At 34.7% G+C, this 72,089-nt stretch overlaps 5 protein-coding genes and 2 long non-coding RNA genes across 8 annotated transcripts; 2 read left to right on the top strand and 5 right to left on the bottom strand.

Annotated features, from left to right (window-relative positions):
* Positions 1-32,566: 32,566 nt before the first annotated feature.
* Positions 32,567-37,019, bottom strand: LOC131039751 (uncharacterized). 2 transcript variants are annotated; one of them, XR_009372162.1, is made up of 7 exons: positions 36,995-37,019; positions 36,732-36,821; positions 36,355-36,462; positions 35,103-35,186; positions 33,176-33,309; positions 32,783-32,856; positions 32,567-32,683 (listed from the first exon to the last, which is right to left on the bottom strand). It is a non-coding gene; the product is annotated as an uncharacterized LOC131039751 (long non-coding RNA). The 2 variants fall into 2 exon arrangements; XR_009372161.1 differs by lacking the exon at positions 36,995-37,019 and having other exon boundaries at positions 36,732-36,879.
* Positions 37,020-37,028: 9 nt separating this feature from the next.
* Positions 37,029-37,422, bottom strand: LOC131874798 (uncharacterized). The gene is made up of 3 exons (XR_009372160.1): positions 37,375-37,422; positions 37,217-37,294; positions 37,029-37,110 (listed from the first exon to the last, which is right to left on the bottom strand). It is a non-coding gene; the product is annotated as an uncharacterized LOC131874798 (long non-coding RNA).
* Positions 37,423-39,915: 2,493 nt separating this feature from the next.
* LOC131875362 (uncharacterized) lies at positions 39,916-40,947 on the bottom strand. The gene has a single exon (XM_059219462.1). It carries the CDS (start codon positions 40,945-40,947, stop codon positions 39,916-39,918), a length of 1,032 nt encoding a protein of 343 aa, XP_059075445.1.
* Positions 40,948-40,986: 39 nt separating this feature from the next.
* LOC131039755 (uncharacterized) lies at positions 40,987-44,508 on the bottom strand. The gene has a single exon (XM_057972589.2). It carries the CDS (start codon positions 44,506-44,508, stop codon positions 40,987-40,989), a length of 3,522 nt encoding a protein of 1,173 aa, XP_057828572.2.
* Positions 44,509-47,083: 2,575 nt separating this feature from the next.
* LOC131039782 (replication protein A 70 kDa DNA-binding subunit A-like) lies at positions 47,084-56,495 on the bottom strand. The gene is made up of 4 exons (XM_059219461.1): positions 56,241-56,495; positions 55,663-55,750; positions 53,454-53,538; positions 47,084-49,488 (listed from the first exon to the last, which is right to left on the bottom strand). The coding sequence occupies exon 4, from the start codon at positions 48,500-48,502 to the stop codon at positions 47,084-47,086; it is 1,419 nt and encodes a 472-aa protein (XP_059075444.1). The 5' UTR covers positions 48,503-49,488; positions 53,454-53,538; positions 55,663-55,750; positions 56,241-56,495.
* LOC131061631 (uncharacterized) lies at positions 50,374-64,047 on the top strand. The gene is made up of 12 exons (XM_059219460.1): positions 50,374-50,454; positions 57,467-58,358; positions 58,453-58,518; positions 58,625-58,743; positions 58,826-59,044; positions 61,298-61,474; positions 61,740-62,471; positions 62,631-62,985; positions 63,099-63,158; positions 63,282-63,338; positions 63,435-63,500; positions 63,941-64,047. Exons 1-12 carry the CDS (start codon positions 50,374-50,376, stop codon positions 64,045-64,047), a joined length of 2,931 nt encoding a protein of 976 aa, XP_059075443.1.
* A 131-nt stretch (positions 64,048-64,178) lies between these two features.
* Positions 64,179-65,708, top strand: LOC131874797 (uncharacterized). Its single transcript, XM_059218722.1, has 2 exons — positions 64,179-64,527; positions 64,666-65,708. Exons 1-2 carry the CDS (start codon positions 64,288-64,290, stop codon positions 65,566-65,568), a joined length of 1,143 nt encoding a protein of 380 aa, XP_059074705.1. The 5' UTR covers positions 64,179-64,287; the 3' UTR covers positions 65,569-65,708.
* The last annotated feature ends 6,381 nt before the right edge of the window (positions 65,709-72,089 follow it).

Raw genomic sequence — 72,089 nt, 5'->3', positions numbered from 1 at the left:
ATTATCGTAGCATGTGTGATTATATTTTTATAATATGTAGCATGTGGTGAGCCGACCTTGAAATAGAGGTCCATGACTTGTATAAATGAATATAATAATCATTAAGATATATGATGCTATGTGCGAATATTATAATAATCATTCAGTAGCAGAGATATTGTGCGATGTTGTGTGAATTTGTGAGAAGTGTTGCAAAGAAGATCAAATAGTGAGCTTAACCAGAATTGCACTCAGGCATGTTGAGATGCTATTTCATCAGCTCATGATTCTTTGGATATAATTGGAATGCTTTTGTAAGTCAGTGGGACTTCTTGTAAGCTAGTAAAACTTCCCTAAGGGTTGTAGCCCTTCCAGGTTACTTATTTTGAGTAGTGAGCGCTAGGCAGTGTTCCTGAATGCATGTGCATTCCCCATTGTAATATTTCACTTACTCCTAATAGGGTATTATCTCATTATGGGCTGGTTCACATTATGGTTTTTCTCTTAACTGGATTTTCCACATCAAAAATATTGGTGTTATGTATGTTATTGATGTGGTGTTGCTTCATAATTTAATTATTCATTGTTATATTTGATTTGTGGTTTAAGTTGCGGTAAGTTTTTGGTGCAAACTGATTCACCCCCCCTCTTAGTTTCCATATTGTTGCCAACAATTGGTATCGGATCTAGATCCTTCAGGAGAATATTGACCACTTGAGGAGATTCGGGATGACAACCCTTTCTTTTAAGAAGGATAGTCCAAGATTTGATGGAATGAAGTACACTCTCTGGAAGAGCCAAATGTAATGTCATTTGAGATGCATTGGAGAAGAGTACTAGAAGATTACTAAGAATGTATATAATGTTCCTTAGAATGGTCGTACTACTCCGGATGAGAAAAAGGAAGAAAAATACAATATTAGAGCCAAGGAAGAATTGTTGAGTGCCTTGACTAATTTTGAGATATCTAATGTGATGGACTTAGAGACTACTCATGAGATCTGGATAAAGCTAGAGACTTTCCATGAATGTGATAGTCATGTGAAGATTGCTAAGTTGCAGAGCATGAAGGGAAGTTATGAGAATTTGAAGATGAATGAAGATGAAAACATCACTTCCTTTATGCAAAAAGTGAATGAGCTTGTGTGCAGAATTAGATGTGCAAGTGGAGTCAATGAAGAATCTAATATTGTTGCTAAAGTGTTGAGATCCTTGTCTCTTGCTTACAAACACAAGGTTGTTGCTATTGATGAGATAGAGACTGTGACAAGAAGATATGTTGGTTGGTAAACTGACTGCTTTTGAGCTGAGTGAGTTTGGCAACTCTCTTCTTAAAACTGAATCTTCATTCAAATCTACTATTCCTAGGAAGCGAAGATATGGTCTGGGAGAAAGTTATATAAGAGCATCTAGGTATGAGAAAGAGATGGAAGATGAAGAAAGAGACCTTGAAAAGCTTGTAACACTTATTGCTAGAAGATTGCCTAAAAGTGCTGGTAAGTATGAAGTAAAGTTACCCTTTAAATGTGTTGGTATAAATAAATATTCATTTTGGATATTATTACACTTACTTAAGCTAACTTAGGATAATGCATCTCTTCGTAGTTTGGATTTGAGACACTTAGGGAAGTGTGCACTTAGGGATAGAGCTTGTAGGAGAAATTCCACCTTTTGTGGTCTTATTTTGCTGTTACACTCCACATTCGGTGGGTCATCCACCTCTTGTGGAATATTATATTATTTCTCCTACCTACCCTTAGTATTTCTTACCTACCCTTGTTTCTCATTGAGCCACATGTCATATTTGTGTGCTCATACATCCATATGGCCTTGCCTATATAAGCAGGCCTCTATTCATTGTATTGGTTAATCCAGTTGATCATTTTGCATATTGATGAGAATACAGTTTGTTCTTGTCATTCTATAGTCTCTTTTATGCTTTTCATTGTGCCCTTGATCTTGGAAAAATCCTACATGGTATCAGAGCTATTGGGGCTTCATTGATCTGTTTTTGGAGACATCGTGGAAGGCTTCTATTTTTGGATTTGGGGATCTTCATTTTTTGGGGGCCTCATACAACAATTTGGACATCACCATTGAATCCGGGAGGCAGTTTCCATAAATTTTGACTATAAAGTCAACCTATTTTGGTGAGAAATTTTTTTTCCCCATTTTGGCTATTGTCGTACGGATTTCGAAATTTAAAAAAAAAAATTTGAAAAATTGAAAACAATCAAAAAAAATAAATTCAAAAAACAACAAAGCAAAAAAAAAAGGGTTTTTTTCCTGCAATTTTGGGGGTTCGCAGACCCCCTTGTATTTGGTCATACCCTTTTCTATAGGCTGTGGTCGCAGGTCGTACCTGTGTTGTACCCGTCGCTGCCATGCTCCCTCCCGTCGGTCGTTCTGAACGCCGTGCCGCTGCCTCAAATCATCGAGCTCGACGCAACTGCAGACCGCCGAGTCCTGCCGCTGCTGCTGTGTCTCCTCCGGCGACTGCAGCTCCCTCCTGCCGACCGCCTCGGTTCCCAGCCCACCACGCCCGTCTACCCAGCGCCGCCACCGGCCAAAGACCTTCGGCAACCGCCCAGACACCTCCGACCGCTGATGACACCAGTCAGCCACCGCCTCCGGTGACCGTCCAGTCACCTCCGGCGACCGCCATGTAGAAATCCAGTCAGCAGCCGAGACCCCGCCACGTGGCTCTCAAACAGCCGTCCATATGCCACGTCACCCACGCCATGCAGGCCCTTCATACGCACTGTTAGATTGCCATGTCATCCGTACGGCCTGCACAATCACCTGCCCAGTCAATAGTCCGTACAGTACGAACGCCCAGTCAGCAGGGAGGCGATGTTTTTGCGATGGTCATATGGCCGTCAAATTTAACACAGTGACTTGCTGACATCAACGCCACATCAACACTTTTTGGAAATTTTTTGACCCCTCTCTATTGGGCTTTTCAGTTTTGCAGGCCAACTTTGGAAGGCTATATCTTGCTCATTTTTGCTCCTTTTTTGGTGCAATTTTTTTTGAAATGGGCTAAAATTTCGTGATCTTCGCATTGGTATGGTTATTTTTTGATTTTGGTGCACAGGTTTTTTCGAATTTTTGGATTCTCTTAGCTGTACCTGTCCAATCCTCAATTCTACAACTTCAAAGGCCTCGTTTGAGCTCATACGACCTCCTTTTCAGGTGCCATTTTTTTTTAAAGTGCTTATTTTTTTGTATACTTTCATAATCTATGATAAGATTTCAGAGATTTTGGGTGAAAATTGTACTTTCAGATATTGGTCCTATTTGGCTTGTTAGGTACTTGTAAATTGCTTGGATCTTAGTTAGATCTCTTGCATTATCAGTTTGAGTCTCTTTTGGCCTTATTGAGGTAGTTGTAAAATTGTAAATCACAAGTCCACTTTGCCATTTTTTGTAAGTGGCCCATTGTATACGCACTACTTATAAAGTGCCAAATCATCACTTTTGGGGGGGGGTTCTTTGATTGAGTGAATTTGGGGGGGTGTCTTGTGTGATTGTGCCTCTCTTTGTGCTCTTTCCATTTTTGCTACAATGAGTCCTAATAAATTTCCACCTTTAACTCTGCATAATTATGCATCATGAAAAATTAAAGTATGGAGTAAACTAATGGAAAAGGGTCTCACACACTACATAGATGGAACAATAACAACACCACCTGATCCTAAGGATGATCCAATTGCTCAATTAGAATGGCTCACAAAGAATTGCATGGTTCTTGAAACCTTACGCAAGTATGTATCAAATGACCTCATTTTTCACATTGAGAAGTGTAAAACAATCAAGGAGGCTTGGGATATGTTTCATAAATTGTATGGACAAGTTGATGAAATCAGAGGCTATCAGATTGACAATGAGCTCACCAACTTAGATCCCAAGAGTTTTGATACAATCCAAGATTATGTCACCAAAGCAAATGAGCTAAGAGCAAAGCTTAAGGATTGTGGAATTGACAAAAAGGATGCTCAATTGATATTCAACTTGTTGGATAAGCTTGCACCAGAATATGCAGCACTTGTATCTAGCTTCCAAACTCATCGTTTGACAGTGGGGAGTTCTTATGTTATGCCTTCATTTGATGCTTTCTCAGAAATGTTAATATTGGAACAATCTAAGTTGTTGAACATAGGGTTTCTCAAGTCTTCAAAGTCCAAGGCTTTGGTGACTAATCAAGGGAATCAAGGAAGTCAAGGCAAAGATTCCAACAAGAAGAAGAAGCAATCCAAGTCTAAGCCACACCACGAAAAAGGATAATCATCCTCTCCATCACAAGGCAATTTTTCATCCTCTTCCAAGAAGGGGACACCACCTAAGAAGGATAAACCAACTTGTGCATATTGCAAGAAGTATGGTCATGATGAGCATCGATGCCACGCAAAGCAAGTTGATGAGTTAACCAATCTTCTCAAGAAAAACAATATCAACTTGCCATCCGCCTACACAAAGAAGGATTCATCTCCTTCCTCTTCCTCACAGTCTAAGGGAAAAGGGAAAGCATTTGTGGCTACAACAGGTTCTTCATAGCAATGGATACTTGACTTGGGTGCCTCATATGACATGGGTTCTACAAAGGAGCAGTTTTCTTCATTGGATCCATCAAAGGTACCTCACATTTACATAGGTGATGACACACAAGTAGAGGTTGAAGGGAAAGGTTCAGTTGACATGGATGATGGAACATTTGAGAATGTTCTCTATGTTCCTAACTTGTCTACCAACCTTCTCTCCATCTACCAAATCACTCACTATGGGAATGGGAAAAAGGTTGAGTTTACACTAGATTCAGTTGTGGTAAAGGAACTTGATGATGATGCCTTGGTAGTAGTGGGACAAGTCAATGACAACTCAAGGCTTTATTCATTCTCCCACTTTGTGCCAAGTTCACCTTCTAGGGCCTTGCTTACTCATTCAAATTCAGAAAGTAAGCTATGGCATGAGCGGTTTGGTCACCTCAACTACCGCTATCTTCAGCAGCTAAGCACTAAAGACATGGTCACAAGTCTACCTCGAATCATTTTTTCAGAGGGTGTATGTTCAGGTTGTTCCATGGGCAAGCATCCCGAAGAGAAGTTTGATAAAGGGAAAACTTGGAGAGCTTTGGAAGTTCTTCAACTTGTTCACAGCGATGTAGCAGGTCCATTTCCAGCACCTTCATTCAGTAAGGCCCGCTATGTTCTTACCTTCATTGATGACTACTCCCGCTTCACTTGGGTCTACTTTCTCATTCATAAGAGTGAAGTATTTGACAAATTTTAGGACTTCAAGACTCGTGTGGAGAAGCAATCAGGGAAAGTGGTCAAGATTCTTCACATAGATAATGGAAGGGAATATGTGAACAAAAGACTTACAGATTTTTGTACATTTGAGGGGATTGATCTTCAGCATTCTGTCGCATACACTCCACAGCAAAATGGGGTTGCAGAATGCAAGAATAGAACTCTCAAAGAAATAGCTAGCTGTATGATACATGCACGTTCTCTTGATCCTGCCTTTTGGGCAGAGGCTATCAGTTGTGCCACACACATCCAAAATCGGGTTCCTCACAAAGCTTTGCAAGGTATTACTCCTTTTGAAGCTTGGGCTGGTAGGAAACCGATTGTGAGACATTTCAGAGTCTTTGGGTGTCCAGCATGGGCTCGCATACCTCCACAGAAACGCAAGGCATTGGAACCTCAGAGTCGACTTTGCATATTTGTTGGATATCCTGAGGGTGTTAAGGCATACAGATTGATGGATCCAGAGACACATGAGGTATTCATTGAGAGGAGTGTTCACTTTGAGGAAAGCTCTCCTACCTTGGCCTCTTTACCTCCTCCACCTTCCTCCATTGTGGATAGTGATGTTAGTGATTTAGATGATGAGACTCCTTCAACTCTGACTTGCAGGGTTACACCTCCACAGGGTCCACTTGCAGTTGAGGAGCCTCGTTCTCCACCTCCACCTAGACCTCATTGGGCTTGATAGACACTTGAGTTTGTGGGTTCTCTTGTTGGGGATCCTTCAGATACACGAAGAACTTGATCACAACATCAGGATCTTCCACATGCATTCATTGCTACTGCTTCCGATCCACAGACATTTAGGGAAGCATCAGGGGTTCCTAAGTGGGACCAAGCTATGGAGGAAGAGTATAGTTCCTTGATAAGGAATGACACATGGGATTTAGTCCATCTCCCTAAGGGGAGAAAGATGGTTCGATGTAAGTGGATCTATCGGACCAAGTTTGCAGCGGACGGTAGTGTGGAGAAGTATAAGGCTTGACTTGTTGCAAAAGGTTTCTCGCAGGTTGCAGGTGTTGACTATACTGAGACCTTTGCACCCGTAGCCAAGATGAACTCCATTCATTTGACACTTGCTATTGCTGCAACTCATGGTTGGGCTATACATCAGATGGATGTGAAGAGTGCTTTTCTTCATGGTGATCTTGATGAGGAGATTTATATGGAGCAGCCATAGGGTTTCATCCAAGATACTTCCTTGGTTTGCAGACTAAGGAAATCTCTCTATGGCCTTAAGCAGGCCCCCAAGGCTTGGTACGCCAAGATGGATTCCTTTCTTCTCTCCACAGGTTTCACCAGGTGTCATTCTGATCCGAATGTCTACATTTTGCGACAGGATGACTCTCACTTAATACTTGTGCTCTATGTTGATGACTTGATCATTACAGGGAGTACTTCATCCATCATTAGCAGGTTCAAATCTACTTTGCATGACAGATTTGCTATGACTGACTTGGGTCTCTTGCACTACTTTCTCGGGATAGAGATTTCATAGTCACCTTCCGGGATTACCCTATCACAGCCCAAGTATGCTCTTGATCTACTTGCACACTTTCATATGGTTGATTGTAAGCCTACCCTAACTCCCTTTCTTTCAGGCATCAAGCTTGAGGCTTAGTGTTCTTCTCCACCAGTTGATGCCACTTTGTATCGTCAGCTTGTGGGTAGTCTCATCTACTTGACTCATACACGCCCTGATATTTCATTTGCAGTTGGCATGGTTTCCTGCTTCATGCAGGATCCACATGAGCTTCATTGGAAAGCCGCCAAACACATCCTTCATTACATCCGGGGTACACATCACTATGGGATTCACTATGTAGTAGGCACAAGACTTTGCTTGGTCAGTTACACAGACTCCGATTGGGCTGGCGATCTAGTTGATCGTAAGTCTACTTTTGGTTACAGTTTTCACATTGGTTCGGGCCCCATTTGTTGACAGAGCAAGAAGCAACATGCTATTGCTCTCTCTTCAACTGAGGCTGAGTATCGAGGCGCTGTTAACGTAGCGACTAAGACCATTTGGCTCCAGCAGATTCTCACAGAGTTTGGATTCACCACTCCACGGCCGACAGTTCTACATTGCGACAATCAGAGTGCTATTGCGATCTTGAAGAACCCAGTCCAGCACCAGCGGACCAAGCACATCGAGATTCATATGCACTATATCTGAGAGCTTATTCAAGAGCATGTCATTGATTTGCAGTATTGTCCTACAGCAGAGTAGGTTGCTGACATATTCACCAAACCTTTCACCGACAGTAAGTTCTAGCAGTTGTGAGCTCTCTTGGGGGTGTGGGATGTGTCATTAGGGGGGGTCAGCTGACTTCTCCTTCCTCTCTTATGGGGGGGACTTTTTCCTCTTTGAGGTTTTGTCCTTCTTCTTTGAGAGTCTTTTGTACATTCATCTCTCTTTTGGGGGGGAGTTTTTTTCCCACTGGGTTTTCTCCCTTTCTCCATTTGTGAGAGATTGCATTGCATAGTTTTGCTAGCATTTGCATATTGTACATGGGTACCTATCATGGCCTAGTAGCTGGGACCCATCTTGCATTGTTGACTTGAGTCTTCATTCCCCTAAGTTGCACTTAAGGGGGGGTGTTGGTGTAAATAAATATTCATTTTGGATATTATTACACTTACTTAAGTTAACTTAGGATAATGCATCTCTTCGTAGTTTGGATTTGAGACACTTAGGGAAGTGTGCACTTAGGGATAGAGCTTGTAGGAGAAATTCCACCTTTTGTGGTCTTATTTTGCTATTACACTCCACATTCGGTGGGTCATCCATCTCTTGTGGAATATTATATTATTTCTCCTACCTACCCTTAGTATTTCTTACCTACCCTTGTTTCTCATTGAGCCACATGTCATATTTGTGTGCTCATACATCCATATGGCCTTGCCTATATAAGTCGACCTCTATTCATTGTATTGGTTAATCCAGTTGATCATTTTGCATATTGATGAGAATACAGTTTGTTCTTGTCATTCTATAGTCTCTTTTATGCTTTTCATTGTGCCCTTGATCTTGGCAAAATCCTACAAAATGCTTTTCATGTAATAAGATAGGACATTTTGCATGGTGGTGTCCGGAAAGAGATAGAAATCCTAAGAAGCCATTTAAGCCATATAAGTATAAATATTAGAAGAAGTATTATTATGCTGCTGATGAAGGTGTGACAGATGATGAGTCTGACAAGGGAAATTTTGAAAATGAATTTATGTTCATTGCTATCAAGGAAGATGATCCGATTAAAACAGATTCTACAAGTTGCGTTAATGAGGAGAAAGCCCTAGCTACTAAAGTTGAGGAAAAAGATAAATGGTTGATTGACGATGGTTGCTCTCATCATATGATAGGTGATAAGAGTAAATTTGTGAATATGGAAAAGTATGATGGTGGTGTGGTAAGTTTTGGTGATTAAAAAACTTGTGTGACCCATGGTAGAGGTTCTATTTCTCTTGATGGTAAGCACAATACTGATGATGTTCTGTATGTTGAAGGGTTAAAAAATAATCTTTTGAGTGTTGGTCAGATGGTGGATAAGGGATATAAATTGTAATTCAAGAAAAGAAAATGTAACATCTTGATAGCTCCGGAGCTAAGATTGCATCAGGTACAAAGACTAAAGGTAATGTCTTTCACTTGAATGCTAATGGTAAAAGTTGTCTGATTGATCAGATTGATGAATGTTGGTTATGACATAGAAGGATGTGTCATGTAAACTTTGATTGTATGGTTAAGATAAGTTATGCTCAAGCAGTAAGAGATCTACCTAAGTTGATAAATTCTCTAATCTGGTATGTAAGGAATGTCAATTAGGGAAGCAGACAAGATTTATTTATAAGAGAAAATAGTATAATTCTAATGGATTGTTGGATATTATGTATACTAATTTGTGTGGTCCTTCTATAGTGAGAAGCTTGCAGGGTGACATGTATTTCGTGTTGCTGATTGATGACTATTCAAGGATGATGTGGGTTACCTTCTTAAGGGAGAAGTATGAAGCATTAGAGAAGTCAAAAAAATTCAAAGCCATGGTTGAGACTGAGACTGGATTGAAGCTGAAGTATCTGAGATCTGATAGAGGTGGAGAATTCAATTCCAGTGAGTTTAATGCATATTGTGAAGAGAATGGAGTTAAGAAACAATTATTTGCTCCTAGGACACCACAACAAAATGGAGTTGTGGAGAGGAAGAATAGAACAATTTAAGAAGCTATGAAAATTATGATGATTGAAGGAAATGTGTCACTTGTGTATTGGAGAGAAGCTATGAGTAATGCAGTATACACTCTTAACCAGGTAAATATCAAAGGTGATACTGGTGAGACTCCTTATGAGTTATGGTTTGGTCATGCTCCTAGTGTTATATATTTCATAATTTTTGGAAATAAATGTTACATTAAAAGAGATGAAGATCTTGGAAAGTTTGATACTAGATGTGATGAATGAATCTTTCTTGGATATTCTACTAAGAGTAAGGCTTACTGGTATTATAACAAAAGATTAAGAAAAAATGTTGAAAGTGCTAATGTGAAGGTTGATGAAGGAGATGTGAAACATATTAGGTCTTGTGGATATGATTATGATGACCAAGATGTTAGTTCAGATAAAGGAAAGCCAGTGTAGACTATGAATCAACAAGTTTTGGCTGATCCGAAAAAGACAGAGAAACAATGAGAAGTTGCAAATGCTAATGTAGAAGAAAGAGTTTAGGAACTGGAAAATGAAGTGAATCCTAAAACTCTAAGGTATGTAAGATTGAATCATTCAAAGAATTAGATTATAGGTGATAAGAGAAAAGGTGTGATGATTGGGAGAAGACTCGCTGAAGAAATTTGTCTGTTTTCTAAGATTGAGCCTAAAAATGTTGATGAAGCATGTAAAGATGAAAATTAGGTAAAAGCTATGGAAGAAGAAGTGAATCAAATTGAAAAGAATAATACATGGGAACTTCTTCATAGACCTAAGGATAAAAACATAATTGGAGCTAAATGGGTCTTTCAGAATAAGTTGAATGAATAGGGTGAAGTTATTAGAAACAAAGTCAGACTTGTGTGTAAGGGATATTCTCAAGAAGAAGGAATTGATTATTATTGACAAGAGACACTACATGTATGTTGAGATGTTATCATTGATAGAAAATTATATCAAATTTGACATTCGCAGTTCATAACTCATTCATTCCAGAAGATTGATTGAAGTCTGGTGAGGTTTGATAAAGAGAACAGGGTATCTGACAGAGTGTACAGTTTTGGTTGGTGGATTATTTTGGTTGAGTATTTTTCTTTGTGGATCCTGAAGATGTATTCTAGAGATGTAATTTACCTTATTCCAAGATTGTAGCTTCTAGTGATATGTTTTGTGCAAGTTAGAAGATTTGGTAATCATGTTTTTGGTAAGAACAGTGCATATCAACTGCAACATGTGGTAATTTATTTTGTGGATCTTGCGAATCAATTTTTGTGATTGATTTTATGTTCAAGATTGATAAGATGACATATGGGAAGCATGCAAACATTTTTTTTGGTCTGTATGAATGTTTTGATTGCATTGAGCTGACTTGTGAGCATGTTTCATATTTTGTACCTTGTTCTTGAATCCAACATGGTGACCTAAATCGGTGATGTAGATATATAAAATAGGTTTATATGATCATTTTTTATATCGATGGATGTTTGCAAAGTGTGTATGAGAGATTATGCACAACTTCACATGCACATGGTGAAGATTTGAGCTCCAATATAATGCACATGATAAGAACAAATCAGAGTAAGAATATGTGTTTTGTGTTTAACTGAAACTATACTAAGGTATTTGTTGGTTCTATTTCATAGTTCAAAGTACATTGTAATCTCTTACAAACAATTTGTAAGGTAGTGAGCCTTCTGGGGTTGTAGCCCTTATTTGTAATTTCAGCAGTGTGCCTAAATTCATGTGCATTCTTCTTATGTAATATTTTAATACTTCTAATAGAGTTAATAATATCGTGGGTTTAAATTGCATCGTGGTTTTCCCCTTAATCGAGTTTCCACATAAAAATATTGGTGTTATGGTGTTGATAATATTTACTTTGTGTTTCTGTTGAAGATATGTTGTCATTGATGTCAACATATGAGGAGTCAATGTGAGGAGATTATAGATTATATGTTAACAAACTGAGAACATAGTGTTTTAGTATTGCAATCAGATTGGATGAGTTGGTTTAGCCTGTATGTTGTAGATGAGCTGATGTGGTTTAATGGGTTTTGTAATATGTATCTCTAGTTGATTCAAAATAAGTTTCAGAGGTCTGTATGGTGATTTAATAAAGTTGTGAGATTCGGTATTACGGTTGGTTTCTTAGTTGTTTAATAATTTCTAATGTTCATTAGTTTGATTTGCAAGATCTAGAATTGCAATGTCTTTTGTTATAGAAGTGTGGGAGGTATTTTGGATGTTAATGTGTGTCCTCAGTTTGAATGGCTCATGATTTGGAAATCCACAAGCAAATCTTTCAATTTGCAGATAGTTGTGTTGATGTTATTGAGCTCCAGTAAAAAGAGACGATGATGATTCTTGTAATCCGAGTTGTTGTGGTTGGTATGGTGTAATTCACATTTCTTAAGGATGATTCTAGATCATGTTCTATGCGTATTGGTGGTCCACAATGATCATTGTGTGCATTATTAAAGATTTTCCTAATCTGGTGATGTTCTTTGTGTTATGAGACATTCATGGTGATGTAGCATGTTGCAGATGATTGAGGCCTAATTATTGGAGGTGTTTCATATTTGTGATGGTTGTTTAGGTCTAGAATATGTCTTAGCCAACATTGTTTTGGTCCACATTGATTATTGTAGCATGTGTGATTATATTTTTTTGTAATATGTAGCATGTGGTGAGACAACCTTGAAATAGAGGTTGATGACTTGTATAAATGAATGTAATAATCATTGAGATGTATAATTCTATATGCGGATATTGTAATAATAATTTAGTAGTAGGGATATTGTGAAATGTTGTGCGAAATTGTGAGAAGAATTGTTGTAGAGCAGATCAAACAATGAGCTTAATCAGTATTGTACTCAGGCATGTTGAGATGCTAATTCACTAGTTCATGATTCTCCATATATAATCCAAATATTTTTGTAAGTCAGTGGGACTTCTTGTAAGGTAGTGAACCTTCTCTAAGGGTTTTAGCCCTTCCATGTTTCTTATTTTGAGCAGTGAGCTCTAAGCAATGTGTCTGAATGCATGCACATTATCCATTGCAATATTTTACTTACTCCTAATAGGGTATTATCTCATTGTGAGTAAGTTCCCACTGTGGCTTTTCCCTTAACCAAGTTTTCCATGCCAAAAATCTTGGTGTTATGTGTGTTATTGATGTGGTGTTGCTTCATGCTTTACCTGTTCATTATTAGATCTGATTTGTGGATTAAGTTGCAGTAATATTTTAGTGCAAACTGATTCACCCCCCCCCCTCTCATTTTTTTGTATTGTTGCCAACAGAGTCGAAACGAAGAGGGAAATCCCACTCAAATTTTAAATGTGAAAAAGGGTTTAAAGATGGCCCAATTTAGGGAGGACCATGGTGCCATGCCTTGGTCTTGCCCTATTTTAGGTTAGGATCAAGGTGTACGTGTTAAGTGCAAAATCAAAGTTTTTGATGTTTGGGATGTGCAAGAGTCTAATCAGGTCCCCAATCAGGCCAAGGGGCACAAACACTAAGGTGAAGACCCAAATACAATCAAAATTGCAAGGGGTGCAATTTTAGGATGCTACAGTTAATAACTTCTATTTTGTTGCAACCTGCCTTAAAAGCTCTAGCAAGATTGATTCTATCACTTGAGTATCATGGCAATTTATAGGGTGCATTATGGAATCTAGTGGATTTGATATAAGTGAATGTTTTGACCTAGATATAGTAGTTTCCATGTGTTGCTTCCAAGGATAACATATTTGCATTATCACATTTTTCTTGAAGTGTACCATTTTTTTTCTTGTATGAATTGCCCTAATATTTTCAATAGATCTTGAAGAAGAAGGATTTAACCCCCTTATTTATTGTCTCTTTCACATAGAGTGAATTCTCTAGAAGAAGGGGTCCACTATTTTTAGAGCTAAAAAATCTCATGACGATAGAATTTGTCTAATTAAGGGGATTAACCTAGGAGAACAGATAGAAAAATATATAGTGTAACATAAAAATTTTGCATCAAAATTTGAATCCATGTGTTGTGGACTTCATTTGAAGATAATTGTAGTTGTGCATAAAATTTGAGATAATAAGCATATCAATAAAATCTATTTTTTATCATAAAATACCTCATTTTTTTGTATACATAACATTTAATTTTCTTATTTATCTAAAATATCTATCTTTATGCATTAGTTCTTTAAAACAAATCATTTATGAAAGAAAAAATATCAATACGATTATTATGTTTTATGAATTATTAAAAAAGATAACCAATTTCATTCACCAAAAAATTAAGACATGCTTATATAATTATTATATTTTATAATTTAAAAATGATATTCTTAATCCCATCCACAATGTTTAAAATTAATCAATACCAAAATGAAATTCATTAATTCAGTAAAAATATTTAATTTCATTTTATATTACCATGGAAAATCATTGATCTATTATAAACTTAGGCTGATTAAACAACCTAATAACAAATTTATCTTTATATAAGATATAATTATGTTAAATTACAAAAGTAAAAAATTCAATTTCATGCACATACATTGAGCTATAGGCTATTTTCTATTATAATTTCAAAATATTTCTAATACTAGCAGCCACACAGTTTTTCCATGCAACATGTAGCCGATAGGTGCTTGTTTTTTATTTTCATGAAGATGAAGTGAAAGTAGGTCGAGGGGTAGAAAATTGAGACAATTTCAACTTCATAGTAGGAACCTTTTTTGGTTGTTGTTAAAATTGATAAAGATAGGTATTCTCATTTACAATTATTTTAAAAGCTAGTTTCCAAATTTTGAGTTAACATTAAAAATTTGAATCATTGCTAGTAAATAGTTGAAATCAAAAGGTTTTGTTTATTTTTTGTGAAATAACAATGTTTCAAATTCATATATTATAAGATATCTAAAAACAATATGATCATATTTTAGATCAGGAAAGAGATATTTCAATTTAAAATTGATATAGAAATATGTGTATAAAATAGATGTTTTCTTTTTTAACATCTTCAAAGAGTACAATGATATATTCTTCGTAGCCATCTAGAATTGAAAGAGCAATAAAAAGTGGTAAGCTTAGTTTTTAAAAAAAATTATATGGAAAATCACTTTGAAAGATAACATAATGTTAATGTTGATACTATCTTCATTTGTAGAGGTAAAGGTTGTATCATTTCCATAAGTCATAAATTGGTTATCACTTTTATAATAATTATAAAAAAGACATTACATATATATTAATGTATGAGTGTGTATATGTTTTTGTTACATAATATTTGTACTTGAGCAATCAAACCACTTATAATTTGTGGGAAAAACAATTATAAATTCATTATAAGATCTTAATACATATACCCTAGCCATGTATCACCAATTTATAGCATTGTATGGGTGAGACGAGATAGATGTTCATATCCCAAGTATTTATACTTTATTTTTTTTGAATTCAAGTTTGACCTCTTATACTCAAATTTTGAGAAAATATTGGCAAAGTAAAAAGTAGGTTACTCAATTTTTTGTTTGGAAAATTGCTATAAACCACTCAAAATGAACAAACAAGGTGTTTCTAGTAGTGCTAGGTTTATGAACTTACCTATTAATAACCTCTAATAAATTCAATGAGTTGAATTTGGATCTTTCTATTGTCAATCTCTTCGTCAAATTTTTTCTCTTCACACTCTGAAAAAACCTTTAATTCTTGTTGTAAATGCTTTAGAATGATTTAATTAGATTATTTTATCCTTAATATACATCGACATTAATTCATCAATTTTGGATCTGATAATAATTAATGCTAGGTAAATAGCCTCCATTCACAACTTTTTTCTTTATGAGAATTTGAAACTTCAAACAAAGATGAGGTTGTGAGTTATATATCAAGCACCACAAGGTTGTGAGAACCATGTTGACTATTGAAAGAGTTTTCAAAACTCACAAAAGACTCTTTGAAATTTGATAATATTTCTCTTCATCCTTCCTTTGATTGAAGTGCTTGATGTTCTTGGTTTGGTGTTAGAGATTGACAAGGTTATGTGGGAACCAAGTGTTGAATCTTGACAATGGTTTTGAAACCAATTAAAATGACCACTTTTGAAGAAACATAGACTTCTTGTTGAAAACTTTTACTTTGACGAAAACCTTTTTGGTAGAACACAAGGTTTTGAAAACCTTAGCAGCTCCCTAAGGGGTTGTCAAAACCAATATTATTGCAACACTTTAAAAAAATAAGACTTATGTTTTCTTGAAGACCTTTAACAAACATTGAGAAGACACATACTTTTTTGGACTTGATATGGATTGTGAGAACCTTGCCCGGGCCTGCCAGTAGTTTCAAAATTGACTCAAAAGGTTGATTTAGACAAAATGACCAAGTGTTTAAAGACTTAAAGGGACTTAAGTGAAATAATGACAACATAGGAAGACCTCAAATACCTCTAGATCCTACACTTATCCATCTAATAAATAATATGAAGATTTAAAAATGGAGGTGGTAGAACTAGTGCAATATACACTCACATACATATAGTTACGTATACATGTACATATATACATTTATGTGTGTGTATTTATAAGTTGTGTTTAATGTAATAGATGATTTGGTTGGCTAGCTTTGGGTAGTTCATTGTTGTATTTTACTTGTGCCTATTAATATTGAAGTATCTAGGAAATCAAAATGATATAGTTCAACTCTATTTTATCATGACTATATATGCCCCAAGCTAAGGAGAGGTGCTATGCAACAACATCTTTGTAATGCTAGTTCTCTTTAGTTATCCTTCTTCTTCTTCTTCTTATTATTTTTAAGGTATATATTCTTATAACCCTTACAAGACTATATATTCCAGCCTAATAATGTTTGATTACTTATACTAGCAAGGACTTGCAAAATTACATTTAATGTCTTTAGTATTATCCTTCTAATGCATAATTGGACTCAATATGTTTAGTTTGAGTTCATTCAAGTATGCTTAAATACTAATGCTTTTTTTTCACATATAGATTTGTTTTCAACGTGTTATAGAGCCCAAGTTATGGGTTTTTAATGCATATTGAATTCTCATGATTTTTTTTTTATTTTGCTTATGAGAAGAAAGGTGATGAGTATTGTACAACTCACATGAACAAGGCATTTTTTTTGTTACAATTTTTCCTCCCATGATGAATAATTTCTGATCAAATACCATCACAAATCATTTAAAAAATTGTCTAGTGTTACTTTCTCATTCAATTAAAGTGCATAATCCATTTTACAACTTTCTCAACATGTTAAGAAGTCTCATAGTTAACATATATTCAAATATTTGTACATAATTAGATTTTTCCCCACAAGTTAAATTGAAAAAGAATAACTTGTACCACATGATTGGAGAAATTAAGGATAATATAAAATTAGGTAGTTATTTTTATTTATATTTATACTATATATGCAATATTCTAGGTTAAGGAAATGCATCTTTGGTGATACAAACTCATTCAACATCCTTGATTCATATCATATATGTCATTTAATTTGATTAACTAGATGCTAGTATGGTCCAATTGCTTGCAATTAATGTAGTCTTGATCCACTATCACCTTAATTATAGTTGTATGTGAGAGTTGATAAATACAACACCACAGGAGCTCAAATGATCTCTGCAAGCTAAATAAACCTATTACAAGGAGAAGCAAGGAAGCAACAGAGAAAAAACATAAACACAGGAAATGCTCAAGAATATGAGAGCTTTGTATTCACAAAAATGTGTAATAGAATAATAATACAAAAGAAAAGAATTCAACCTCTAATAGGTCAAAAAACCCTAAAAGGGAAAACCCTAGGCTTGCACATAATAATTAATAAAAGAATTAATTATTATGCACCTAATGTTAGCTTAAGTGTAAAAGAGATAAAGGGGAACTTAATTAATTAAACAAATGTCATTTAATTAATCAAGTAACGACCTGATTACTCTAACACCCCCCCTTAAGCTAGACTTAGGGAGAAGCAAAAACCTAGAACAACTATTGAAAGTAGGAAAGATGGGTCCCAACAATAAGGCCTGATCAAGTACCCAAATACAAGGAAATATCTATGAAACAGAGAAAAAGGAGAAAATCCAGTGGGAAAAAACTCCTCTCCAAAAAAAGATAAAAGAACGTGCTAAAAGAAATATGAAGGAATGAAGGCCTCATAAAGACCCCCCAAGGATAACTTCCTTCACCCCAAGTATAGAGCGCAACTGAAGATAGCACAACAATGCAAAAGGTTTCGTGAAGATGTCTGCAACTTGCTTGGTAGTGGGAATGTACTCCAAAATGAAAGAACCATCTTGAATCAACTAGCAGATGAAATGCATATGAAGCTTAATGTTCTTCGTCTGCTGATGCTCCACCGAGTTGCGAGAAATGTGATTAACACTCTAATTGTCACATCAAAGAATAGTGGAACTATCAAGAGGAAAACCAAACTCAGTCATCAACTGTTGAAGCCATAAGATCTCCCGACTTGCAAGCACAACAACTCAGTACTCAACCTCTGTAGATGACAATGCATGAGCAGTCTTCTTTTTGCAAGACCATGTGATAGGACCAAAGCCAAGATAGAAAAAAAAGCAAGAAGTAGACTTCTGATCATTGACATCACCAGCCCAATCTTAGTCAGTGTAGCCAACAATGTGTCAAGGTTCCCCTGATGTGTAGTGAATGCCATGAGAAATAGAGCCCCAAATGTACTGCAAAATACGTTTGGCAGCTTGGCAATGAATCTCATGAGGATCATGGGACAATTGAGAGATAAGGCAAACCGCAAAGGAATGGTCAGGACAAGTGTGTGTCAAGTACAACAAACTGCCAACCAACTGCCTGTAAAGTGTAGAATCTACTGAAGCAGTGGGGCAAGTAGTAATCAAAACAACCCCTGATCGAAAAGGAGTGGGGACAGGCTTGCAATCAAGCATGCTAATGCGCTGAAGCATGTCAAGAGCATACTTCTGCTAGTAAATGGAGATCCCATCAGAAGACTGAATCACCTGATGACCAAGAAAATAGTGCAAAAGATCAAGATCTGTCATCTCAAACTGGTCCATCAAAGATCATTGAACATGTTGAATCATAGAGGATGAGCTACCTGTGATGAGGAGATCATCAACATATAGCACAAGAATCAAGATCTCACCCTCAAGATGTTGAATGTACACTGTGTGATAGGAATGACATCGTGTGAAACCAGTGGAGAGCAAGAAAGAGTCCATCTTCTCATACCAATCCCGAGGGGCCTGTTTGAGACTATACAATGAACGCTGAAGTCTGCAAACCAAAGAATTGTCCTGCACAAATCCCTGAGGCTGCTCCATATAAATTTCCTCCTGTAGGTCTCCATGCAAGAAAGCACTCTTCACATCCATCAGAAAAATGGGCCATCCCCTAGAAGTAGCAAGGGATAGTACAAAGTGAATAGAGTTCATCTTGGCGACAGGGGAAAATGTCATAGAGTAATCAATACCCTCAACCTGTGAGAAACCCTTCGCAACAAGACGTGCTTTGTACTTATCAACCAAACCATCAACAACATACTTGGTGCGATACAATGATCAACACCGAACCATCTTTCTGCCCTTAGGAAGAGGACATAGATCCCAAGTATTATTCCTCATCAAAGAAGAATACTCCTCCTCATAGCACAATCCTACTCAAGGTGTCCTCCTGCCTCTGAAAACTTCTAAGGATCATCTGAAATGGCATGACTTAGAAGAGTAGAACCCAGAGTATGAAAACGGGTGCAACGAGTATCTAAAGGATCACCGGCCATAGATCCTGCCACCTCAATAGTAAAGCGAGCCCACTTGGGCATCTGAGGTGGAGCAGGTGGAGGTGGAGGTGGTGGATCATCAGTAACATCATCAAAATCATCCTCAAAATGATCCTGAAGAGATGTAGTGGGAGGAGTAGGAAGAGGGGTAGACATTGGAGACAGGGTATCCACTATGGGAAGGCGCTCATCAAATTGAACATCTCGTCGAAACAGGACCTCTCCATAATCGGGATCAAACAACTTGTACGCCTTAACATCCTCATAGTAGCCAACAAAAATGAGGGGTCATCTCTTCCACTCCATTACTCTCCTCTGAGCATCAGGAATAAATGCCCATGCCTCACTTCCAAATACTCAGAAAAAAGAAACATCAGGCTTGTCATGAGACCAAGCCTCCTCAGGAGTCATATATCGAACCACCTTGTGAGGCATCCAATTTTGAATGTAGTTGGTACAATTGACTACCTCAGCCCAAAAAGAAGAATCCATGGTCCTGGACTGAATCATACAATTCGCCATCTCTCGTAAAGTCATGTTCTTTCTCTCAGCGACACCATTCTGCTGAGGGGTGTAGGGAATAGTAAACTGATGCTGTAAACCATGCTCAGTGGAAAAATCTCTGAAAGCCTAATTCACATACTCCCCCCATTATCTGTATGTATTCGCTGAAGAGAACAACTAAACCGCTTCTTTACAAATGTCTTAAAAAATTGAAATGAATCAAAGACATCAGACCAAGTACTTAAGAAAGTACGCCCATGTGCATCTGGAGAAGTCATCAATAAATGTGAGTACATACTTGGCCCCAGAAAAAGGAGTAGGGAATGACATGAGGTCACTGTGAATCAACTCTAAAGGTGCCAAAGCACGAGGGCTCTTCCCTTCGGAAAGGGATCCTTGTGATGCTTTCCAAGCACACAACCATGACAAACACCATCAGTGTAGGAAATCTGTGGGAGCCCAGGAATAAGTGTCTGTGTACTCATTTGCTAAAAATATATGTAATTGACATGGCCCAAGTGCTCATGCCAAAGCTTACTCACTAAATCTACATGTGCTATAAGAGATGAACCTATACCCGCAGATGGCTCAAATCTATCAAATCTATAAAGACGAGATGTAGTATCAACACTCCTAGTAGCCACAACCAAATCAAAGTCATGGAGGTCCCGAATAACCACATCATGTGGTGAGAACTCAACTGTCTTACCAGAGACAGAATGACAAATCTGATAAATGGACAGGAGGTTCGTCGAGATGTCAGGTACAACTAGAACATCCTGTAGAGTACCCCCATCCAAAGAGACAGAACCTGAACCCAAGAATGAAAGATGAATAGAGTCACCCACTACAATCTGTGAAGTACCACAAGAGGAAAGAGAAGTAACCAACTGCTAAGTGTGAGTCATATGGTGAGAAGAACCAGAATCTAAAATCCAAGTGGACCCATAGGTCGAAGCTCGAGCAATGAGAGCATTACCTTTCCCTGTGGAAGGAGAAGACGCCTGAGGTGAGGAGATGTGATGCTACTGCATTGCTTCCTCTAAAGCCTCTAATCATTTTCAACACCTAGAAACTGGATGTCCTTCCTTGCCACAAAAACTACAAGTATCCCCTGATTTCTTCTTAGTCTTGGAGGAAGACTCACTAGATTGTGAATATTTCCCTTGTTTTGGATTAAATGGTGGTTTAGAATCACACTTAGGAGGTGGCTTGGAGGAATGATCATTGCTTGCAGAATTCTTCTTTGGCTTCGGTTTCTGCTTTTGCTTCTCCTTAGATGACTGAGCAACCAATGCTTTGTTCTTGGACCCTAAGAGCATGTCCAGTTGAGAAAGGTGAGACTTCTCACGAGACAAATGCTCACAAAACACATCAAAGGTAGGATGGTAAAGAAAGCACCCAATCCATCCATGGTGGAGTAGAAAGCAGAGGCAAAAAATTGAAAAGGACCCCGAAGCTTCGAAAGGATCAAGTGAATGCACTCTAGGTCTATCTTGGTCTTTCCACACCCTGGAGAACAGATCTAGTAGTCTTGAATTTGTTCAAAAAATCCTCAATGGTGGGAAAGGAATCAAATAACAAGGAAACCAGCTCTGCCTCAATCTGTAATGCCTGGATCTCATTAACTCTCCTAAAGAGAGTCTCAAACTTCAACCACATATCTCAAGGAGTGAGAAAAGCATCAAGGTGAAACAGAAGACTGTCAGAACATGTAATGAGAAAAAACCCATGGCCTCATCCATCTTGTTTCTATGTTGAAGAATCTCAAAAGGACGCTACAACAAAGGCTGAACCTCATCCAAACAAGACCACAACCCTCGTGCCTTGAGAAGCCTTGTGATGTGAGGCTTCTAGGTGTGATAGTTGTGTGATGTCAACAACTTAACTAAAAAGTCTACCATGAAACTCTGCACCTGTACATGCTTGTGTTTTTATTATTAGGTGATCTTTTAGAATAGAAAGAAGATGTAGAAGGGTTTGTTTGTTTTGAGAGTTTTGGTATTCTAGATTTCTGATATAAATGACAGAAAGCGAGAAAAAAACACCCCCCCACAAGAGATAAACCCAAACCCTAGTACATACTGGTGAGAATGAAGCAGTGCATAAGCAAAAAAACTTAAAACTGAAATTTCATGTACCTGATGAAATATCTGAGAAACAAGATCACATATTGGAATAGGGCATGTTGAAAGATTTCCAATTCCTATATGTTTTCGAAAAACAGAGTCTGTTTGCACATTCTATGACCCCAGAAGTGCAGAAAAGTGACCCCACTTTGACTGAAAAAAAGTATAGTTAAACAACAAAATTGAAAAAAAAAAATCCAATACCATGAGGTCCAGCTCGGAACCAGCTTTCCGACACCTATTCCTTTTTGAAAAAATGACTCCGTATGCTCAAGATAGGAAGAAAAAACCAACCCCCCTACAAAGGCAAGAGAGAGGGCACACAGAGGCCGTCTGGTGGTAGGGTCGGGTAGAGGTGGCGCTCTAGCGGTGAAGCAACAGGGTGGCGACGGGCAGGGCCGGCAGCTGGTGGGGCCTGAGCTGTCAAGGCCAGTGGCGCACGGTACGGGCCTACTGCAGAGCTAGGGGGCCCACGGTACCCTATGTACCGTGGGTTGTAACATCAAAAAAAAAATTAACTTTTTAAAAAAACTTTTGCAAAATTTTTTGAATGATGTTTTTTAAAAAAAAAACAAATTTCGGCCTGCATGCCGTAAAAAGGCAAAAAATTGTTTTTTAAAAAAAAAATCTCGAACTGCGTGCTAGGGTCGTATGACCTGGTATAGAACAAAAAAAAAAAAACCCAGAGGCTCAGGTGTCGAAAGTGATCAAGATTTTTATGACCATAAGGGTTTTTGGGCCTTATGAGCACGATAGTGAGGTCGATTTAGACCCAAAGTGCTCAGAAAAAAGCCTATCCCTAGCTGCACAAAAAATTTCTAAAACCCCAGATCTACTTCCAATGCAAAAAAACTCCAAATCTTCTCTGATACCATGTGATAGTTGATAAATACAACACCACAGGAGCCCAAATGATCTATGCAAGTTGAATAAACCTGTTACAAGGAGAAGGAAGGAAGCAATAAAGAAAAAAAAACTCAAAACAAGAACAGGTAGCTGCAGATCTGAAGTTCTGATACCATGTGAGAGTTGAGAAATACAACACCATAGGGGCCCAAATGATCTCTGCAAGCTGAATAAACCTATTACAAAGAGAACCAAGTTAGCAACAAAGAAAAAACATAAACACAGGAAATGCTCAAGAAAATGAGAGCTCTATATTCACAAAAAAGTGTAATAGAATAAAATACAAAAGAAAAGAATTCAACCTCTAATAGGTCGAAAAACCCTAAAAGGGAAAACGCTAAGCTTGCACATAATAATTAATAAAAGAATTAACTACTATGCACCTAATGTTAGCTTAAGTGTAAAAGAGATAAAGGGAAACTTAATTAATTAAACAAATGTCGTTTAATTAATCAAGTAAAGACCCAATTACTCTAACATTGTAAGGAACTTGTGTTCATTCTTATTTGTATTTGATTACACAATTTTCTTTATGGATTGCCATCCTACATTGAATGTAAAAATATTGAAGGAGTTATTCCCCTTATCTATCAACCCATTTTAGTCATTTCTTTTTTGATGATTCCTTCCACTTTTCTTTACTTTGACATAGAGTGAATGCTCTAGAAGAAGGGATCCAATATTTTGAGAGGCAACAATTTACATGGCCTTAAAATTGGTCTATTAAAGAGGATTGATTTAGGAAAACATGATTCATGTGATTTGTCAGTTTCTTGAAGATATTCTTGAATGCATCTAATCTTTAATAATCAACAAGGAAAAAAACTTACAATAAATTAGATAGCAAAATTCTACAACATACCATATCAAAAATATACATCAAAGATTAAATCCATGTGATATAGACTTGATCTAGAACTATTTATAATTGTACATAAAATTTAAAATAATAAGCTTCCCAATAACATATATTTTATTGTTAGTCTGCAAATAAAATATCTAAATTTCTTTTATGTGTATGTATATATAATCAACATTTGATGTTCTCATTTATCTACCATATTTATCTTTATTAGTAATCTAAATAATTATTTTTCTTTGCATAAATTTTCGTTTGACGGTGTCGATCTAATTATTATTATATTGTGCGTCATAAATAGGGGTGTATGGAGCACTGCATTTCATTCTATCAATTGTTGCAACTTGCAATCATAACATATACAATATTGTCGCCTGCTTTGCAAAAGGATTTGTTGACGAGACAGAGAATAAAGCAGGTAAAGCAACGTAATTATATTCCCAGATGTGTGTGCTTTTGACTGCACTTTTGGTGATGTTCTAGAAGCATCCGTTTTTTTCCCCTTTATTCTTAGTCTTGGAATTATGGCGACAAACATAACAATTATTTTTCTTTGCATGTATTCGAACTTGAAATGAGCGAAAGCATTTCACTTTAAAGCAGGAAAATGAAATATGATTGCACAAATAACTAAAGTGACAAGTTATTTTAGAACTCAGAAGCTGGCTCTTCAAAGAGTGTTATTCTTCCTACTTTTTCTTTCTTCTTTTCACTTTTTAATAATTACATTTTCTGACATCTTATACAACACAAACACCTTAAAAGATCAATTAATTCAACAGTAATCATAGTAAAATTGTGATTACCTATTTTTTGACTGGGAAATGTGTTACATAGATGGATGCATCTCAAGGCTTGTTTTTCAAGCCATCGCCACGTGCCCTGCATTCACAGCTTCTCGATACTCTATAAAATGATCGCTGCCCACCACATCACGGGCAGACCAAAACGAAAGTTGCAGAATTCGTCTCACTGAATTTCGCAGACAGAACAAAATAGAGCTTCTTACGAAAAAACAGGTGTGAAGATTAAATTTTAGGAGTTGATTTCCTGCGGAATACAGTTCTTCATTTTATTGAATGGATTTTTTTTTCGAATTTTTAGTCTTCATCCTTTGCATCTGTATGTCTCTAATGTTTTTGTGGTTTATTAGTAAGCCTCTATTAGGATTCAATTGCATAGTATTATTGAGCACATCAAACTTCATCTTCCCTTACCTTTTCTTAAGTCGTTTTCTGCGTTGTTGTACTAGTTCAAATAAATTAGTACGCACAAATGGATTTGATAGAAACACTTTAGGAACTTTGAAAAAAATTGCAATTTGGTAGGCGTAGGCCCGATTTCCACAACCTTTTTTACTCTGGACAATGCATAATTTCTTGCACATACATTGAGCTATAAGCTATTTTATATTATAATTTTATAAATATTTCTAATAATATACTGTAAAATATTGAGCTGCCCAGATTTAGGCAATAGTTTATGGTATATTTTTTATTGAAAGAATGGTGTGGATCTAATTATTATACTGTGTATCAACAAATAGTGCGCGTGTAATTAGTGTACTTTGCCTGGGGAATTTCATTGACAATTTTTTATTGGCAGACATTGTGAAGTTAAATCCGTGGAAATATTTGTGGTACCAGCTGTAGCAAAAGGGAGCATCGTTACCTCCACGAGTTGATAATGAGCATGTGTAGTTTTAGATGTAAATAACAGTGTCTTAAATGGAATATCTTGTCCAATGCTTTGCAAAAGGATTTGTTGATGAGATAGAGAGTAGTAAAGCAACGTAATTATATTTCCAAATGTGTTTGCGCTTGACTGCACTTTTGGTGATGAGAAGCTTCCATATTTTTTCTTTATTCTAGTCTTGGAATTCCCATACGCGGGTTGATGGTGACAAACATGTCTTCAAATCCGCACTAACTTGGACCATGATCTTTTCCAATTTGACTTATTTCTACTTCCATTCATCAAAATGTTCATAGAGTTATACTAGCGAGCATTTTCCTTCTACAAACATTTTATCAAAAAATTATTAACAATCAAGGTTTCAAAATTATTTCAATTAGATTCAAAATTGGCAAATGAAGAATTTTGAATAGTAGCATTTTGTAGATAAAATGACCCAAAAAAACCTTGAGCATTACTCTTGGAAACCAGAATTGTATATAATCATCATGTAATGGTCATGGTAGATTATTCAATCTATAACCCTTAGTAGACTAAAACCATGGATTAAAGAAAAGAAAGTAGGCCATTTTTGGTAGAAACATTCCCTAGTTCAAGAGCAACACAGATTATTTGCCTAGTGAAAGCTAAACATTTAGAGAGGCTTAAGGAAAATAGAGAGAGGATAACTTTTAAAGTAAGGGGAAGGCATTGAAAATTTTAGAGGTATAAAGAATATTGTTCTATAAGATATTTCATCAATCCATGCATAGAATAGATGCATGTTACTCTGAGTATGTAATATCTAGGATTTATATTCTTAGCATACTTTGAAATCATTGAAAGCCAATTTTTATTTAAATGGAAGTTAATCTAGTTGTTTCATCTGGTATGCGTGACTTTTGTTGGTAATTTGTTAGGTTGCTAGGTTAATTTGTCATTTATTAGGCAACTTAATGTAGAATGCACCTTAAGGAACTATGTGGACATGATGAAAATGTATGGTTATAATTTTTTTTTATTTATTTAATAAAATTATAAAGAGAACATATCTAAAGATCTCTCTTGTTTGAAGAAATAAATTATTCAAGAAATCAAATAAGTTATAAAGTTTGATTGAGGAGAATTCAAAACTTAAAATCCAATAAATTCTTAAAAGTGTTTATAAACATCGTTAGGCCCTTGATACTAAACAATGAGGTTGGGATAATGCTCCAAATAATATGAGATTCGATATAAAGCTTTACATCAAAAAATTTAAAAATAAAAAAATTGAACAAGGAAAAGTAGAATTGTAATCATTTAACAAAATTTAAAGAGAATGAAACTAGTTATAAGGATTCACTTATTGTTTTTGGATTGGATTGCGTATGCAAAATTTGCATACACAATCAAATCCAAAAACAATAAGTTAATTTTAGCATGGATTGTGAAAACTTGAGAGCATTAATTAGTTATAAGGATTAAATTGTGACTAAATTCAAAAACAAACAATCAAGCACGTTGAGTTATATTAATTAAACAAAGTTTAAAATAGAATGAAACTAGTGGTAAGGCTTTAATTGAGAATAATGTTGAAAACAAACAATCAAGCATATTGAGCTACTAGAATGTTGTTTGTGTTGCTTGTAGTGTATGTTGTTCCGGCACATTGAATAGAACGTTTTGATTACATTATCTAGAGTTGATTATATTTTTTATTATTTTGTATGGATAAAGATTCTTGAAAATTTATCTACCCACCCTTTTATTTAGTAAGTAGTTTCATGGCGGAGGCCAACTTCATAAATATGTCAGCGGGTGCTATTGTGATTTTTGAATACTTTTCACAAGATAGCCACATAGATTTTATAACCACACACAAACTTAAAACTTGAACTTTTAAGAAATCGACTCTCATTTAAAAAAAAAAAAAAATCCCCAAAAAAATTGTATTAATAACAGCAATCTATAATTTATATTAGAATGATGTGATAACAAACTCTTTTTTCGCCGAGAGGCGATCTACAATGGGATCAATACTATCCGTAAACACAAAACGCATTTACAAAAAATTTGACGTGCTGATTTGGCAGTATAGTAGTATTGGTGGAAGACATTCTTGGCAGGTTTTGGCAGGCAATTAAGTTGAGAGGCAATTTGAGATGAGCCCGCATTAGATTTAACCTAATAATAGTAAATCTTAGTAACTCATCACCGCTAAGAATTCCTTGGACTAAGTTTTCTTTTAATTTTCCTGTGATATCTCAAATCCTCAAATCATGCCTTCCTCGCTGCAATCTCATACATGTTTGTATAAAGCATGTGGATTCTTCATGAAATTGGTGGCATAGGACTTGGATTGGGGTCATGGCTCTATATTGAACTGATACGCTTAGAATCTATATTTAAAATACAATGGGATCTATATTGAACTGAGTATTTTCAGTGTGGAGGAAGCCATGTGGATTGCTGGAGCTTTCTATTTCTGTGCATAAGGATTTATATTACAAGTTGTATATAATTCAAAGTAATTGTTGTAATCTACATTATCGAAGATTATTTTATTATTTGAGATTAACTTCTCCTACAAATATTATTGAGGTGGGTTTCATTTATTTCATCTCTTTAAATTCCAGTTCCCAAACTTCACTTATTGTAAATTAAGTTATATTATCAAATGATTTCTCTAGGATATTTCTCAATAGCTGCAGCATGTTATATTATCAAATGATTTCTCTAGGATATCTCTCAATAGCAGCAACATGTTATATTATCAAATGATTTCTCTGGATATCTCTCAATAGCAGCAACATGTCATATTATCAAATGATTTCTCTGGATATCTCTGAAGAGTAGTAGCATGTTAGAACTTTAATGTGAATTTTACTTTATCCTTGTTTTTAAAAATAAAACAATGAAAAAATTTTATTTAATTTTTCTACATTTTTATCCCTACAAATAGTAGGGCAAAGACAACCTCTAAAGAGTTCATTGGGATTAAAATATAACATGTAATCTTATTCAAAATTCTATGTCCTTCTATTTCCCATATAATAACATAACAAATTTTAGATCAAAAATTTAATAATGTATTATCATGTATTTTTCATAAAAATTTTAGTTAATTAAAATAAATCATTGATTTTTAATTAGGGTTAGGGATAAGTTTGGGATTGGAATAAGATTAGAGTTAAGTCTAATTATAATTAAGGTTACAATTCAATCAGATTAATAGTGAGGGGTGTGTTTCAATTAGTGAAGAGTTAGAATTTAATAAGTTATAAGGTTTCATAAATTTAATAAGGAATAGGGTTCAATTAGGGTAGGGCCATGTTCATTTAGGATTAGAGTTAAGGGTTATAAATGATTAGGATTTGATTAGGGGATGGATTATAGTTTAATTATGATTACAAATTTGGTTCAATAAGGCTATCATAAATTTTGAATATTGGATAATGTGCAACAATGTATTAGGTAATAATGTAAAAAATATTGGATACAATAAGATTGACTCCAAGATTACATTTAAATGTATTTAACATTTAATTAAATTAACATATATTTGATTAAATATGCCAGAGATAAATCATTTTTTAATCATCTATTAGGTAATAATGTAAATGGGATTGCATGCAACAAGATAAACTCCAAGATTAAGGTTAAAAATATGTGTGAGAAGGATAAATATAGATTTTTCTATTTAATATAGTTGATTTAAGTATGCAAAACATAAATGTTTTTCTAATTAAAATTAAACACAAATAAAAGTTATTACATAGGGATATAAGGTATGTTTAATTTAACAAAACTTGAAATCAATTTTAAAGTTAATCAATTTAAGCTGACTTATTATTGAGCCAGCTACTTTTATTAAAAGTAACTTGGTTTTAAATTAGGGTTACAGATAAGTTTGGGATTGAAATAAGATTAGGGTTAGGTCCAATTAATGTTATTGTTACAATTCAATTAGGTTAATGGTGATAGTTATGTTTCAATCAGGGAAAGTGTTAGAGTTCAATAAGGAGTAGGGTTCAATTAGGGTCGTGATTCAATTGGAGTCAATTTTAATTCAAGATTAGAGTTAAGTTTACAAATTATTAGGATTAAAATTTGGAAACGATTATAGTTTAATTAGGATTACAATTTTGGTTCAATAAGATTTAGGGTTAGGTTTTAATAACAATTGAGGTTTAATTACTTAGTTAGGGATAAAGTTCAATAAAGTTAAATATTTATATTTAGGTTTAGCATTAGAGATAGGGCTAGGATTATTCAATATGTTAGGGTTGGGAATCAAATATGTTTAGGGTTAGGGTTTGGGTTAGAATTCAATTAGTGGAAGGGTAAGGGTTAGGGCTCATATAGAAGGGTAAGGGTTAGGGATCATATAGAAGGGTAAGGGTTAGGACTCATATAGGATTGAGTGCAACTAGGATTAGGGTTAGGGTTCAGATAATATTAGGATTATGGTTCCATAAGGTTTAGGGTTAGAGTTTAAATAGGGCATGTTTGCCTAGGGTTAGGGTTATGGTTCAATTTGGGTTAGGGTTCAAGTTTTGGTTCAATTAGACTCAAGATTAGAGACCAATTAGTGTTAAAATTTTATTAGATTTAAGATTACCATTAAAGTTTAATTAAGGTAAGGGTTAATGTTGTGGTTCAATTAGGTTAAGGATAAGTTGGGGATTGAAATAAGATTAGGGTTAGGTTCAATTAAGGTTAAGGTTAGAATTGACTTAGGTTAATAGTGAGTGGTGTATTTCAATTAGGGAAAGGGTTAGAATTTAATAAGGTATAAGGTTCAATTAGGGTTTACATTCAATTATGATTAGGGTTAAGGTTTATAAATTATTAATATTTTATTAGGGGATGGATTATAGTTTAATTAGGATTAGAATTTTGGTTTAATAAGGGTTAGGGTTAAGTTTTAATTATAGGTAGGGATTTAATTAAGGTTAGATTTAATGTTGAATAAGAATAAATATTCAGTTAGTGTTAGGGTTAGAATTAGGGATATGATTCTTCAATATGCAGTAATGCTATTTAAACTTCTATCTACCATATAAGAACATACCAAATTTTTGATAAAGAAAATTACATAGGTAGTGGTATGCATCAAAACAAATTATATCAAATAGTTATTGTTTCATAGATTTTTTAAACAATAGGGTCAACCTTTTATAATGAATTTTGATTAATAATTTCTTTATTTTTCAAAAAACAAAATCTATTTAATATCACCATAATCTAAATATGATAATATGATAAAGCTCTCTATACATTTTGAATATTAAAATGTAAGACATATGATGAAATATCTATGCAACTTTTTCTATTAGGTATAATGTAAAAAGGATTGGATACAACAAGATTGACTCCAATATTATGTTTGAAAATATTTGATATTTAATTAATTTAATATATTCTATTTAAATATGCTAAACATAAATAATTTTCTAATTATCTATTGGGTAATAATTTAATAGGGATTTGTATGCAACAAGATCTTTATAAATTATTAATCTCCAACCTTACTACAAAATTGACATAAGATAGTTTGAAATGTAAGGCTTGACATAAGATATACATAAAACAAGTCTATTGCAAAGACTTTACTATTTATTAGTTGTTGAATTAAGGTCGGGCTACAATTAGATATAAGATTAGCTTTAGCCTTCAATTATGATTAAAAGAAAAAATGCTTTCAATTATGATTAAAAGAAAAAATGCTTTTCAAAATAGATATCTCTCGGCGTATTTTACATAGATTTATTTAAATATAGGTATACTAGTCATATTCGTAAATCATATTGAGGGTAACTCTAACCCTAAATCCTAGACCATATTGAGCCTTAAACCTAAACTGAACTTAAATAAACCCTTAACCTTAAAACTAACTGCAAATTAAGCCAAATCGAACAATAACCCTAACCATGAGGTAAACGCTAAAAGAAATTACCCTAAATCCTAAGCCTAGCATAACTCTAATTAACTCTAACCTTACACCTAATTGTAAATGTAAACCTAACCCTAAACCTAACCCTAAACATTATGCCCAAACCTAAGCCTAATAATACAATAGCCTATTTATATATTAACTAATTATTTTATCATTTTATTATATAAAATATGTCGAGATGGAGGCCCTAACCCTAAACATTAAGCCTATATATAATAGTACTATAGATTAGTATATAAAATGAAGTATAAAAGTGAATAATTATTAAATATATAATGGGGATACATACTTTTATATTTAATTTTATAAAAGTGAATAAACTTTTCAGTTATAAAAGTTTAACTTATAAGTGAATAAAGTTTATAAAGTGAATAAAATTTCACATATAAGTGAAAGTTTAATTTTATAAGTGAAAGTTTAATGAGTTTTATAGGTTTTATAAATTTAATAAAGTTTTATAAGTGAATGTTTATTAACTTTTGAATTATATTAAACTTATAAGTGAAAGTGAAAGTTTATTCACTTTTGAATAAACTTTATAATTGAAAGTTTGTTCACTTTTAAAATTCACTTTTTATAAAATTAAATATAGAAGTATTATTCACCCACTAGTACAAACTAATATATACGTCCTAAATATTTATTAATAAACATAAGGATGATCTTATTTAAACTTTGGACTTGTTTAATATTTTATTCAATATATTTTAATTATATTTTTAGTATAAGTTTAAAAAATTAGTATAAAAAAAAAATATTAAAAAAAATTTAAAATATTATATAAATAAAATATATGAAAAAAATAAAAAATATAATATAAACTAGCAGTTGCACGCTAGTGTGCGTGCAACGGGAAGCCGATAGGTAAAATGGTTTGGGGAACTGGTTTTGTTAATGAAGCAGAAATATGTGCAGTATTTTTTTTAAAAGTGTGAATTTTCCAAATTTCTTTAATCTATGTTTTACCAAATCACCACCAAAAAAATGCATCATAGCAGAAATGAAACTTTGTATAGAAAGTATTAATATTTGAGTGACAAATTTGCACAAGGGTGAAGAGAAAGCAGCAAGTTATGCTCATTCATTGAATTCAGTTGTTAAACATAGTGGATTTCAGCAAAGGGGAAAATTGAATGAAATGTAGCAATGATGGAAGAGAGTAACATAAGTAAGAAACCGTGAATGTTACAATGTCAATAAGTGTAAGCAGTCACTGTGGGAGGCTAGATCTTAACGACTCTTTAAAACATGATATGGTAATGGTGTCGTCGTCTTGAACATGTTAATATTTGAGAAGATAGGGCTGTGAGATGTAAAATAGCAGGTTTGAAAGAATCAAATAATTTGAAAGCTGTTGAAAGCTGCAAGATGTGTAATGGCTGATGACGGATTGACCTGCAGTGCATGGAAATCAAGTAAGTACATTTGTCAGCAATAGAAAGTGTTACAGAGAACGAAATATGCAAGGTTTAAACCTAAATGAGAACAACTTACTTCTTGATGAGCAACAACATAAAGCCAATGCGATCAACTTGTTTTAAATTACAACGCCTGCTGAGTTTTAAAGCCTGCAAATTGTGGAAAACGGTAAATTTTAAAGTTGTGTATCAAAGTGTTGGGCACATTTAAAAGTGAATTTTGTGTTTCAATGAATGAAGTGTTAAATATATTATTTATGTCATGTTTAGTAGTATGGAGTGAGGAAATGACCTGGTAAAGTAGAATAAATATACATTAAAATTGCAGTATAGAAAGAGTTTTAAAGCTTGTAACTTTGGAATTTTTCAAGTGTTACTTTTATTGAATAGTACAATGCTACAATTTATAAAATAATTTAATAAATAGGAAAAAAATTTGGCATGTGAAAATGAGAGTAACAAGTAATACCTGACAAGAAAGAGGAACTGGCAATATATATTTTGCTTATCATGGTGAGGAAGGTCATGTATATCAAGCAAGTCAACCTTCATAGTTTTGTAAGAGGCAATTTGTAACTATTGCAACTTGAATGAAGTGCAATCCTGTAGAGAGAAGTATGTGAAAAAATTAGGCAAAGTGTCTCATATTCATAATTAGGCAGAAAACAATGATTTAATGTGAAAAAATTCTGTTTTCTGAATCACTAAATTAGAACAATGGGAAGTGGGCCTTGTATGATGAAGTCTAAACAAGTGAATAAAAATTCTAAGATGAGGATTGTTCTGAATCATTGAGCATACAAGCTGGAACTACGAGTGTTGTGTTGATGTCATTTAAAGAAATGAGTAGCACAAAGTAGAATGGCTAAAATTAAATACCATTAAAATTCTCAATGAGACATTATAACAAACTATGCAAAACACTGCAAAACATTTTGACGTAAGTAAAATGTCGAAAAATAGGAAATTCGAATATAATAGAATCAAGAAGAGGCAAAGATTTGAAAACCGAGAAGAGTATAAAAGGAGATTGTTAATCAAGCATTTTGAAATATTTTAATATAGAAAAGCAATTTTCTTGCAATAAAATGGAACAGTGGGAAGTGGACATTGTATGACGAAGTCTAAACAAGTGAATAAAAATTCAAATATGAGAGTTGGTCTAAATCATTGAAAATATAAGTTTGACCTGTGGAGTGTTGTGTGGATGCCATTTAAAAAAATGTGTAGCACAAAGTAGTATGTCCAAAATTAAATATCATTAAGATTGGCAATGATGCATTGTAGCAAAGTATGCATTTATAGAAATCAAACTTACAGAGAATGCTTCATTTATCTCATAATAGCCTATTTATTTCCCAGAGAGTGGTTTTCCAAATCCCCGGAGCAGTTTCAAAAAAGAAGTTCCAGTGAAGATTATAAGTTACTGGAATAAAAAGTATATTCATTTAAAAGCGACTTTTATTAAATACAGTAACATTCTACTTGTATGCCTAGGCACAGCTACATCATGACCAAAACCAGAAGCAATTTCCTGAAGTGAAGATAAGCACCCATTGTGTATTTGAAAAAGAGGTTATCTATGAATAAAATATAATTAAATACTCTCGGTGCTCACCATCTCAAGTAGTTTGTTAGACTTTAATGTGGTAATAGAAATCATTTTTCCAAGCATACCGATTTATAAAATAATGAACTATTGAATTTATGAAACATATAATTCTAAGTGCCAACCAAGTTTTAATTGCTAATCAATGATAGGATCTCTTGTTTATTTATATCTTAAGGATTCTATCTAACCATACAGTATGCTGTCCTAAAATCATCTCTAAAGATGGAGGTATGTTCGTTACCATTTTAAATGATAGGTAGGTACATCACATTTGCAATGTGAATTTATATAGCCAGAGAAGGAGCATTCTGAGAATATTTAAATAATTAAAATGGAGATTGTTGAACAAATAATTCTTGAAACAAATAACATCTTATTAAAAAATTACAAGTAAAACTTATATGGGAGTTGGAATCCACTAAATGATGAACTCCACTAAAAAAAGAGAACAGTAAAGTTAACACATGGGACTTAGGTTTGCATAGTACGATAATATCTTGACATAAGCAAAGCGTCGTAAAATAGAAAATTCGAATATAATAGAATCGAGAAGAGGCAAAGATTTGAAAACCGAGAAGAGTATGTGGTGGTGGTCATTCACAAAAGAGAAAGGTTGAGAGTAATGTTATTTGTGAAACAAAATGACAATAATTAGTTATACTACTAATAAAGTGAGAAAGGAAGTAGTGAATTGAAATAGGGAACATCATTAGCAGAGCAGAATAGTTAAAAATGAGAAAGAAGAATGCAAAGAATGTTATTAATGCAAGGGAGAACGGCATACCAGTTGATTTTGGTGTCGGAGAGGGTGTTAAGCATCAATCTCGGGAATCTGTTGTATGAGATGTGCAGAACTTGTGACATCCACCTACAATTGTGTGTCAAAACATTCATTAGAAATCATGTATAAAGTGGAAATATAAACACGATTGAAATGTTGTACTGTTGATTAAACAGAAAAACAATTGTATTGTGAAATGCTTACATAAAGGCAGCCTCATATAACTAAAGAATGTCTGTTGACCACAACCCAAAAAGTGCCTTTACCATTATCTATAAAGTAACATCTCACTAATTATCCAACCTTTGCAAGTCTTATACAAAAGGAATATAACTTGAAATATGGGGAACAAAATGAATAGATATTGGTGAAATAAGAAAGCTGATTTAGTTTGGTTGGTCAAAGGTTTTGCTTGCATTGAAGGAAGCGACGTTAGAATGATTAATTTGCTAAAGTTGGAAAGCAGCTATAAAGTATAAATTGGGAAATGACCTGAAAATGTTTGTTTGTAATTGGCATGGAGTGCAATCATGGGTATGTTGTTGTCTGGTAATATGTATCTGTACATCAAAAAGAAGAAATATGGTTAGTTTCTGAAATTCAACATATATACAATTCATGTGCCAAAAGAACTGAAGGGGCGTGGCAAAGGGAAGTAATTGTCATACTTGGGTGAGCTGTTTATGTTGGAGCAGTGACTTTTGAATGGTACAGACACTTTTGTAATGAAAGTCACCAGAGGACAATACACAAGCGCTATAACAATGAGAATAATAAAAGTTGTTAGAAATGTTTGAGTTGTGTAAAGTTTAAAACTGATTAGAAATATTTTCATGTTAGTGTTAAAAGTGGTAGAAAGTTAATTGTATGCCTATCTTTCTCTTTAGGGTTCAATCGGATGTATCGTATACTAACTTGTGCTTTGCAAAGTAGCATTTTGGTATGAAGTCACCTTCATATCTTTTTATGCTGGGCAGGAAAAGAATCTTTTATTATTCAAAAAGTACTAATGTACATTATGTAACGTATAATCAAATAAAACAACGTATGAGAATCTTTTAATAATTACTTCATATCTTGATATGCGTCAGCGGGAAAAGAATCTTTTATCATTCAAAAAGTAGCAATGTACACTATGAAACATAAATTCTAATGAAATAACGTATGAGAAGCTTTTAATAATTAACAAGTTACAATAATGCATTTTCATTGCAAATAGAAAATTGGGCTATGGTTTTATATTATAAGCCGTTACCTGCCATGCTGCAATCCTCAAAACTGGCATATGGAAATTGGAGGCTTTGAGATTGGCTCAAGTTGCCTGGTGTGTTGCAGGCCTTGGATCCTTCCGTTGAAATCACAGCTGGAAAGTATTTGTAAAACAAAAGTTTCATATGAGAGGGAAAGATGCAGTGATCCACAGGTTTTATGTTGTCTTCTATTTAACTGTGAAATTGTACAGTTAAATATTTCTAATAGTGTGAGATGGAGCTTAATATTGGTGTACATTGAAAGAATTTTTTTGTAGCATATACAGAAACTTAGATAGTATTATTTCTTTCTTTTCTATCTATGCATATTAAGAAAAACAAAGAAAAAGAACAGACTAAGCATAGCATTGTTATGTCATACCTGGGTGAGTTGTTTATGTTGCAGTAGCGAGTTTTGAATGGAACAAATAGTTTTGTAACAAAAGTTATCAGAGGATAATACACAGATGCTCTAACAGTGAGATCAATAAAAGTTGTTAGAAATGTTTGAACAGTGTAAAGTTTAAAACTGATTAGAAATATATTTATTTTAGTGTTAAAAGAGTTAGAAAGTCGATGTTTTGCAAAGAAAAAGTATAGAGTAAGTATAGCATTTTTTTTTGTGTGTATAACTTTGTAACTGACCTGATTAGTGTCATAAATCTGGAATGTAGTGAAGTTTGAAAACACCCTAAATTTTTTTGTTTGTTGTCTGCAATTTTTGCAAGGGCAACACAGTGATAGATTTGAGATATTTAAATCTGTTTGCAATGAGGAGATAAAACATTAGAATAAAGAATGGGAGAAGTGGTCAATAGCTATAATGGTCAAATGTGAATTATTTTAAGAAACCAAAAGGAATATGACCTGAAATATGGGGAACAAAATGAATGGATATTGGTGAAATAGGAAAGGTGATTTAGTGTGGTCGGTCAAAGGTTTTACCTGCATTGAAGAAAGGCATGTCAGAAGGTTTAATTTGGTAAAGTTGGAAAGCAGATATAAAGTATAAATTTAGATATGACCAGAAAATGTTTGGTTGTAATCGACATGGAGTGCAATCATGGGTATGTCGTTGTCTGTTAATATGTATCTCTACAACAAAAAGAAGAAATATGGTTAGTTTCTTAAATTCAACATATATACAATTCATGTGCTAAAAGAACTGAAGTGGCGTGACAAAGGGAAGTTAATGTCATACCTGGGTGAGTTGTTAATGTTGCAGTAGTGACTTTTGAATGGAATAGAGAGTTTTGTAACTAAAGTCACTAGAGGATAATACACAGGTGCTGTAAGAATGAGAATAATAAAAGCTGTTAGAAATGTTTAAGCAGTGTAAAGTTTAAAACTGATTAGAAATATATTCATTTTAGTGTTAAAAGAGTTAGAAAGGTAATTGTATCTGTATCTTTCTCTTTAGGGTTGCATGGAATGCATCCGGTACTAACTTGTGCTTTGTAAAGTAGCATTTTGCCACCAAGTCACCTTCATATGTTGACATGCTCTGGCAGGGAAAGAATATTTAGTTACTCAAAAAGTGCCAATGTACAGTATGAAACATAATTTGTAATAAAATAACATATGTGAATCTTGTAATAATAACTTTGTATGCTGATATGCATTAGCAGGAAAAGAATCTTTTATCATTCAAAAAGTAGAAATGTACATTATGAAACATAAATTCTAATCAAATAACGTATGAGAAGGTTTTAATAATTAAGAAGTTACAATAATGCATTTGCATTGTAAATAGAAAATTGGGCTATGGTTTTCTATTATAAGGCGTTACCTGCTATGGTCTAATCCTGAAAACTGGTATATGGAAATTGGAGGCTTTGAGATTGGCTCAGGTTGCCTGATGTGTTGCGGGCCTTGCATCCTTCCTTTGAAATCACATGTGGAAAGTATTTGTAAAACAAAAGTTTCAGATGAGAGGGAAAGATGCAGTCATCCACAAGTTTTATGTCGTCTTCTATTTAACTGTGAAATTGTACAGATACATATTTCTGATATTGTGAGATGGAGCTTAATAGTGGTATAGATTGAAACAAATGTTTCATAGCATATATAGAAACTTAGATACTATTATTTCTCTCTTCTATCTTTGCATATAAAAAAAAAAAGGAAAAAAACAGACTAAGCATAGCATTGTTATGTCATACCTGGGTGAGTTGTTTATGTTGCAGCTGTCAGTTTTGAATGGAAGAAACATTTTTGTAACAAAAGCTATCAGAGGACAATACATAGATGCTCTAAGAACGAGATTAATAAAAGCTGCTAGAAATGTTTGAGTAGTGTAAAGTTTAAAACTGATTAGAAATATATTCATTTTAGTTTTAAAAGAGTTAGAAAGTTGATGTTTTGTAGGGAAAAAGAACAGAGTAAGCATAGCATTGTTTTTTTTGTGTATAACTTTGTATAATTGACATTGAGAAGACTTTTTAGCTACAACCAGTGCTAACTTGAAAAGTGAGAAGTGTCCAAGCATGGGTATGTGGTTCTTTGTTAATATGTATCTCTACAACAAAAAGAAGCAATAGAATTAGTTTCTTAAATTTAACATATATACAATTTATGTGCCAAAACAACTGAAGTGGCATGGTAAAGAGAAGTTTGTTTATTAATTGATTTTATTTGAAGATTTGTTAGAATATGCCTTGAAAGAATTACATGGCCACATAAAAAGAAGAGAATGTAAACTATATGTGTTGGGTAGGTATGCATACCTTCAATTTGTAGTAGGAAATCTAGACTGAATGTTTGATTGAGAAGGTTTGCACTGGAGAGGCAATGTACTGTAGCTGGCGTACAAGGAGGGAAGTTAGTTAAAAGTGACAGAGAGCAATGTTAGAGCAGTAAAAGGTGTCAATAAAGTATGCTTGAAGCCAAAAAAATGTAAATATCATACCTGGGAGAGTTGCTTGTGTTGTTGCAGTAACTTTTGAATTGAAGAGACACTTTTGTAACAAAACTTATCAGAGGTATAATATATAGTTCCTCTAACAATGAGATTGATAAAAGCTGTTACAAATGTTCGAGTTGTATAAAGTTTTAAACTGATTAGAAATATATTCATTTTAGTGTTAAAATACTTAGAAATTTAATTATGGGGTGAGGAACAGATGTTTTGCAGTCAAAAAGAACATACTAAGCATAGCATTGTTTTTATTGTGTATAACTTTGTATAATTGACATTGATTAGTATAAAAGTTTGTTAACAGAGTACATTCTAAGCAATAAAAGTGACATATCATACCTGAGATAGCTGTATATGTTGGAGGAGTGAGCAATGTGAATGCGCAATGCATTGCAGCTGTATTATACCTGATATATCTGTAGACAATTATTGAAGCGTGTATAGATAGGAAGACTTGTGTGTGGTGTTCAATGCAGCATGGAGGATGTCTTAGAATGAATGCAATCTAAAATGAACAGTGAGGGAAAAAGAGTTAGTATGAGGGACGATTAAGAAAGTGCATGTTGTGAAGAGGTATGACAATGTAAAATTGTAATTACCTTGTTGAAAGTAGTGGAATGTAAGAAAGATGGTTTTGGAGCAAAAGTTTTTAAGGTGAATAGATATCTGTTTGCGCAGAGAGTAGCTGCAAACGAGTTTCTTCTTTCTTTCTAATGGTTGTATAAGGATTATTTTGCAGTTTGGAAAACCTTTCAAAAGAGAATGGTGGTTCGATCCGTATTCCATCAATTGTCTTGACTCTGGAAATAGCTGTGAATGTGAGGCCTTGCTTTTCAGTATTACCTATGTCAATGGTAGCTGTATCTAATGTAAGACCTTGGGATTTGTGAATAGTGATGGCCCAAGACATTGTTAAAGGCACTTGCATACGCCTACCTCGCGTTATTGGCAAAATGGGTATATCTTTTGGATGTGCTATATCCCATGGAGGTCCATTATAATCATTGAATTGGACAACCACATATTTTGGCAAGTCTGGTGGTTTTGTATTGTTTTCATATACAATTTGTTTTATGAGACCAATAGCACCATTAACAAGGCCAACTTTGATCCACAAGTTAGCTATTAACATCACTTGCTGATCAATAGAAAGTAATACTTCCAATGGTAGCTGTTCATTGGTGTCATATTCAGTATTTGTTTGCTTAGCAATTTTAGCTAAACTTAGAGCGACAGGCAAATTTAATTCTTTGAGCATTTTCCTGTTATGCAAGCGTGCAGATTCATTTGTTGCAAACAAGTGGATTGAAGAGTTGAAATCTTTCTTTTGTTGAATAGTTAATGTTGCATTTGTCTGGCACATTAGAAACTGCCAATCATGTTGGAGTGCTTGAGCGTTTCTTAAGTTGTGAAGAAGTGCTCTGAATTGTTGTTGTCTTATAGATGCACCTTGCTGGCGGAAAATAGTATCCAATGTTATGACAATAGTAAAAGAATGCCATAAACTGAGGGCTGTAGAGTGTGAAGCATATATAGGTTTATCCATAACAGGGGGAAGCTGAGCAAGATCACCAACAAGAATCATGGACACGCCACCAAAGTTGTCATGTTGTTTGTTAGGGAATGCTTGGCGTAAACGGTTATCTATCTTAAGTAGTAGTTTCGGGCCCAAAAAGCTCATTTCGTCTATCAGAATATATTTGATATGTTTCAATTGCTCTTACAATGTCATTAATGATTGCCCTGTCAAAGGATGCATTTCTCTTATAGGTATGCGCAACCCTGCATGGATTGTTGTCGCTTGTATATTAAATGCAGCAACTCCTGTTGGTGCTAAAACAAGCAATGGGTTTTCCGTCATAGGTGGAGATATGTTTAATTCTCTTCTAATACAATATATTAAAAATGATTTACCAGTGCCAGCAGTGCCTTGAACAATCATTCGTAAAGGTGTTGTTGCAGATTGATTATTATGATGTTGTAGAATGATGTTGAGCGCAACTTTTTGCTGAGGCGATAGCTGGTTTTTTTTTGTGTCTTGGCTGGAGATTTGCATGCTAGTGTGTTGGGATTTTAGCTTGCTTGTAGCTATGAACTGAAGGGCAGTGGAGTCTAGTTGATCAACCACAACAGTTGCTCCCCAAAAGTGGCTAATATCGTAATCACGACGGCCTAGCATTTGCAGATCATTCTGGACAAAGTTATTTGAAGCTCCCATTTGTGAGAGCTGCTCCCACTCGTACAGATTTGTATCATCTTGATGTTGGGAACCATTATTGTCACTGTCATCTTCGTTTGGAAGGGTGCAATCATCTATAATTTGTTGATTTCCCAAACGGTTGTAATTTGTCTTTTTAAAGTTTTTCCAATTTTTTATAATTTGTTCCTTTGAAGCTCCTATTTCAGTTGGGATGTCACGGAATGGTTTGTATAGCAGCAATTCAGACAAACAAAAAATCTCAAACTGATTGGTATCTTCATTTGGAGGCTCTGTAAACTGAGGATATACAGTCACAATTGCTTTTTTATCCCTGATGTGCCATTTTGTTTTTTTGCATTGAGAATTATAGGAAAACCCTTGTGCTGATTGTAGAAAATTTGTTGCATTTAATTCAAAAGGGAGCTGCATATAAGCATGGATATAAGTTGTGGAAAGGTCAGCTCCATTATCTGATTTTATGACACGGTGCAGTATTTTTCTGCCAACATTTAGAGAGACAAATTGTCGGCTACAACTTAGAAGAGGCAATTTCTGTAACATATGGCAAGTTTCTTGTGCACTGATATCATGGTCTACTACTATGCCCATCATAAATTTTTGATATGTTAATAAAATGCTATCTTCAGATTTACTTGTATTTAGTATTGTTTTCAGCATTTCAATATAGGATTGCGATTTGTTTTCTGATTTTGAAGCATACTTTGAAATGTATTGGAGGACAGCTTTTTTTGAAGTGACTGGTTGACAATCGATATTAGCTCTCCATAGTGAAAGCATCCAAGGATTATGAATATTTAAACGATCATCATTCCTTGCAGGTTTATAGCATGGGTTGTTGTCATTGTCAACTGTCAATGTAGACATCTCTTGTTGAACCCATGGAGCTTTGTAACGACATTCAAATGTGGGACCTTTTTTCTTGAGGCATGTTTGTTCTGTACATTTTGTGTGTCTCTGTAAAGTATTAAGCAATGCTTCATAATCCAATGCAGCATCCATGGTGAAGATTTTTTTTGTATCAGCTAGGCAAGGGTCATCCATTGCAGTGTAGGGCATTGCATTCATGCGGTCTGCTGCAATGCGAGGGTTCCAAGCAGAAACATATTGGTCGAAGAAAGTTTTTGCCATTTGCACCTCATTATCATCTGTCCAATTAATGGTCTCCATATTTGGTGCTCCAGGGAGCCATAAGAAGCCATGAATATGGCCTGAGCCTCGATGTTGCCATTCATACCTATACCAATGATCCTTTGCTTGGAACAACTTTTGAATAATTTCTTCACGAAATATTGTAAATCTGTTGTGAAGGTATAATGTTGTTATATGTGGATTGCAGATCACATGGTCTGTAAGTTGTTTTCTTGTAAACTGTGTGGTTTGGCCATCATTTTCAGAGAAAAGCCTATGCAAATCAGGCCATTTGGTATCAGCTGAACTTAATGTAAAGAACAGTGTTGGGGGCCCCAATTGGGAGATCATTGCAGTAAGCTCTTTTCTAGATTTACGCCAATATGCACGGGTGCCTCGAAGAGTTGCGCCAAAGCGCAACAATTGGCTAGGCAGCTGATCATCAGGAGTGTTTTGCAATCGTCCATGGAGTGCTTCGATAGTGGTTGGGACAGACTCTCCCAAATTAGTTTTAATGAAGATAGCTGCAGATTGTTGCGAACGATGTCTCATAATTAGATTGTAAATATAATACCGGAATCTAACATGCTGCCCAAATCTTTGATCAGCATATCTAAGTAAGTGGAGAGCATATTCATGTAAATAAACATGCTTGATACGTGGCTGTAGTGGAAGTGCAACTCCAGATGGGAAAAGGGTTGGGAATGCCATGCCTAACAAGCCTATTGTATTATATTCATTTATCGGAGACAAGTTTATTTCAGGCCAAGGGATATTATTATTAGTATCAACATCTAACTGCAAGGTTCTCTTAACTGTATCTAGTTCGCGGGGTGGAGGAGGCAGTTTTGGAACAAAAGATGATGACATATTTGCATCATATTCATTGCAATTGTCCAGAAGGTCTTCTGTTGGTGGAATACCTGTTACATCAGTATGCTCTTCTAAAGAGCGTAGCATATTTGATATATCTGTTGTAGTATTAGGAAGCAGGTTGACAGCATCAAAGTCTATGACAACATCATTATAGTACTGGTCATGTTGTATTTTATAGCTCAATGCATCCATAACATGGAATTTATTCACATAACAATCATATTTTGTGCCTTGTATATTACTTCGATGGACAATAAGAACTTCAAGGTCTTTTAGTCTTCGTGGCAAAAGCTTTGCAATTTCTGAAATATCTTGGGGGAAACTTATTGTGTGACCAGAATATTTGTATTGGCCACCTTTTCCATGTCTGACTTGCAAAACAGGAGCAACCCTAGCTATAAGCATCTCTTCTACTTGTGTAAGTTTTTTTAAGACAACAGGTTGCTCGCCTGGGTCTAAGTTATTTGCCAAGGAGAAACGATGAACACCATTTTCAGAAAAGCATCTTGAACAAATAATGGGTTGTTGGTTCTCGCATAGCAGCATTCCAATATATCTTTCCTTACAAATACTACATGTTTGAAGCATGGACAGCGAATCAATGCGATGGCGGAAGGCTTGCAATGCTTGAATGTACTGCACAGAAGAGAAACAATTTGTTGTGCATTGTTGTGTTGTTGTAGGCTGCAATATTGTCTGATGGTGTAGAGGTTGCCTGTTTTGTGTTACATGTTTCTGTTGTAGCTTGCTACTATGCAATGAAGGTTGTTGTATTTGCTCTGATACAATACTGGTCTGGCCAGATGAGAAAGGAAGGCTTTGATTCAAAATAGGCGAATCTGAATTGATCATCTGTGGGGTGTTGCATGGTGGAGGTGTAGGCAAGAGCATTTTGTGTTTCATTCGCTCCAGGCGACGCTTTTTAGAGATTTGTTCTCTATGTTGTGCATAATAGCGACAATTCTGTTCTCTTTTTTTCGCTTTCCTAAGATTGCATCCTTGTGGTGTGTTCTGCATTAATATTTAAGAGAATTTAAATGAACGCAGCATATAAGATGTTGAGTGTGCAAGAAACAACCGGTAAAGATAGTGTCTATGTTGTAATCTATATAGTTACATTTGAAACTTCTGTTTGATGCAATCTTTTAATTGCACATGTTAGATACTTTTGCACAAAGATTAAGCACATGACCATACAGATAACTGTACATGCATTGAGACATGTATGCACATAAAAGAATATGCCTAGAGACAAGGTTCCTTACATATGTAGGTACATAACTTTGAAGAGACACAATGTTGTGTATGTTGATATCTATGCACCGTGAGTGGCTTCCTTTGTGTGAGCATGTTTATAGGTGTGTGGTACTTTGCAGCTATGTCAAAATGTGTTTGTATGGTTTTTCTTTATAAATGTATATACCAATTTTCATGATATACACATACATGTGTACATATTTCTATACAGAAGCACAAGCACATACATACAATCATTTATGCAGTGGTGCATACATGCACATAAAAAAGATGTTGCAGATGGATTTACTTATGTATGCAGGCACATAACTTTCAAGATATATAAGATTGTTCATGTGTATATATATCTGTTCTGAATGCCTTCCTTTGTATGTACATGTATAGAGATGCATATATGGTTGTATGTATGTGAGTATGCAGCTGTGGAGGACCATATGTATGCATGTACGTGTATGGAAATATATGTAAATGCACATAGAAATCTATATGTATCTTTGTATATCGTGATACATAAATGGAGATATTTATCTTTATGGATGGCAGTAAAATATTGGAGAGAACATATAAGGCAACAAATATTTACATAAATTGAATGAATACAAAGAAGAATACGAAAGTTGTTGGAAGCTCAAAACTTGCATTTTAATTTACAGTTCAACATTAATGAGATGCATAAGTGTGTCTGGACCAAGTATCAAAACGTATCTAAAAGGATTCAAAATATTACAATAAAAGAAAGAGACAGGTCAACAAAATGCTTTGAATATATAATAACAATAAACATAAAAGAACATTGTACAAGATATTGAGTGTGGAAGAAACAACCGGTAAAGATAGTGTCTATGTTGCAATCTATATAGTTACATTTGAAACTTCTGTTTGATGCAATCTTTGAATTGTACATGTTAAATATTTTTGCACAAAGTTGAAGCACATGACCATACAGATAAGTATACATGCATTGAGACATGTATGCACATAAAAGAATATGGCTAGAGACAAGGTTACTTACATATGTAGGTACATAACTTTCAAGAGACACAATGTTGTGTATGTTCATATCTATTCACCGTGAGTGGCTTCCTTTGTGTGAACATGTTTATAGGTGTGTGGTACTTTGCAGCTATGTCACAATGTGCTTGTATGGTTTTTCTTTATAAATGTATATACCAATTTTCATGATATACACATACATGTGTACGTATTTCTATACAGAAGCACAAGAACATACATACAATCATTTATGCAGTGGTGCATACATGCACATAAAAAAGATGTTGCAGATGGATTTACTTATGTATGCAGGCACATAACTTTCAAGATATATAAGGTTGTTCATGTGTATATATATCTGTTGTGAATGCCTTCCTTTGTATGTACATGTATAGAGATGCATATATGGTTGTATGTATGTGAGTATGCAGCTGTGGAGGACCATATGTATGCATGTATGTGTATGGAAATATATGTAAATGCACATAGAAATCTATATGTATCTTTGTATATCGTGATACATAAATGGAGATATTTATCTTTATGCATGGCGGTAAATATTGGAGAGAACATATAAGGCAACAAACATTTACATAAATTGAATGAATACAAAGAAGAATATGAAAGCTGTTGGAAGGTCAAAACTTGCATTGTAATTTACAGTTCAACATTAATGAGAAGCATAAGTGTGTCTGGACCAAGTATCAAAATGTATCTAAAAGGATTCAAAATATTACAATAAAAGAAAGAGACAGGTCAACAAAATGCTTTGAATATATAATAACAATAAACATAAAACAACATTGTACAAGATATTGACATTGCAGATTATAATTTGAAATGGGCAGGGAAAGCGTGGTGAAATAGTACAATATAGAAATCATGATTTTGAGATCAGGAAATGTGTTAAAACAACATAGGTTGGAGCTATTGGTTCTTGTTTTAATGTTTGCGTCAATGTGTAGTCTGTATGGTTTGTTTCTTATCATATTTGTACAGCATAGTATAAATATAGTTATAAAAAATAAGTGTTTTTGGAAAACATGGTTGTTCAATAATTACATAACATAAAAAGGTACAAAAGGATCTAAGATAATAAGCTGGAAAGAAGGGAAACTGCATTTGATTTTTTTTTGTATGATTGGTAGCATGACAGAACAAAAGCAATGTCAAAAACCAAAAGTCCTAGGCAGCCCAAAAAGCACTTTAGATAGTGTCGATATAGACAACGACTGATAATTTAGTTATGTTTGTCAATGACCACTAAAAACTAGGAACAAGCTATATATTGTATGAAGATCAAAAGGCACGTGGAAAGCATCACTATCCAATTGGTTTGGAACTATGCAGTTGTAGTCATCTGAGCAATCTCTCCAAGCAAAAGAGCATTTTCAGCCTGGTAATCAATTCTGGCAACTTTGGTTATCGTTGCTTTGAGCCTGGGTTCTGAATTGTACATGTCTGTTGTAATAGAGAGTGTGAAAACAAAGGAAGACAAAAGGACATGCTTGATAATGGACTGAGGCGTTTTTTGTGTAGTCAAATCGTACTGCAGCATGTAAAGCTCCTTGGCAGATATTTGCAGTATATTTGTGCCAACCTCATCAAAGGCAGTAGCCCAAAGAGCCCCTGTATGATCTTGGAGCTTCATCTGCAATAAGTATTTGTAATTGCATTCTGGCACAGCAGTTTGACATCTTGAACAAAACCATTGATTATCACTTTGCTGGGTGCATTTCTTTTTACATTCTTTTCCATTAAATTTCAAAGGGCAGGCTGGATAGCAAAAAGAATCAGTTTTAATGATTCTCACAACAACCCTAATAGTACTTTCAACTGTTTCAGAGAGAACACTTGTACGCTCTAAAATAGCTGTGATTGTCATCCTACTGTATTGTGAGTTAAGCTGGCCAGCAACACATGATAGCGGTAAAAGGGCATCTGAAATCTTTCCTCTTGACATAAGTGTCTCTGTTTCAGGTATAGAAGGGTTTATATTTAGGGTTGTTGCTGTGGTTGTGTTGACCACCTTTCCATTGAAATAACCAACACGAGCATTTCTGACTGCAAGGACAACAGCTGTTTGGGTTGTGTGCATGCTCTTCAAATCTTCACCTAGCCCTTGCCATGTTTCTCCCCATAAGTTAACATCGATAGTAAAAGCTGAGGCATCATTTATTTTTACAATTCTCTTTGTTACTTCGCTTCCATCCTTCCTGCGAATTAATGAGGGTTCTCCAACAGCAACTACAATACCAATAACATCAACTAAAGTGTTGTTGGTGCAGTATGTAATTTCATTGATTGGTGTGAATTGAGAATTATTTGCTTCACATTCAACAACATCATCACAACGCTTCAATATTGAATTGTTGTCCAAAGTTATCTCAAGATGGCTGTTAAGCTTATTCCATTTAGTGTTAGCTTCTTTAACGCAACCTTTTGACACAGTATAATATGTTCCTGGTTCAACCCTATGATAATGCATTTCTGCTACATCGCCAAAGCAAGTTATCCTAATTTCAGTACCTTCACTATCTATCATGTCAAAGCTAAATACTTGGCCAGTGGACTTTGGTGTACTGTATTGATGCATCTTCCTCTTGTTTGTCACACGCCCCTTTATTGTCCATTTATTTTGGAAGGGGTTCAAGGCTTTAATCGGGCTGATATTAACAGAAGATTCGTGCTGCACAGGTGGGAGGTGAATTCCAAATTTAAGGGATCGTTTAGTTGTGGCAGGTGTGTCTCGACCCAACATTTGTTGTTCTTGCTCTTTAAACAGATATCTAGGTTTCCCAAGCAATGGAGAATTGGTAAATTTGACAGCAAGGCTGAATATTATTATAGTCCTGTAAAAAGAGCAAAATAAGAGGTTGAATAAGCTGGATAGTGTGGAAAGGGGGATTTGAAAAGGCAAGAAGAAACCAACATAACATATAGAGGGCCATACCTTGAGTTCCAAACATTTCTACAAGCATAGGCTGTCAATGATAGGATAGTGCCAATCTTTAATGTCTCTGAAAGCAGCAAACCACTATACTTAGGTGGGAGGATCGCCAATTGCATGTGTGTGGCATCAGACAAAACAACCTTATATCGGGCATTGTCATTTTCATCGTCTATCAATTTTTCAAAAGACAAAAGCTGAAGCAGTGGAGAGGGGACATCATCCCCAGCGTTGATGCAGAGCAGTGCATGTGGGGTCAATTGTAGATGTTGTTCCACTTCCTACAAGGATAATAGAAGACAACCAAATAGATACACAAGGTCATGTACATTCATACGCATTGGCATGGGCATGACAGCCCTTTTTTTGTTTAAGCTTCCAATTTGTATTACTAGCTATGTGTGTTTTTGTTTACAGGTTTTTTTTTGTGTGCATGGACAGATTATAGATTGATGTATTGGAGCATACAAATGCACAAGGACAATGTAGAGAACATCTGTTTCAATCTATTTATATATATAAATACGTAAACTGATGCAAAAAAATAGTTCAAGCAGCGACACATGTTGGTATATGCACTTGCATTGATGGATGAGAAGTCTACGGAAAATTAAAGAACAAATAGAGATATAATCTTTGTAAATAAGATGAATAAGAGAAAACAAATGTATAAACAAGCTCACCGAAGTTTCTGTAGAAGGTTGTTGCGAGGCAGCAGGAGAGGCCATCGGAGATGACATGGTGGCCACTGTGTTTGAGAGATGAGGAATGGGGTTTTGAACGGTGAAATAGTGAGTCTATGTCACAACAATTAAAACAAGCGAATATATTTTAACGGTAAGCACAACTCATATTGTACTTGGGATCAAGAGAAAATCTTCAGTCCAACGAGATCACAATGAAATTTCAAAGTTACAATCAGCAATGTATATGTATAGTTTGAAGACAAGCTCTTATCAAGAATACTTGGAATAGGTTTGTTTGCTTTCAAAGAGTTTTAGCGAAAGGAAAAATAGAAAACGCTCTAATCAGTGATAAAACAAGTGCTGCATAGATACAATAAATGCTTTTTAGAGTCCAGTAAATTTCTAATTACTTATATATGCACAAATGTTCAATATTTAGGTTTAGTTGACTACATCCGTGTTGGTTACTTCGTGATGTATTTATGACACATTAGTATAGCATATTTGTCTCAAGTGTGTTTTTTGATTCGATGAATTCTCTAAATATGCGTGAAAAAAACAATTATATTCCGACGTGATAAGCTACATTAGATGAAATTAATGAAGTAGAATGAATTTTGTATTTGGTGTTGCGAGCTATTTAAGGCTGCACATTAAATGCGAACAAAGTTAAATTTATTTCATAGCTTCCTAAATGTACGATGTTCAGAGTATTTAGTTGGAGGGCCAGTTTCGTAGCGATCGATGGGTATAATTAATTCACAAATCTTAAGACATGCAATGCTGTCCGAATTTAAAATTAAATGGTCAATAAGTGCGTCTTTTGATATTCTGTATTTTTTTTTCACTGGAAGACATACGGTTCAACACTACAGAGGTCTAAGTGGCAAATCCTAAAACTCTTAATTCCTTGTCCATTCTTCTTCTATAGAAATATTCCTTCATGCTTTAACTTAAGCAGATTTTCACAATTTAAAACCTGCAATCTTCGGAGTCATGGCCATTTCTAAGAAGGAAAAGAAAATGGAAGTTTACGAGAACTTGGAGAAGATTGAGCAATTGGAGAAGGAACTTATGGTAAGGTATACAAAGTGAAGGACATTAACACAGGTCAGTTTTGTGCGCTTAAGAAGCTCAAGATCGAGAATAATGATGAGGGAGTTTCTGTCAGCACACTAAGGGAGATATCACTCTTAAGGGCACTTTCTAATAGCCGTTACATTGTAAGGTAAGAAATGTATACACCACCTCAATGTAGACTATGAATTTGCAAAAAAAAGGTACACAAATATTTCAAAAAAGATTGTGTATGAGCTTTGGGTTTCACAAACAATGAATTGACTCTGCATTGGATGTTCTATCAGATTGGTTTCTCGCAAGCTTTACTTTTTTAGTTGAGAGGGGCGTAACCGACTTGAATAACCATTAAAAAGCTTATGTCAAAACAATGTAGAAGAATTGAAATATGATGTCATCTTACCATCTTAGTGACCTATTATCATGTTTAAGTTCTGTGGTACTGAGTGTTTCTCTAAAATTTAGTGAGCTTAATAGTCATAAGTATCAAGATAACCATCGTCAAACAAAATAAAATAATAATCAAACTATGAGGAAATTGGCATAGAAGTTAAACCACAGGGCAATAGTGGCGGATTTAGCCATCGATAAAATCGTAAGAACAAAGGTATCTGCAAGCTATGCAACTTCAAAAACTTACTAAACATGCATGTTTTAAGATGTTAAACAGAACCATACAGATTTTATTATCACAGTAGAGTATATTAATTTTTTGGGTGATAGAATAGTTCATGGAAGTTTGTTGCCTTCATGGAGACCCTGTATTAAAACTTGTTAATAACATTGGGGTACATCCCTGTTGGTTATTTTGTTGCAGTTTACAGAAGAGAAGATAACTGCACAATGGCATTTTGCTTGCTATGGTTAAAACCCATGTCGTATCAGTGGGTGAAATTGCAGCAAACCTAAAGAAAACCCAAAAACATCGGTTTAATTCGCTCGTTTGCATTTTTATTTTGCTTTTTCTTGAATGTGAAACACTTAAATTATGTAGTAGTAATTATCAGACGTATTGCACTTTAGGGTTTGTAGTCACCAGATCTGGAAATCTGTAGCCCGCCATGTGCAACCGCCATACCAATCTTGAAGTTTACTAATTCTTTTTAGTCCTAAGGAGCTTTGAACTCAGCGATTTAAGCCCCACACCAATGTCTTAAGTGTGCTTTTGATTCAGCGAATCCTGTAAATATGTGTGGGGAAAACAATTATATTTGGATGTCTTTGAGTTTGACAAATATCTCTAAATTTAACTATGTTCTATCATCTGTATTACCAGATATGTTTTCTTCCCTCCAAAAGCATTGATCTCTTCATCTTTAAGCATTGGCTATTTTCAGAGGTAGTTTTGACGCCATACCATTTTTAGGTTTCTAAACTTTTTGCTTTACCTGTAGCATCACTTATTCTTGAAACTGTTCATTGTTTGCCCCACTCTTAAAACAGCTTACAAATTCTTTAGTATATGGAATTATAAAGCTAGGCATTCTAATAGGTACCATGCATTTAGGTTGAATAAATTAATTTAGAAACATTGTGTATAATTCAAAGCTTGATAGATTGATATTATTATGTTTTTGGTTCAGCTCTTCCCTATTAGTTTGTGCAAATTGAAGGTAAATTTTTTGCCTTTTAATTGGCTTGTTATATTTTTCATGGTGCTCATGAAAAATAAATCCCAAAACTTAAAATGTGTAGCTATTTAAGGTATGCTCACACATACACATTCATAATTGTAAATTTTATTCATTTAAGCTGACAGTAGCTTCTGAGGTCAATTTATATAGTAATCGTTGCATTATATTATTCGAAGTTGTAAACAAAAGTTCTTGACTAACAATTAAAAATCTGTCATTTACTCTTCTTATTTTCTTGGGTTGCAGTATTAGATTTTACAAGCGAGGCGGCAATAGATGATGCTTGGATGCCATTTTCTTATTTGAGTGAATTAAATTACCTTCTTGGTGGTAGTAATTTTCATATTCGAAGAAGAGGATGGAGTTGATTGAAAAGTTGTTCTTGAATCAATATCTGGATCTGTCATGACTTGTGGAGTTGTGTTTGGAGATTCTCATGCTGCACCTCCCAGGCAAATCTTTCAACAAGAGAAGGAAGGTGGTTGCACATAATTCCTATAAAATTATTTGAGTCATCTATATGGCAAAGAAATGAAATATAAATTTATGTTTCCACACCTTAACTAAATTGATTGACTGTCAGAGGTGCATGGTATTAGGTCCAAGTTTCTAAGAGTCCAGATCTTGTTTTTAACTTTATGGCTTTGGTTTGCCAGTCTTGCACTGTGCACTACATCAGTAAACTTTATGACTTCGGCTTGCCAGTCTTGCACTGTGTACTATATCATTTACTGATATAGGAAAACTCAATGGTTGAGTAATTAAAAGTTTTGGACTTGAATAAATCATAGTGAAATCAAGTCCATGTTAATTTATGATAAGATCCATTGCAAAAACTGTTCAATTATATTGAGTTAGAAACTTGGGCGAGCAATACAACATGGGTATGGCAATTTTCAATGTGTATTTGCAGTTTTCAAATTTAAAATATATCAGAAACTGGAAAGAGACTACTCTGGAAAATTGGAATGATTTCAACCTTGAACATAGAAAATACATTTTCTAAGGTTGATTTTTTGTATATAGATTGAAATGTTCTCAGGGAGATTGGTTTCCAGTGGACTTCTTAAGACTACTTGTTTATCCGTTCTGGCTACTAAATACAAACTAGTTATGCAGATGGTGGGACAACCAGCTTTCCATGTACAGCTAGAATCTTTAAGAGTCTATAATGAAGAATGGGATAACCAACATTCGGATTATGTAGAAATAAAAGCACCAACTGTTTATAGCTTTGACGTCTCTCTAGTTAGCGAAAATTGGAGATAAGAATAGAAAGTGCACCTCAATGGGTGCTTAAAATTGTTTTTTGCATTGTTCTAGAGGTTAATGAAGGAATAGGAAAAAGAAAAGCAGCGACCATACCTATAGCCAAAGATATGTGTTCAAAAAGTATTTCCTCAAGCATGAATCCTAGTAATATTGTATATTGCTTGTACTTGTTGTGTACCTACACACATTATACAAACTGTGTTAGTAGAGACAAGGCACACCATTTGTTTTTTGAATGTTGTGTAATGAATAAAACACAAAGAAATTCTTTTAATTTTTTGGAAGGATTTATCAGCTAATTTTTAACAATAAATTTATAGAATGCCAGCAAAAATATAATGAATAAACAGTAAATGCTAGTTATTTTTTTTTTTTTTATTGTTAAAAATCGATGAGAAAATCTTATGGCATTCAACAAATAGTTCATGTGCCTCGTCTCTGCTAACACATTTTGTATGACATTGGTAGGTATGGTGACCGATTTTCTTGTTTCTATTTCTTTTTCTAGCTCTATTAGATCAGTCCTTCGATTTCATAAGTTTAGCTCTATGACTATTTTTAGTTTTATGAATTTCTTCATTTGGCTCTTCCATGATCTATAGTTCAAACTCTACATTGTCACTATTCTACTATCCAAACAACTTGTGATTTGTTTACAATATGAAATAATGCTAAAATGTAGACATTAGCTTGCTTCTACAAACAATACTGTTGATAATCACAATTCAAAATCAATTGCATTACATCTGTTGTACTTCACAACTACATTAGCTTGCTTTGTCAAACAACACTGCTGATAAGCACAGTATTGCATTGATGAATTAAAATAGAATCTTTATATATAGAAGAAATATAGTATTCTTGATTAAATTCTTCTATTGTTGTGCATATGAGATCCTTGGTGGGAGATCACTTGTCGGTTATGTTGAAAGTCTATCTATAGTGGTTACAGAAAACCTAGTTGAATGGAATTAACTTAAATGAAAAATTATAGAAAACCCCAAAATTCAAATCTGTGGAAGACATGTGTGATATTGTAAAGCTCAATTGATTGGAATGAAGCTGAATGCAAAAGTATAGCAAAGCTCAAAATTCAAATCCTAAAGGCATGTTAGATATTGATACTTGAGCTGATGAAAACTAAATGCAAAATTGTAGCAAAGCCCCAAATTCAAATTATCATAACAGATGTTTAGCATTGAAAGCCTACTTGAATGGTATGATATAAAAAAATAAAACATAAGTTACGGTAAAACCCAAAATTCAAATCCACAGAAAACTTGTCTGGTATTAAAAGCTAATTGAATGGAATAAACATAAACCTAAAACTATGGCAAAACCCCATATTCAGATCTCCATAAGACATGTTATGTACTGGAAGAGCCACAGAATCTGCTATAAATCATAGAACTATTCCAACTTTATGTGGCGAGGAAAGAATTCTCCGGCTCTTTGAATCCACTCAAACCTCAATTAAAAATAAGTCACCCTCTAAAGATTTCGTGCTTTAAACAAATTTTCAAACTAAGGATCCAAATGCCGAAATTGTAGAAGACAAGGATCACAATATATATACTGTGTTTCTAAATCTTGGACTAGAAAGATTTCTGCACAACAAAGTCTAACATGAACGAATTGGGCGGATTATAGATTCAACATAACTCAGAATTCGGACTCAAAATTGAATATAAATGCACACATATTATAATCAAACTTGTAGATTTGCAGGAAATTAAGCTCTGGCAATGATATCAGGCAAACAATAAACATAAGTTACGGTAAAACCCAAAATTCAAATCCACAGAAAACTTGTCTGGTATTAAAATCTAATTGAATGGAATAAACATAAACCTAAAACTATGGCAAAACCGCATATTCAGATCTCCATAAGACATGTTATGTAATGGAAGAGCCACAGAATCTGCTGTAAATCATAGAACTATTCCAACTTTATGTGGCGAGGAAAGAATTCTCCGGCTCTTTGAATCCACTCAAACCTCAATTAAAAATAAGTCACCCTCTAAAGATTTCATGCTTTAAACAAATTTTCAAACCAAGGATCCAAATGCCGAAATTGTAGAAGACAAGGATCACAATATATATACTCTGTTTCTAAATCTTGGAGTAGAAAGATTTCTGCACAACAAAGTCTAACATGAACGAATTGGGCGGATTATAGATTCAACATAACTCAGAATTCGGACTCAAAGTTGAATATAAATGCACACATATTATAATCAAACTTGTAGATTTGCAGGAAATTAAGCTCTGGCAATGATATCAGACAAACAATGAACCTAACCTGTAGTCAAAGCAGGGTATGTAGCGAGCTCCTGTCGGTAGTTGTCGATGAAGCTGGCGACGTATAGAGTCTGGTAAAGGGCTTGAGCCTACTGACGCCAGCAAACACAAACAGAAGAAGAAAGTTAAGACAATACAACAACATCTAATGTGCTCAATGTTTTATCCTGATTCTAGTTGCAGGGTTTCGCAGACAAAATGCATTAAAAAAACAGATTCTAGTTACCTGCGTATGAGGGGAAACATTACAATTTATTTTCCTAATTGTTATAAATCTACAAAACGAATTCTGAGACAACACTGCGCCTTTAATCATGGAAAGTAAAAATCGTAACTGCAGGGTTTCGTTGATGAAATGCAGGAAGACAAACAAAAACTTACTTGCGAATGAAGGGAACATTACCACTTGAATCCCATAATTATTGACAGACCACAAAATGAATTTTGTAACAGAACTAGGGCTCCATCCATGAAAGGTTGAAGAAACTAAAAATCTAATTACAAGTTTGAACAATAAAATAAACAAATACAGAATTCCACTCAATTGGGTATGAAGGGAGAATAAAATTTTTAAGTTACCTGTATGTACCTTCTTCAATCTGTTTGAGCTTTTCGAAGAAATGTATGCTGTGAGAACACCATGCAAGGGCTTGCTTCAAATTGAGCTAAACAAAAAACAATACGAGCTAAATCCCTACTCTGTGCTTCTTAATTGTTACATCAGCAAATGATGAACTGGCCTGCACCTGCAGTGTACAGGTGTTACGAAGACAACACGTGAAATAAATGCCATTGCCCAGTTGATGCCCGGCGAAATAAACCCTTCGAGTTTGCAACATGCGAAGTAATGTTTCCAACTGCCACTAATAAATGGTATTTATGAATGTGTGTCTGGTCAAATAAATATCGGCTTAACAAGCAAGTGGCAACTTTCCGACAAGTGAACTATAAGCCGCCTTTTTTCCCGATGGCTTTTCCGGATGGCTGACACTTTCCCGGCAAGGAAACCCCCATACAAAAAGCCTATCGGCTTAATAAAATACATTTAAAAAAATAATATTAAAAAATATAAATATTTTTTTTAAAGGGAGAGCTGGGCCGGCAGCCTTCTGGTGGGCCCCTGGCTTCCTCTGCAAGACTGTGATTCAATCGCTGTCCTTTAACGGCAACAGGGCAAACTTGGTACTTACTGCAGAAGCGTTATAGGGAGGCATAAGGATGGGCCTAGGCTATGCATAAGTGATGTTTATATTAAGAAACAAATATTTTAATATATTTAAATTAAAATGCACAATCATATAAATTTGATCTAAAGAATAATGAAATATTATTCAAATTGATATCAATTATTTTCTAAATTATTTCTACTTATAAAACTTAAATAAATTAATAATAATATATATCTAAAAATATTACTTATATTAATTACATTATATTTTTACTCAAAATTAAAATCTATATATAAATATTTAAAATTTAATAGAAATTGATATAAATTAAAAAAGAATTAAATTTATTAAAAAATAAATTCAAAATGTTACGCCACATTGATATAATATTTTATATCAATATGACCAACTTAATATTATGTTAAATCATTATGTTTTTTACGGCACTGTTTTCCCTTGGCATCGTTTACCCCGAGGCCTGCGGACGATGATACTTACCTGCAGAAGCCGTATAGGGAGGCATAAGGGCCTAGGCTATGGGCACCTTTCACGGGCACAGGCGGGCAGACACGAACGCGGAGGGCACGGACCGAGGAAGCACGGCTATCCAGGCGGTGCAAATTTTCCCCTGGATAGCCAGTGCAGGACGAGGCTGTCGCATGTGAAATTATTAAAAAGCTCCTGTTTGTTAAAAAGCAAGGAAGTATAAACGTGAAGAAAGCATCAGCGGGTGATAAATACGGAAGAAACGTGCTTCATGTCGCAGCTTTCCTTGGACGGAAAGAGCTTTGTCGTTTTCTTTTAGATCTCGACAGAAATATGATAGATAGCAAGGATCGTGATGGACAGACTGCTATATATTATGCAGTAGCTGGACCTCATGACGAACCCTCTGTTCTAGGCGAGTTCATTTCAAGGAAACAGCGTAGAAATCAAGCTTTCGTCAAAGATTTCAGCCAAACAACCCCTTTGCACGTGGCTGCTGCCAGAGGCAACATAAAAATGGTGGATAAGCTTCTTTCAGAGATTTCAGCACAAGAGTGTAATGATTATGTTGAGGCAGCAGACGTGCTGGGTCAAACAGCACTGCACAAAGCAGCAAGTGGAGGCCACGGGGAAATTGTCAAAAAGCTTCTCGCAAGTGGAGCTCATCCATTAAAACAACGTGATTGTGATGGCAAAACAGCTGTGCATTTTGCGGCTCAATCAGATGGTGAAGATTCCGTGACAATAGCCAAGTTACTTTTGGACAAATGTGAATCTGATAAACAGAAAAGCCTGCTTTTGTTTGCTTCTGCAGTCGGAATTGGTTTACGCTCCAATTCCTCGCTTGAGAAATATCTTGAAGAGGAAAAACGTGAAATATTGGAAAAATCAGGGGAGGAGAATTTGCTTAGAGTAGCGGCAACTTTAGGCGACATAGATATGACACGGGAGTTCATCACCAGGGGTGCAAATATTGCAACCATTCGCAATGAGAAATGGATACACACTCTCCCAGAAGACGAAAAAGAAAAAGTCCGAGATGGTATGCTTGCTTATACCTTTTCCTTTTGCTTCTCTACCCAATCAAGGAAATGAGTTCGCAGGTAAATATATATATATATTTTTTTTCACCACAGTTCTCAAGCAGATCGACAATATTGTTGAACAAGGGACCGACAAACCGGCTCTGCGGGATGATCTTGGTAGGTACGATTATCTTGATTCGCCTAAATATCTAGTTTAATAATAGAAGACAAACACGAATTCCCAAGCGAAATTTCCTAACATTTTCTGGTATAACATTGGCAGGACGAACTCCCTTTGCCATCGGTCTGGCTGCATTATTTTTGAATCCTTATGTGAAATCTCCTGTTACTGTGGGAATCTCAGGAGAATGGGGAATGGGAAAGTCCAGCGTTATGGTTCAGGTAATCATCCGTCCTAGATTTTTTAGCACATTTATTTTACATTATTAGATCTTGGTATTAATCCGACTCGTTGTGCTTCCAGACAGAGAGCATTCTTCTAAAGACAGCAGCAGAGTTGGCATTCCCAAATTCATTTAAAAAAGAAAAATTTCCAGGAGCAAGCGAATCCAAATTATCTGTAACTGGGCAAGCCAGGCGTAGGAAAATAGCAAATGCAATAGATGCTGAAAGGGGTGATGGCCCTAAAATTATTGACAGCATTGGAATGTCTATTAAACAAGTAAAGAACTTCACAGCAAAGGTAGACGCACACCCTACATTCATATATTAGATGCCCTTATTTTCAGGTACAAAATCGATTTGTACATAATATTCATACTATGTGCTATCTTAAAATTTTAAATTGATGCTTAAATTTAGTTTAAATGCTTTTTCTTTAAGCAGTTTATGATTTTTGAAATTTTTCAGATAATTAGCTTGTTCAAAATTAATTTATTTATTAAAAATATTTTTAAAATTATATGATATATAATTTGTTGTTTATATAAAATAAATGATAATTTTTTATTTTTAAAAAATTGAAATATATAATACAGTTTTATTTATAATAAAATGATTGTAATGAAATCACAATATATTATAGAAAAAACATTCCAGTTTTATTAGAAGATTTGTCATATTTTATATATAAAATAATAAAATAATAAAATTTGTTATTTTTCAAATCAATCCTTTCTTCAATTATTCATATGTATCTTGAACTTGACCATGTATGCAAACATGCTGATTATCAACAATTGAATTGTATTCCAAGTATTTGAAATTGAATACTCAAAGCATTTTATTTATGGGAAAGCCTTAAGATTATCGTAATCATAAAAAAATATAATTAAAACATATAAAATATTTATAAAAAGTCATTTTCAGTTGCAAATCAGCTCAAACAATTATACATGTTGCATTAAGCATTTACACTTTCTTTAGGCATCTTCAATCTTGTCAGATCAATAAATAGGTATTGTAGTAGGCTCCCAAAGTACTTTATTACTACTATGTTTAAGGAGCAAGCACAACTAGAGATGAAAAAGTCTCAAAGAATATATGAGTAAAGAACAAGATTATACAAAGATGAAGCACCCCAAGACTAAACTATAGGCTTGACCTAGTCTTGAACAAGACTAGATTTATTGCAATTCGATAGGGCAGCGACAATTCTAGAATCCTAATATTTTGACTCGTCAAACATAATATATAACAAAAATATTTATCATAAAAAAATTCATATTGATATGGAGCTAATTACAATCTAAATTTTTCTTTCATTTACTCTCATCCTTATTTAATTTAGGTTTAAGTGGTTGAGATTGATTGGTCATTAATTAGACTGTAAGTTAGTGTAGGGTGTGTTTATTATTTCTATGTTTTGATGATTTCTTCATTTCAATTTCAAATCCATCCAATACCTTGTTCTATAGTTTTTCTTTTTTCTTTTTTTCTTTTTTTATATTTTCTAATATACCAACAATAAAATCAAATATAAAAATTACTCTATTTCATAATCTTCACCCCAATAGATCATTAATGAAACCCTTTCTTTATGCATTATCCATTATAGGATAATATAAATGTAGAAAATTTATTAACAATAATCATATCTATATTATAATTGCTTGCAATATCTCTTCCCATCTTTAAATTGATATCTTTTATATACACTTATTCTATAAAATCCCAGCCTTAATGTTCTAATAAATTTACTCTATAACACTAATTCAACATTTGATTTATATAATTTTTGTATAAACTTTTGTCTCCTCTCATTTAATTTTATAATATTGATTTGGTATTTGATTTATATAAAAGTTTTGTCTAAAATTTTGTCTTTTCACATATATATTATATATGAAAATATGAAATATTAGAATCTAAATTATTCATAGTTAATTTTTTATAATTGTAAATTGTTATATAAATCTTAATAAGAAATATTATGAATAGTCTTTTGATTATATTAGTGCTGAATTATTGAGAATTATTTATTGCATGCTGATATAAATGGGAAAGAACAGGTTCTTAAAACAATACTACGGAAGAACAAGGAAATGGAAGAAATAAGAAAGAAACAAGCATCCCACCAAGCAGTTTTACAAAAATATTCCAAGGTAAATAATTTATGTGATTTAGTAATAATATTTAAGCTTTAATTTATCAACAGACTTTTAGGGAAATTGAGCTCATAAATATTCCTATTTGATTGTGCCCTATTTTAAGTGGATCTTTCTCTAATTTATAGGAAAAGGTAATTCTCTTAAGCTTTTATCAAGAGTTTTTGATTAAACGAACTTTTATCACGAATTGGGAAAATGACATGGATGAAATATTTTATTAAATTTTCATTATTTTCTATTCAATTTGAAATTAATGATAGAGGAATGTTCAGTGCAATGAAAATTAATTGAATTAAGTCAAAGTAAATTGTATGATGGTATCTAAACTAGACTTTCTTCATTGATATCGTTAATTAAGAGCGACTACACTCTACGGATTGCTGCAGGCGACAGAACCCCGCAATTGCTCTAGATTGCACAAATTTTGGAATGCACTCCTAACTATATGGAATGAATCTGCACCGCCTGAAGATTTCGACAAGTATAATGACTTTTTAGAAAATTATCAGCCTAAATTTCCTCAAATTTTCAAGTCCGTGGCAATCATGGACCGGCGTGATATGGTAAGCAGACTTTCATTAACTGTATTTGTCGTTCATTGTTTTGTCCCTGCCACATTTCGACTCATCCACACTACGGGGCTGTCTACATTTCGTATTCTTAGTTTCGTATTCCGATGATTTAATTAATATTATTTTGCAGTTTTTTTAAAGTTTGAACAGAAAACTAAGTAGTCAAATTTATTAAGTAAATAATCAATTCAATCTTCATTTCTATGAAATTTTAACTTGATAGGTTCGTATTTGTTTTGGGTCTGATGAGATTCAGTTTGAAGAAGAGGAAGAAAGTGGATCTGGAAATCAAAGAGTCGGTGAAACGCCATGGGAGGAAAACTCGTTGCAGGGGACTACACCTTCTATTTTGACTGTACAATACAATGCCTGGCATTACAGGAATGAAACCGAGGCATGGGCGGGTCTAGCAGTTGAAATCACAAAAGAATTGGAAGCAACGATGACGGTGGCGCACAAGCTGAGGACTAGCTGGACATATAATTGGAGAAACCGCAAAAACAGCATCTGTTTTGGAGTGATCCTCCCATTCTTTCTTGCACTAATGGTGGCCATCTGGTTCAGTACCATTGTATGGTTTCTACTTGATACATCCCAACGCAAAGATCTAAAGAAATTTAAGTATGGAGGTCTACCAGCATCGATGATTGTAGCTGCTTGGGGTGTAGGGAAGTCCGTTATCTCTTTTGTTAAACCAATTAGTTCACAGGTCGTGGACTACATATGTCTGCCAGACCACAGCCAAAAGCTTGGTTATCATCAGAAGGTTATTGATGATATCAATTTTTTGAAAGACCAACTCTGTTATAAACCCTCCTGGAAGTGGGAGGTGTTTGCTTTTATATGGTGCTGCATTACATGGAGTTGGGATGAGAACTATGTCCCAGGAACCAAGATTCCAAAGATGCCTCCTGCTTCCAGAAATAATCTTAGGATAATAGTCTTCGTTGATGATCTCGATCGTTGCGAAGAAAATGTGATTCTGCAGGTATAACTTTAGAAGACCCGTCTATTGCAATTGTCACAATTATCAATTTAGAATCTGGTTTTCTAAACTTACCATATAAAACCTATCTATTGCAGTTGTTACAAATATCTATTCTTAGTCTGTGGTTTTCCAAATTTCTTTATAACTTTTAACTGGCAGGTATTATCGGCAGTGAATCTGGTTTTGGCCACTTGCGAGATCAATGTTATTTTGAGCATGGAAAAGAGCATGATCCAAAGGGCAATTATAATAAAGTACGGGAATAACAATAGCAATGCCAATAATAAGTCAAATGAGGAATTAGCAGACAATTATTTAAGGAAGATAGTTCAACTGCCGCTACACTTATCTGACCCTAGTGACTCAGAGTCCAGAGACTTTTTGCAAAGCCAACTAGGTAGAAAACGGTCTACCGATCCAGCAGCAGAGAAAGAAAAATGCACTTCTTATGGGCGTAGAAAAGCCAATCCAAAGTTCCAAATAGGAACTTCGGATGCTAATAAACCTAAACTAGGTGAATATCTCTGACTCTATACTAGTGAGATTAGTCACATTTTATATCCGCATCAAGGCACAGCTCCACTTTAACGGATGAATTCTTTTTCTGCTACTTTAATGTTGTTGTAGGTAGAGGAGAAACAAAGAAAGAATCTGGAGCCAAGCAACAAAGAGCCCTCAGTATTTCAGGTGAAAATATTCCAGATGCCGTTCTTTAAGCTGAACAGAAAATAAGAGACTAATGGTCTAAACAAAACTGTATTGATGATTTTAATGTGGCTCTTAACTAGAAAATGTTGCTTCCCCGAACAGACACAGAACAGCAAGGATCAGGAAAAACGGAAGAGCAAGAAACAATTAAGAAACCAGGTGATATATCATTCAAATACACACAGCATTTTAGGTGGTGATTTGTGCAATGTACACAACTCACAGTCCGTTTTCATTGAAAATGTGTGTTAGCAGAAGGCTCGGGAGTTGCAGACGCAACGTTTGAGATAGATGAACAACCAACAAAAATTGAGAAAGCAGGTGAATATATCATTCAAATAGAGAGCATTTTAGGTGATGATTTGTGCAATGTACGATCACTCAAAATTCACAATCCATTTTCATTCAAATGTTTGTTAGCAGAGAGGGTATCTCCAATCACACAAATAAACAGAAATATACAGAAATGTTTGTGCAATGTACGAACACACAATTCACAGTCCGGAGTTGAAGAAGCAATGATTGAGATAGATGATATACCCGGCATTTAATAAGCTGGCTATATATATTAATTTTGTTTTCTATGAGTTTCCCAATTCAGATCACTTATATTACAAATTTTAATTTTCTTTAAAATATATATGTGAACTATATTCTAATTTATATCATTACAAGTGAGATAGTCACATCTTACATTTGCATAAGGTAAACCTCCACTTTAATAGATGAATTCTTTTTCTTCTATTTTAATGTTGTTGTAGGTAGAGGAGAAACAAAGAAAGATTTGCCAGAATCTGGAGCCAAACAACAAACAACCGTCAGCATTTTAGGTGAAAATATTCCAGATACATTCCTTTTAATAAGCTGAACAGAAAAAAAGAGATGAACAGAGAATATATATGTGAACTATATTCTAATTTATATCTACACAATCATGTCCTACTATTGTAAAACGTCTCTCCATTTGAAAAAAACTACGCTAAAAATAACAAGTACACTAATAACTTTCTAATGCCAGACATGAAAGATTTATAATAACAGCTTGACGGTTGTTGCAGGTGATAAAGACAGCAAGGATGAGCGAAGCCTATCCTTACTGATTAGTGCAATGCTCATTCCTAAGTATAGTGAAGGAGAAAGGAATGCTTTTTGCTTTCTTCATACTCGATGCACACGCAGTAGAAAACTTCCCCGAGAGTGGAAATGTTTGATGGCATACCATCGGCTAGCATGGAATATTTTGTCTCTAAGCCCCGACGTTATCCCGGTAGAAGGATGGCAGGTTCAGCTTATTGCATGGATTTTCGTCTGCTGGCAATGGAGGGACCTCATGACAACTCTTATACAAGTAAAGATAGCATCACAATTTTTTAAACTTACCTCAATGGTGTTCACTTGAATGGACAGTGTGTTGACTTATTTCCTTAGGCACACAATTTTAGTTCTTATAACCAAAAATGAAAATTCTTTGTATGCATTGATGCAGAATTGGAATAATCTTGGGGTTTTAAGAAAGTGGAAAGTTGTAGAGGAGGATACGATTGGGCCTTCGCTGAGAGAGATTGTTGAACAATATATTGATGAGAGGTGGACAGCTGACAAGAAGAGCACCATAAAAAAGAAGGATGACGCCATTGACAGTCTCCATAAGGATGTGGGTGTTAACTCCAGCAGCAGCACTAAAGAAGTGGAGAAGAAAAGTGACAGCCTCAAGGAGGATGTGGATGATAACTCCGGCAGCAGCACTAAAGAAGTGGAGAAGACAAGTGACAGCCTCGAGGAGGATGTGGATGATAAATCCGGCAGCAGCACTGAAGAAGTGGAGAAGACAAGTGACAGCTTGCCAGAGGGAAGAAACACGACAACAATTTTCAGCGTGGAGGACACAGAGGGAGATGATTTTCTCAAGGAAGTTCTAAGAAAGGTTTTGAGAGAGCAGGAAGATATGAGGGAAGCTCTAAGAAAGAATTTGAAAGAGCAGGAGGAGATAAGGGAAGCTCTAAGAAAGAATTTGAAAGAGCAGGAGGAGATGAGGGATATACTGGAAATGATCAAGAAGAAATCTTTCGAAGAGGAAGAAGACAACAAAGGAAAAAGCTCTCTGCAACAAGGCACAGCAGCTAAGGAGAATCAGACTATAATCATCAAGAAATTTTTCATAAAGGAAGAAGATAACGAAGGAGAAAGCTCACTGCAACAATACACAACAGCTGAGGAGAATCAGAAAACTGAGATGGCAAAGGATGAGGAGGAGCGAGAAGAATGGAGTAAACTGAGAGACACATTGCGCAGCTTCAATGTTTCAATGGATGGCATTCAAGCCTTCCAAAAATTTAGGTTTTATTGTGAACCTGGATATCTTCCATGGCCATTGCCCGAACTAGCCTAAACCTCACCAAATATTCGTATACATTTGGAGTTTAGGCAGGCACTCCTCCGTGGATTGTGCTCATTTTAAATAAATTGTTTACATTCTGTAATTAAACAATCTACTAACTCTCTCCTGAAGTAAAGTGACTTGTTGGAATAGTTACTTGCCTCACTGACAGTGTAGATTGGGTAGACAGTCAGACAATAGTGATTTGAAGTTTAGTAGTAATGTGATCAATCTTGTTTTAGCCAGTAAAACCTTAATTTCACGTCTTGTTTCAACTGATAACATCAACTATTCATAGTTAAAATAATGAAGTTTGTTTTTTATATATTTATTTTAGAGGCAACAAATTCGTTTCTCCTTATTGTTACCCTTTTTTTAAGGTAAAGACGCAAGGGAGAGTCTCTTAAAACATGTATTGGTCATCACACTTAGAAACGATTCAGCTGACGATGATTACTATGATTTTTGATAGTTTGTGTAGTTCTTTCTCAAACATCAAGAATGCTAACCACAGATCAGGCAACAAGTTCAGCTGCGCCAACTACTATGCCTAACAGGATGCTTGGAAATCCATGCTTTTCTGCTCCCCTTGTTGGTGACTGAATAAGAGTTGTCAAGCCCATCGCATGAACAAAACACAAGATCAACACGGATGGTTCAACAAATCAAGAAGAGGAAAAAGAAGTAGCCCATCAACACAAGATCACCAAGGACGGTTCATTTTTTTTTCTTTCACGAGGATGTCCTACCAAGAATATAAATCAGATAGAGGCAAATAAAGCATCACGACTTATTTTTGTACCAAAGCAAGAAGTTTAAGGTAAAGATGAAGTTGAATATGTAGTTACAGCTAGAGGAAAACTATTCCAAGTCACCTATACATTCCAAAACCATAGTATATATATATATATATTTTTGATGGAGGTCCAAACCTGCGAGCACAACAGCCCAGCAAAGGCATGAAGCCCGCGAGCTGCCAGCCCAGCGAGGGCCTTCACGAAGTATTTTTGCCACCCGATACGTGGGCACGAGCCAATAGGCTGAATCTCTTTGGCTAAGAGCCAAGGACTGAGGGGTATCCATTCTGCCAAATTCACGCGGGGCACGATCCTGACCTCATCCCTTATGATGTCAGAGCCTTGCACTCAGCAAGACTTGATTCCTGGTGGGCTCATTTGGAGCCATTCAACTTCACCAGTAGACTAAGGGCCCATTGACATAGTATATATTTTTAAAGTGAAGTAGTAAGTTTGTTTGTGTCTTTCTAAAAGTATTGTAGCTAGTTATTATGTTTCTACTTGTGCTGCACATCCTTTTGGTTGCTCATAAATATGTGAATCATTGTAAGTTGTTGACAAAAGGTAGTTGTTCCATAGAACTAGTCAATGGTTTTGTTTGAGCAATTCTTCTTTTCTAGTTGATGTAGGTTAGGGTGGGTTTTTAATTCAATAGTGTTTTGTTTTTTTTGATAGATAATGGGCCATAGCCGTATAATATATTTTATTAATTTAATAAAAAAATACATTACAAGTTCGGTTCAGTGTGGGCACCGGTAGGAAAGAACCAAACTGAGAAAACCTCCATTCTTGCCCAAGGATATTATCCTAGAAAATACAGCCTTTAGCTGATAAATGAGAGAATTACAACAAAATGTTACAAGCGATCCACTCATATTGTGGATGTTTAGAGCTTCATTGCTATATCCTTTAGAGGACATTGTTGGCATTTCTTGGAACTTGGATGTTTTTCACATCTAGTGTTGCCATCAATACCAAAGGGGGAGATTGACCAAGAAAAAAAATAGGACAGAGAAATTTCTGAAATTTGCATGCTATCCCCTATCTTGATGTGAGAGGGAGTTAGTCAAACGAAGGAAAGAGCTCTAAGTAAAATTGGAAACTATCCAATGAGAGCCCAAAATATTGCAAAACCAAAATAACAAAACAAAACAAAACCTCTCTCCTGTAGATTATTAGCCTTTAATCAATAAAGAAATAAGGAATTCGTAACCAGAAGTTATCATTTTACAACAGTTTCTATGCATAACTAACACTATCCATAGCTAATCTAGGTAAACAAACAAGGCAATGATGACCTACAAATCAACCTGTTAAAGAAATTATAGTCATATACAGAGCCACCCTATTCGATCCTAATCAATAGAAAATAAAGAGAAAGAACACATCAGAAAGAGTAAATCTAAGATAACTTCACCACTAGGCTTATACTTACATATAAATTATCAAGTATCTATTATAAAGTTAATTCAAAAAATGCTAATACCGATCTAGGGCCATGACAGCCGAAGACCAAAAGCTCATAGGAACCGAGTAAAGCTTGTCACAGAAAGTAACTATCTCATAGATCATAGAAGAAAACATGAGACCTAAATCTACTTATGCTTATGAAAATAAATTTACCACAAGATTTTGATTAAAACTGCACAAGCAAATGGGTATATATATATATATATATATATATATATATATATATATATATATATATATATATATAGAGAGAGAGAGAGAGAGAGAGAGAGAGAGAGAGAGAGAGAGAGATGTGTATATATATATATATAATAAAATCATAAATCCACCCATCAATGTAAGTGAAGAAAAAAAAGGCCACAAGAAAGGCCTAAAAGACAAGCCAGACAGTTTATGAAGAAACATATACATATACACATATATATGTATACATATATATGCATACACATATAACTTGAAATAGATACATATAATTATAAATATATCAAAGGAGATAAAATGAAAGCATAACAACTAAGCAAAATGAAGACAAACCTCATGCAAGGGCTGGGACAATAACTGCTTCTAGGAAGAAACAATAATACTAGGGTTCAAACCTGAGAATGCTCGTTGCTGGTTTGTGAGCGGAAAGCATAGGTGGGTAACAAACTTTCACAAAAAATAGGAAAATCAATGAGATTTTAAATTTTAATTTCCATTTTCTACTAAGTCTACAACTAGGTTAAACTTAGTTTAAAAGTCTATAAGCATCTTGCTAAACAAAAAACATCACATATTACTGTTCGTCAAAGGGCCCTATACTGAAATTTGTTTATAGCATTCTAAAAGTAATAAAATTGTCCTAGCTATGCTAAAAGAAGAGGATTAAGTCCAATATTTACAAAATTAAGTATCTAGAAGCAAACTAGAAGGGACTACATACAAGCCTTAAGAATTAGAGGAAACTAAATTCCCTCTTCCGAGACTTGCCTTCCTCAGGCCTTGACTTAACAGAGGACTGACTGGACTAAGCACAACAATATTAGGTAACTCCTCATCATCTGCCACTACTTCAATACCTTCCTTTTCCAGGTAGTTGGCAAACCATCTCTTGCATGTTGGACATTTAACATGCAAGATCCACATCATAAAGTAGAAGTTACGTTGCCTTATTGGTCTATAAGTAGCAAAAACGTCCTCATCTTCAATTTCCAAAATTGGAAATATTGGCATCGGTTTCTTCTTCCACATAGATTTGTCATAGTGCTTCGGGTTAGGAACAGTAAGGTCATCAGACACATTGACTACCCCCTATCTAGCTCACCCAATAGATCCTTCTTAAAAACACTTCAACACAATTTCTTTACCACCTCCCTATCTTTCTCGAAGTACATAGTCACAGCTAAGAACATGGCAACTATGTCCGAGTTTGCCCTAGTTTTGTCTTCATTTTTGATATATTCATCCCCTAAAGTCTTCCTAGCCACTGTAATTACTAAGTCATGAGGAAAGGCAACGATGCCTCTTAACCCATCCTCTTTAATTTCCCCTGTAAAAGCCATGTGTCTCTTCAAACCCATCAATCTCAATGGTGTGTCCATACTGCTAAATCTCTCTAACTCAAAGCTTCAAATCAATTTTAACATACAATAGATAAAACCGGCTTCTTCTAAATAAATTCAATGTGAGAGGAAATCATCGCCTTAACAAGCGTCCAAACTAAAATCGCCATAAATAACGGTACCTCATTACTTGAAAAGCCTGCAAGGATATCGTCCCAAAGTGTTAGATAAATAAGAATGTAAGGTGAATATGCTTGGTTTATGACAAAAATCATCCTAATAGATCATGTTACTTAATTTCAATGACTACACTTGTTTCCAACACAACTCAATGTAATCATTATTATTCTACTTGTAGTATGCACACTTATCAAGGATTATGTTTAATCACTAAAATTTAAACTCATGGATTAACTACACTGGTCGTAAGCAAATAAACTCGACTAGGGCTGAAACATTGGCCTTAAGATTAGGAAGGGCTAGTGAAAATTGTATAGAAATATTATTATTACTATTCTAAAATCAGACCTATAATATTTATGCCTGTAGCCATCACTAGATCTATAATTAATTGTATATGCAATTGAGCAGTCAAGATCTTATTGATTTAATAATATGATTAATCCTCATCGATTACCTAAATGCTCCTAGGATACCTAACAATATTTATCTATGCATATATATAAATATATATAACTATATATAAATCAAAGATAAAATATGAGGAATATATATATATATATATATATGTATATTATCCTACACCTACTTTTTCTTCCCAAATACCATCAGCTCCTTGGTTAGCTAAGGAGTCTTCTATCATGTTGCCTTCCCTATAGATGTGATTGATCATAGTATGCTTGAAGTATTTTAGCAGTTCTATGGATCTAGACACCAAATTGTTTAATTTCCAATTTGGAGTCTTACCTGTCATGATTGCATTAATGGCTATATATGAATCTCCTTCAATCTCCAATCTTTTGATGCCTAAATATTTACAAAATAAGAGACCTGTAATAAGTTATTCTGGTTCTACTTCATTATTTGTGGCCAAACCTAAAGGTTTTGAAAACTTTGCTACAATTGAGCTGTCCCATAAATGAGCCACCCCCCAATTCTGGCAACACCAGGGTTGCCTCTAGAAGCCCCATCGAAATTAAGTTTAAACCAACCTTTGCTTGGAGGGGACCATTTGCACTCTTTCCTTAGAGGTGTTGATTTGTTACCCCCGAGGCAATAGAAGGGGGGGATAATGAGACCAGACCAATTTTTCCTAACTTGTTCATCCCTAGTAGTAAAAGATAGGTTATTTTTATGTCCATTATTTAACCTACCATTAGCTACTTCTATGATAGAGGCTTCAATTTTGCTCCAGAGTTGCCCGGAGGACATAGCCTTATCTTTGAATATCCTTCTATTTATTTCTTTCCATATCTCCCATAAGAGGATCGAGGGAGAGATGATCCATAACAGTCCATAAAGGCTTGACTTAAGATGGGTTGGCCAACATAAAAGGATTTCTAACAAATGATTGGGAAGGGCTATAACCCAATTTAAACTAGAAATTAAATGCATCCAGCATGTGTTAGAAAAATTGCATCTTAGAAGTAGACAATCTATTGTTTCCTCATTACTAAGGCAAAGGGGGCATCTGCTAGGACTGGCATAGCCCAACTTCTTAAACCAATCTGAGGTTAGGATCATTTCCTGCATTGTTGTCCATAAGAAAAGGCCTGCCTTCGGAAGACATAGTTTGTCCAAGCATAGAGATAAAGGTAGCTCTAATTTGGAAGTGAAGAGTTTAATGAATTGGGAGATATCCATCCTTGACCTTGTAGTCTCCAGTAGTAGAGATAGACCACATAAGGCAATCATCTTTATTAGTGTAGTGTCGTAAATTGTACACCCTTGCTAGAGTGGTACAATTTCACAATTAGTTTAGCACCCGCCTTAGTGTGTTTGCATCTTGCATTGTAATTTCCCTTTAAGCATTTAATTAATTAATTAAATTAAATCTAAAGTCATATTTTATCACTTCCCACATCATAAAATTGGGCTCTTTACCCTAAGTATGCCCCTTTTTATTTTATTCCTCCAATAAATCATTTAATCATAAACCTTAATTATGTCCTATTTCGACCTTTAAGGCCCGATTTCGCATATCAAAACACCTCAAAATCAGCTATAACTTTGGGATTCACTCTCATATCATCATATCTAATGGCCCTAAAAATTTGGTGAAAAGTTGGTCGGACCGTGGCAGGAGTGCACATGGTCCTCGTTTTTTTTCTCGAAATTTCGGGGGCATAATTCTATAATATAATAATTCTTGTCCCCAAAATATTGGCAGGAATTTAAATTCCTAGGTAGGCCTAAAGATGGAATTAAGTTGAAATTAAGATCTAGGGTTTCATACATAAGAGTTCTCTTTCTTCATTTGAAGGGATCTAAGATCTATCTAATCTAAGGGAGTTTTTAGTAAAGCAAGCATAAGGAGCCTTCTATGTAGTGAAAGAGAAGCCTATGTGGATTCTTCAATAATATTCAACAACATTTCATCAAGCATTCATCATCAATTAGGAGCCTTGAAGACATTGAAGAGTAATAGGAGATCAAGTGGCAATATCTCCCCCTTGGGGATTGGTATGATTTCATGTTATTTTCATGGAATTGTATGAGCTTCTTTACATAAAATTTCATATTTGCATTCATGCTTTAGATCACT

The sequence above is a fragment of the Cryptomeria japonica genome, chromosome 4, assembly GCF_030272615.1.
Source record: "Cryptomeria japonica chromosome 4, Sugi_1.0, whole genome shotgun sequence".
In the NCBI taxonomy this organism is placed as follows: domain Eukaryota; kingdom Viridiplantae; phylum Streptophyta; class Pinopsida; order Cupressales; family Cupressaceae; genus Cryptomeria; species Cryptomeria japonica.
This window is presented reverse-complemented; position numbering and strand designations above follow the sequence as displayed.

Bases quoted from the DNA above. Each gene is read 5' to 3' on its own strand.
- LOC131061631 (XM_059219460.1), top strand. From the start codon at position 50,374: ATGGCCATTTCTAAGAAGGAAAAGAAAATGGAAGTTTACGAGAACTTG. The intron at 58,519-58,624 runs GTAGGTACGATT...TAACATTGGCAG, and splicing joins GGCTCTGCGGGATGATCTTG to GACGAACTCCCTTTGCCATC. The intron at 63,159-63,281 runs GTGAAAATATTC...TTCCCCGAACAG, and splicing joins AAGAGCCCTCAGTATTTCAG to ACACAGAACAGCAAGGATCA.
- LOC131874797 (XM_059218722.1), top strand. From the start codon at position 64,288: ATGCTCATTCCTAAGTATAGTGAAGGAGAAAGGAATGCTTTTTGCTTT. The intron at 64,528-64,665 runs GTAAAGATAGCA...GCATTGATGCAG, and splicing joins TCATGACAACTCTTATACAA to AATTGGAATAATCTTGGGGT.
- LOC131039782 (XM_059219461.1), bottom strand. From the start codon at position 48,502: ATGTTGGGTCGAGACACACCTGCCACAACTAAACGATCCCTTAAATTT.
- LOC131039755 (XM_057972589.2), bottom strand. From the start codon at position 44,508: ATGCAGAACACACCACAAGGATGCAATCTTAGGAAAGCGAAAAAAAGA.
- LOC131875362 (XM_059219462.1), bottom strand. From the start codon at position 40,947: ATGAGCTTTTTGGGCCCGAAACTACTACTTAAGATAGATAACCGTTTA.